At 49.5% G+C, this 71097-nt stretch overlaps 1 protein-coding gene across 2 annotated transcripts; it reads left to right on the top strand.

Annotated features, from left to right (window-relative positions):
* Window positions 1-2143: 2143 nt before the first annotated feature.
* Window positions 2144-39591, top strand: Lmo1 (LIM domain only 1). 2 transcript variants are annotated; one of them, XM_059269111.1, is made up of 5 exons: window positions 2154-2292; window positions 6737-6996; window positions 34193-34406; window positions 37163-37288; window positions 39188-39591. In XM_059269111.1, exons 2-5 carry the CDS (start codon window positions 6972-6974, stop codon window positions 39291-39293), a joined length of 471 nt encoding a protein of 156 aa, XP_059125094.1. In that variant the 5' UTR covers window positions 2154-2292; window positions 6737-6971; the 3' UTR covers window positions 39294-39591. The 2 variants fall into 2 exon arrangements, with proteins under 2 accessions (XP_059125095.1, XP_059125094.1); XM_059269112.1 differs by lacking the exon at window positions 6737-6996 and having other exon boundaries at window positions 2144-2292.
* The last annotated feature ends 31506 nt before the right edge of the window (window positions 39592-71097 follow it).

The following is a 71097-nucleotide window of genomic DNA, read 5'->3' on the forward strand; positions in this document are numbered from 1 at the left end:
ATATATAGGAACACATACATATGCATATGGAAAGATTGTTTAAATTTTTTTAAATCACATTTATTTATTTAGTTGGTGGAGCAGAGAACACATACCATGGAGCACATATTGGAGGTCAAAGGACCACCAACAAGAGTTCATTTTCTTCTTCAGCCATATGGGTCCTCAGAATCCAACCCAGGTTGCCAGTTGGCTGTAACTGCCTTTGCTTGCTGAGCCAACTCTCTGCAAGTCCCCCCCCCCAAAAAAAAAAAAGATTGTCAGAGCAGGAGAGGCACAAGGTAACATTTGGCACCAGGAAGACGACAATTCTGGAACTGTTTAGGATGGAGAGAAAAAGGAATTGGCAAACCCGCCATGGCAAGGATACACCCAGGGCCTCAGCACTACTGGGCACCTAAGCAGCCAATTTGGAGGCACCCTCTGAAGAGGCTTCTTTTCATCACTAAATTGAACATAATTTGTGCAATAATTTCAGAAACTTTCCCAGATACTTTGAGACCATTTGCAAAAATGGAGGAGGGCAAGAGGATCGGTGTGACTCTCCCTCTTCTCCCCACCCCTCCATCAGAATGTGTTTTGATAAGTGGGGCCTTGAGTACAGCATAAGGGCTACTAAGCCCCCACCACCACCAATTAAATTTTTTAAGCCTCCATGGAAGGAGTGAATATTAGTTTCCTGATTTATAAAAGCCAAATGGATTAAGCTCATTCATTGCCCGAGGAAACAAAAAGGAAATCTTCAATACCTCTGTGCACATTGAGAACTTGAACAATACCAGTCTTTGGAAAGCAGAAACCTAATTTGGGGGAATCAATTACCCTCTGTGTCCCTGCCTCTGTGGGCTCTCTCCCTGGCTCCCTCAATAGAGATTTCCTGGGAGGTAAAATGTAGAGTCGGTCCACTCTAAGCACACCCTCTCTCCAGCTTTGAGACTGGAGGGAAAAACTAGGATGGGGTGGGTGGAGCTGCCCCGGTGTCAAGCGTATGTGGAAGTGGGGCTTTCACATTACAGCGGAGAGTGAGGGCAGTATTAGATGGGGGGGGGGGGGAGCGGGCAGTGAGAGAGTAAAGGAGCTGGGGTGGGGGTGGGGTGGGAACTTGGGGGTGTATGTAGCAACGCTCAGTCAGTGCAGGAGCAGGCGGCCGGGAATGGGTAGATGTGGCCTCAGCTGGCTCCAGCCTCCCCAATTCTGTCCTCACTGCCCCCACCCCTGCTCCAGCCAGGTTTCTCTTTCCTAGTCCGCACTTTCCAGGTTTGTAGCTGCAATTCGCTGGACAATAATGAAAAAGGAAGGGGTAGAATGCCAGGGAGCATTCCTCAAAGTCACATCCTCAAAGTCATACACAGAACCACTCTACATTCTTGTGCTGGGTCTCCAACCTCGGTCCATAGTCCCAGACCCAGAGCCACACCCAGATCAACTCACACACTGTCACACACACACACACACACACACACACACACACACACACACACGAGTCCCAAACTGCATACTCCCACACGCGATGGCACAAATGCCACCCTCCCCACACTGGTCGTAAACTCTCCCAGTGGCCCACCACTCCACTCATCCCTCACTCAGGCATGCGGTCACACACGCACATACACATGCACAGAGTCCCTCACACGCACACACTCTGGCTGTGCTTTTGTGTTTTGTCAGAATTAATGAGAAAAGTTCCCGTGCCCTGCGGGTAATTAGTGTCCTTGGAGTTAAATAAGCTAATGGCGGGCACCTCTGGCCCAAGCAATTATGTTTGTGTATTGAATAATTGATTCAAAGGGGGGAAGGGCCGCTAATCAGATCTGAGCATAATGAATTGATTTAATTAACAGGGGAATCTGAGGGGCCCTGGGAAATGCAAGCTGCACTCTGCTGAGAGCGAGCGCGGCAGACTGCAAGAGGGAACCCGCGCGCACGCGGCTGCGGCGGCTGCTCCGGCCCGGGCTCCGGCCCCAGCTCGGGTTCAGGCTCCCGCTCGGCTCCGGCCCGGGTCCCGGCAGCTCAACCCACGCGGCTGCGGCTGCGGCCCCGCCCGACGCCCGCCCCCCAGCGCGCCGCGCCCTCGCTCGCTCGCTCCTCCCGCGCGCCCTGCCCGCGGCGCTGCGCTCGGGGCGCCGCTCCGTCCGCCCCCGTCGGCGGCCGCGGGGCGCGGGGCCCACGCGCGACCGCGGGAAGCAGCGCAGGCGCCCCGTTGGCGACAGTCCGAGCTGCGAGTCCCTTTGCGTCCTCCGCCTGCGCCCGGCTGGAGCCGCCTGGGGACTATGGTGTTGGACCAGGAGGACGGTAGGTGCCCGGGGACACTTGGGAGCAGTGCAGGTTCTGTCGAGGCCACCTCGACCCCAGTGGCAGAGGCCCAGACACTGGTCCCGACGACTGCTGCTTGGAGCCGGTTGGCGGCTTCCCGGAAGCTCAGAAGCTGGATGTGTGCCCTGGTGTGTGTGTGTGTGTGTGTGTGTGTGTAGTGGTGTGTGTTTGTGTGTGTAGTGGTGCGTGTGTTTGTGTGTATGTGTGTGTAAGAGAGTATGTGTCGAGCCATACTCTGCGTCCCGCTATGAGGAAGTCCCCCCCCCCCCAACACCTCCCCGCCCCGCATCCTAGAGCCTGTGAATAGGGCATGCTCTGGCTAGGAACTTTCTTGCTCCTGCTCTCATCTGGAGAGCATATTAGACCCATGGGGCACAGGCTTCGTCGTAGTACCCATCACCAGCCAGTTTCTGGGCCTCTCTGAGTATTTTCATTTTTTTTTTCCATACCTCGGTATGAAAGGGATCCCCAGGGGGTGCTCGGAGAACTTGGCCGGTGAAGGCTCATTCTAACCAGCGTGGTCCTTGGGTTCTTCCCATCTTACTTAGGTCTGTGACTTCAGAGCCTACTTGGTGGGTGATGTTATTTCGTCACCCTGCAGGGCAGGGAGACTGCATGCCATCAGTTCACACAGGCTACTTTAGTCAGTGTCCTGATGGTTGGGATAGATGGGTGGACTAGCCAAGAGAAGTTTGGGATCCTCGGGGTCTCTTTCTGTTGCCAGATCCCTGGTGATCAGTTTGTATTAACAATCTCATATTCCTCTTGTTTTTGACCAGGTGGGTTGGGGTGGGGGACCAGGACAGTTGATAGGGTCTTGAGCTGCAGCCCAGACTGGTCAAAAACACACTGTGTAACTAACCTAGGCTGGTTTGAATCATACTCCTTTTCTTAAAGAGCCCCCACCCCTAAAACTTCTGTAAACTTTGGGCCCCACAAAAATCTAAGTCTACCCTTGGATCTAACTAACACCCCCTCCATCGTGGGTATCTCGAGAAGCGATCTCTGCATCATCCTCAGGGCTGAGGACAGACACACAGTCATGCCTGGAGTATGACATAGGACAGGAGGCTCAGAAATGTAGGGTTGGGAGCTGCTGATCACTAGGAAGAGGGTCTGGCTGGCTGGCTTCCTCTTTGGTCTCAGTTACTTGTCTTATCCTACCATCTCCCCTATGGTGATCAATGGTCCTGGCTTGTCCAGGGCAGTCTGTTTTAGCACACAGACTCCTGTAGCACAGGGAACCCCTCAGTCTTAGGGCAGAACTAGGCCCTTCTAAACCCCTAGCTGTCTGGGGCCTCTTGTACAGGGGTGGGTGGTTTTCATGGAGGGGCACGGCAGATTTGTGCTGATTTGGCTTAGGCATGTCTAAGGCCTAACAGTTTGTGACTGCAGTTTCTGAGAAGGCCTCTCTAGGCTCTCTAGAATCTCAAAGAGGGAGTTTGCCGACTGCACTTCTCCACGATAAGTTGGTTGTGAATTCCTGGGCATTGGCTGCTTCTGTGTATGTAGAGGGAAAGGGGGAGCATCCGAACTTGGCTAGCAGGCATCCCGATGACACTACAAATAATGGTTTACTCTGTCCTGTAACTATCATGTGCACAGGGAAAGAGTCCTTGTCACCCTAAATACCTCTCCAATCACCACTTGGGAGGCCAGTCTGTAACCCCATCTTGGAGATAACTTTACTGTGCTGAGATCAGGGCCCTTAGGCTCAGGCATGTTGGCCAGCCTCTGAAGAGTTCTGGATTATCTCGTCTGCCTGGGCCCTTAGGCATCAAGTGAAACTGTCCCCCACCCCCAATGCAGGCACCCTTTTCTCTGGATGTTTCTGCCAGGCACAAGGATGAACTGCTGGGACCTGTTCAGAAATATGTAAGATAGCTAGCTGCCACCCACCCCCCATTCTCTTCCAGGCAGCCTTGGGGACTGAATAACTGGTGTCCCCCGGCTGTCCCCAGAGGCATTTCAAGGGCATTTTGGAGCACTCTTGGTGTGGTGAAGTGAAGTGGCTCACCACCTGTGGAATGTACTGAGTGAAAACTGCCTCTTCCAGCCCCAGGGCATCTTAGGATTCCACTCAGACGTTGTTGGCTTGTCCCTGGAACTGGAAGCTGCCTGAGAGGGGGAGGGCAGGAGAGTGGGACCCACCTATGAGCTTAAGGCCACCCCATAAGTGAAATCACATCTGGATCCTTCCTAGGTGTGAGCTTCAAGATTCTCTAAATCCCCTAGGACTTGCTGGGTTCTCCCCTCAGAACAAATTGGGATGCCATGCTCACAGCTAGGGTGTAAAGGAAGCTACCTGTGGGGACATCACCTGAGGCACCGCTCCCCTGCTGAGATGTCCTACCTGCTTCTTTAGCTCACTGCTTGGTGCCTCAGGCTTGGGAAGCAGGGGTCCTGACTCCTCAAAGGGATGTCAGCCACGTGGCTGCCAGTTGGGTACCTTGGAAGCTGGGGTGAGTTGAGGTTCAGACAAGAGAGTGGGAATGTGCTTCCAGCTAATTGAGTCCTGATTTGTGGGTCTGGGTCAGACCCCCCCAAAACAAGAAGTGGGCACCTGGAAATCAGGAAGACTACAGACCTTACATCTCCAGATAGCCCAGAGGTTTCTTCTTCAAGATGCTGCCCTTGCCGGGCCCTGCACTTGCTACATTGATTAGCTTGGGTTCAGAGCGGGGTGGGGGGCTGCACCAGATGGGTGGCAGCAGCAATAATGAAGCTTCCCTCACACCTCGAGGGCACAGCTCTGGCTGCAGTGGCAGGGGAGAGATCAAGCTTGCAGTCCTGAGGGACAGCGAGTCTGAGCAAAATGATATATTTAACATCAAATATACTCAAGGACTATTAGGATTAAGTATTCAAGATGAAGGGGAAAGCGAAACCCTCTGAGCTGCAGATGAGGCATCTCATTAGAAACAGCTGCACTTCAGTTTCCTCAAAGCCTGACTTCCCTGCCTTGGAGTGAGGATGGGCTACAGCCCCTCCCATACTCCTGTAAAGAATGGGGGCCTCCCAGGATGGAAGGGGCAAGACTTAGCCTCCAGGTCTCCTTTGTATGAGGTAGTGCCCCACCCCCACATTGTCTGGAGCACCAGAGTTTACCTTTTCATGACACCTTTAGAGACAGAACAGAGGGGGACCAGTTCATAAACAGGGAAACTGAGGCAGAAAGTGTAGTGACTTGCCAGCTTTGTCATTTATTAATTGGCAACAAATGGATCGATTCCCATCGATCCCACCCCCAGGAGACTCAGCTTCCTACACCTTGCCAGAGCCAAGTTCAGGACCAAGCTCCAAACATATCTATCTGGAGCCCTTCTTGAGCTGAAGAAAATAATTTTCACTCCATTTTAGAGCTCTATAATATTTAGGGAAAAAAACCAAACAAAACCAAACAAACAAAAAACCTCTTGGGGTTTTAAAAGTAGGTGGTCTTCCTGGAGTAGGCAGCCTGGACCGGGTTTTTCCGGAAGTGTGGTCTAAGAGGAGAAGCACTGGGCCTGTCTTGCTTCCTGCTGTGTGAGTTACAGAGCAAGAATTGTCAGCGCCACAACAGAATCTTTGTTTTCTTCTCTGCTGTATCCCCAGAGCCTTAGAATACTGTGTGGCACATAGTAAGTGTTCAGTAAATATTTGCAGAAGGAAAAACGCCTTCAAGCATCTATGCTTGCTCAGAGAGAAGCTGAAACAGGACTTACCCTCTGCACAGAATCAGGATGCTGTGGGTGGTGGGGATGAGGGTACCAGACACTGCTGTGATCAGTGATAGTCACTGTGGGACTCACAGTAGGAGGTTTTGTGCCCTGCAGAGGAGTTAACTTTGCCAAACAACTATAGAATCAGCTAGAAACCCTAGGCAGAGCTGGTAGAGAGGAGTTATGATCAGAGCAATAGCCCTCCTGTGAGGAAGCAGAAACCAGTGTTGAAGGGGTTGGGACAGGCAAGGGTCCGCCAGACTGCCCTGGGAGACCAGGAAGAAACCTTGGGACCTAAGCGCAGTCATTCGCCGACCTGGAGCGGAGAGACCTCCAGGTGGCGCTGCAGAGCCGGGCAACCGCGCGTCTCCACTCCCCATTAACCCGGCAGGGAGGGGGGCCTCGGGAAATGTGTGCATTTATTCAGTAGCAGGAGTGCAAACCTCATACATTGAGGGAGAAAGGCAGCAGGAGTCGGCCGCCGAGATTCCCCCATCTCTTTGAATATAATTTCAGATTGAGATTCAGATTAAATCCGAGGGGAAAACACTTTATGAGGCTGAAAGCTGTGTCGTTGCCAGAGCCAGGGTTATGAGCTATCAAATGCAATTACATTAAGACAGATTATACTGGGCAAATTGAGCCATTTAGAAGGTGAGAATCAAAGAAACGGCTCTGATCCTCTCTTCCCCCTTCTCTCTCCCTCTCTCTCTAAATTGCAGTTCGTAGTTCCTTGCAATTCTGAGGCACAAAAGTAGGTGAGACTGCTTTTGTATCTGCGAAGTGCTTCACTCCTGAATGTAATTCTAGCTGAGTGCAATCTAGGTTAAGAGCCGGACAAGCGGGTAATTAGAGCCCGCTCACTGCCGGAGGACCGGCCTCCCAGCTGAAGCGCGCCCGGAGTCGGCGCCCTTTTCCCGGCCGAGCCGAACAGCGGCTGGACACGGAGCGCCCGAGATGATGGTGCTGGACAAGGAGGACGGTAGGTGGCGGGCAGGGATCCCGACGCCCCCAACGCCCTCGCCACGGCGCGCGGGATGCCACGCACCGGGACCCAGGCACACAGACGCGGGGCCACGCCGGGTTGTGGAGCCGGCCGGCAGCCCGGGGCGGGAGGACAGACCCGGGTGGGGTGGGCGACGTCCTGGCCTAGCACCCCCGGGTCCCGCGGTCCCCGGGCTGGCGGGCGGGGCGAGGCGGTACGCCGAGGAGAGGAGTGGAGGCTCGGGCTGCCCTCTGGTCTCCGCGCCCTGGCGCTTGACGCTGAACGTTTGGTCTCTGCGGCTGCTCCTCGCTCACCGCAGCCATCACCCCCGCGCCCGCCGCGTAACTCGAGAGGCGCTGAGCGCCCAGCAAATCAGCAGCTTCGGGGAGAATCAATCGGACTAGAGAGCTTGGGGGCGAACGGGAGCGCGGAGGACCGCGCGAAAGCTGGGATGCCTGGCAGAGGGGGGAAGGCCAGCTGGGCCCTCGGAGACAGCTGCCCACGGGCATGACTCGGTGAGAGGGACGTCTCCGGTGCTGGCCACTACCTCACGTCTCCTTGAATGTGAAGGCGGGAGTTTGAGCCAGAGGAAGAATCGTCCCGCCACGGACCAGTAGCACTCCAGAGGGAGTGGTTTGAGGGTGGCCCGGATGTATGGTCAAGAGCCTGGGTTCATTCAGTAGGGCTTCGGAGCTGAGAGGGTCTCCTGGCTATAGTACGCCACTAGCAGGTGGTCTCAGAGACCCCAAAGTCTTTTTGGCTGGGAGTGCCTCGCAGTAAGTGGCCTCAAAGGTTGGGGAATACTGGCTGCCTTGGCGGTAAAACGCAGCATGTGTCCTGTGACCTAAGACAGGCACCAAGGTCCAGGGAGTGGCAGTCTCAGGCCCTTAGCCCCTGTAGGTAAGGCTTGTATGTTCTATAGGTGCTGTAGGGAGAGCTGGGCAAGATTGTTGGCAAGACCACTGTTGCTGGCATTTGGGTGGGGACTGGAAAGGCTAGAAGTAATGGGACATCTCCGGGAATCCATCCCCAGGAATCCTCCACTGGGTCTGTGCCTTCTGTCCATGGAGACATTGTTGCCATGGCTACTGCTGAAACCAGAAAGTTAAGTGACTTGTTCAAGGTCATACCGGATGTTCTCTTGGCTGCTGTTTCATCCAGCTATCCCAGAGTAACTATACCTTCTGAGGTATCAGCAGGAGAGGGCCTTTAAAATGTCTGACCTGGGTAGATGTAGGCAGGGAAGACATGGGACCAGTAAGTCCCCAAAGACTGCTTGGTTCTCGGCATGACTGAAGGAAGAGATACAAAGAGGGGATCTACATGGTTCTGGGCTGGCTGGAGGATAACAGCAGATTCTCCTCTATTCACAGACCCTCCCCTGGAGCTCCAGAAGGCCATCAGCACTGGGCTGGAGCTGTTTTATATAGAATGCAAAGGAGAAGGAGAGGCCTGGGGTCAGGCCAGACAGGGAGAGAAAAGCCATTGATTTGGTGGCTTTCGTCAGTATTTCCTTATCCTGTGTTACTTCAGATCAGTCATGCCCAGCTCCAGAGTTTTCTATTTATTTATTTATTTATTTATTTATTTATTTATTTATTTATTTATTTATTTTTTGGTTTTTCGAGACAGGGTTTCTCTGTGTAGCTTTGCGCCTTTCCTGGAACTCACTTGGTAGCCCAAGCTGGCCTCAAACTCACAGAGATCCGCCTGGCTCTGCCTCCCAAGTGCTGGGATTAAAGGCGTGCGCCACCACCGCCTGGCGAGTTTTCTTTTTTAAAAAAGGGTGCAAAGGGCCCTTCTTTGGTGTCTACAGGGACTGTCACTATGAGAAGCATGTGGAAATCAAGATGCATCTTTGACCAAAGTTATTCCACATTCTTGGCTCCCCAGGCCTAAGCCAAGAACCCAAAAGACTTGAGTTTTGTGTGTAGGAGCCTTCTGTCCAGGAAGATTAGTTGTATGTTGGCAAAATGGCATTTCCACCTCTACCCAGGATCTGTGCCCTAGAAAGGCTTGGGCTCTGGGGATAATGCTAAAGGCAGTGGATGTCTGCAGACCTTCAGACTGCTGTGTAATTGGATATCTTGGGCATGTGATGCCTATTCCTCCCCTTACTTGTACAATCAAACAATATGGTGCCCTTCCCCATTGGCACTGCTGGTCTCTGAGATCCATGACAACATAAGGAAATCAGGTGCTGGGGTCCTTGAAGGTTGGGCATCTTCATTGGGGAATGGAGAAAAGCTGTGTATACACTCACCTGCCTCTCGGTACCTACTGCCTAACTTCATATACACTTCTGCCCTCCCAGAATGTGGCCACCTGGACTGTGTGGCAGATGTGGTGCCCTGGGCTCTTAGGGGTGTGTTCCTTGGTGCCGCACACAACACCCATTGTCTGGCAGCCGCAGGACCTCGGGGCTCCTGTTAGTCTCCCCCAACACCTTTTTTGTACCCGGCAGCATCTTGTTGAGAGAGGCTGGGCTCCTCTGGTTGAAGTCGGGTCTGCCAGCTACAGAGGACCAAAGCCCTCTTTCTGCTGGGCTGCAGGGCTTTCATGTTGCACTTCTGAAAGATAATAAAATATCAATCGTTTTGCCCTAGCAACGGGTTTAAGAGACTTTCTGAAGTATTGAATCGTCAGAAAAAAAATTTTTTTTTTTTTGCTTTTAAGCACAGTGCATTATTAATAAAGTAATCCATTAGGTCGAGCAGTGAAGGGTCACCACAGAGACAGAAAGATCTGTTTTGCAAATGGTTAAACTTCGGGTTTTAAGATTAATTGCTTTCATTTGGACGCTTGCTCTTGGCCTAGCCATCTCCACTTTACTGGAACTCAGGGTCTGGGCTTTCTAAATGCTGCCCAGTCTCCCTGTCAGCAAAAGGGGAGGCAAGCTCCAACTCTCCTGGAAAACCAGCCCTTTCCCTGGCACCTGCAGCTCGGGCTGTCACCAGGCTGTGGTCTTTGAGTGTGGGCGGGAGAGACTGAAGTCCCAGGGCAGCAAAGAAAACTCCTGCCCTGAACTCTGCAAATCAGATTTGACCTTCACTGATGGAGAAGAGGCCCCCTGAGTGGGGACACACTGAACAGTAAGAGCTTGAGCTGTGGGGGCCTGGGCAAGAGAGGATGCTAAAGGCACCCAGCTGGGAGTGCCGGCATGTTCTCAGATGCATGCTGGAGCAGGGCTGGTCTGGGTCTAAACTGCCTCTGTAAAAGCCCAGCAGGATGGCTTGGGTGACCACAGGAAGCAGCAGGCACATTGTGGAACCAAACACCAGACATGATTCCCAGAGCATTTCTAATAAGTAAAAAAATGCTTAAGGAGGAGTCGAGCTGGGTTGAGGAAGACCAGACAGCAGAGTCTTCAATTGTTAATGACTGCTAGGAACACAGCCTCGCCAGCTGACTCAGTTTGTCTTGAGAGGTTGCTGCCAGCGGGACCTCCTGGTCGGTCCCATCATGCCCTAGACCACAGAGAGTAGTGTGTGGCCTTGGCCTCCTGGCCCTGGAGTTGGAGGTGGGGAGCAGGCCCCCCGTGCTGTTCCATGGCAGAGACCCTACCTCAGTGGGCACTACAGCCTTTTAAGAGCTAGTAAAGGCCTGGCATGGATGGCAGGGCGAGGCACTCACCTAATGCCTGGCAGGAGGGGTTGTCTTCATCCACACCTGCTACAACTAGTCTCAGCAGCAGCGCACTCTGCGAGAGGGACCCGTCACAAATCCAGAGTGGCAGGACAGTCACTGCCCCTTCCTGTACAAACTCAACCAGGCAGAGAGTCTGTGAAGAGGGGGCTCCCCCACCCCTCCTGGAACACTGGGCAAAGAGGCAGGTGTTCCACTCAGTTCCCCTGCCCTTCCATTCATTCGCCCACACAGAGGACTAAGGGGGTGGGGGACAGGGAAACAACATAAATTGGTCTGTCGTCCAGAATCCATGTCTCACTAATGTACCCAGATTAACTCAACTGTAAATTGTCTCCTTGGATGGCGGTGTCTTGCTAAAAGTTTCCCATATGATTCATGATTTGGATTGCTTTTAACGGCTATTGGCTAAGCAAGCCGGTGACTGTACAAGGTGATGCAATTGGCATTAGCGAGGGGAGGCACGGGAGCGTGTAATGCAGTCAATACTGCATTAACTACTGATGCCCAATTACAGGGAGCCTTTCAGGAGCATTAAGACCAAGGGAAGCTGAGATCACTAGCCGCTGCTCGCCTAAAAGCTTCACCCTTTGCGTGCCGGAGCTCAGCGCTGGCATGGGCACCTGCTTGGCCTCTGTGGCTGCAGGGCCTGTCTGTCTCCCTTGCTCCCTCTCTCTGAATGTGCCCCACAAACATGCACATGGAAATATGCTAGGGTCTGCCTCTCACCTCTTCTGAGAATTCATTTCCTCCCCTACCCCTGTCCCATAGAAATCAGGACTGGTCACAGTCCAGTCCTGCTTTCTTCAGTTTAAAGAGCTTCTCAGCATTTATGGATAGGACTTGGAAGTGGTTTACTTTGGTCTTTCACCCTTAGGACAGAAGGATGATTGCTGGTGAACATTGGTGACAAGACCCTCTGTGGTCCTGGGAGAAAGACTCAGGAGATTCAGCCTCATCTGGGCTGCCTGCTCAAGGCAACCTGTGTTGGGAAATGGTTGTGGAGGCATGGGCTGGGCCATCTTTCAGCAGAAGACAGAGCTGTGGTGATGTAACTGGGGAAAGTGGAGCCATGTTGGAAGAGTTCTAAGCAAATGCAGATTCAGAGATTTGGGGCTCCCCCCGCCACTGGAACTGTGTCTTACACATGGCAAACCTATCTTTCTCTATGTAACAGGGAGGCCAAATTATTGCTTGGATCAATACCCCAGGCACAGGGCCTCCCAGTAAATTCTGATCAAGGCATTAGACAGACTGAAAGTTAGAACAGATGGTAGAGAAAGGGGTGTGGGTGTCCACCCCAGTGTCCAGGGTATTAGACCTGCTGCAGTCTCTACCATTTTGCTGAGTTCTGCAGTGCAATGTGTGTTCTGTGTTCTGTGTGCTGTGTTCTGCCCAATGCTGAGGTGCTTTGCCTCTGTACCCTCCCACGTCTACAATGAGAACTGCTCCGTCTACCTAGACTGTCACCAGAATTAAATGAGGTTCTGTCAGTGAACATACTCCGTCAATAGGAAACTCCATGGCCATGGGAGGCATCGCTGCCCCTGCTAGGTTTCAGTACAGTCTGAAATAAGCCCTGGGCCCAGTCCAGTGGCCTGTTCACTGATGAAAACTGGGCCCTTCTCACTGTTCTCCTGGCTTTTGGTCATTGCTGGGAGACAAACTACCTTTGCTTCTTACTAGTATCTGGATTCTCAAGGCAAGTGGCATCATGGGAAAAGCCTTCATGAACACTTTTCTCAAGTCCTTCCTTTATATGGGGGGGGGATAGATTGAGGGTCAGAGAAAGCAAGAGAGTAATCTAGGATTATGTGGAGAGATATAGCCCAGAGATTCGGTGTCTTTCTGTTTTCCATATCCTGGCCCCAAGGCATGGTGAGTCTGGGCACAGATCATCAGATGAACTAGAACAACATGCCTGCCTGGGTGTCCTAGTCATGGCCCTAGGCAAGTTACTGACACCCTAGGGGACTGTCCTCAGATGTAAGGCTTCCTAGAAGGTGCCGATAGGCACTCATCTGTCCTGAGCCTTTTGGACTGAGAAGGCCCACGCATGTGTATGACATATAGCCCATCCTGCCTTCCTGCCTATCTTAGTTGCATGGAGATGAGATACATTGAGGCATGTAAGAGTACTCCCAATGCCAGGCTTGCTAGGTCTTCCTAAAACGAGGCCCCCCCTGGCAGGTCCTGACTCATGATATAACCATACCGTGAAGGCAACTTGAAATTCTTGCAAGAGGTGATTTTGTGCATTGCTTCCAACTCTGAGCTCAATGACATGACATCAGCAGCTTGGAGTCAGTCACAGTACAAATAGTTGTACCAGGGAAACTGGCAAATAGCACATCAGGTCTTTTTCCTGGAGTGCTGATGGCCTAGCATTTCTCAGCATGTGTCTAGGTTGCATTTAAGTGGGATTTTGGACCTACCCCTCTCTCTTCTGCCACTGACATCTTCCATCTCATCTACCATCTGTCTCTTGATGCTTATTACAGCCAGACAGAATGCCACTCTGACATTCATTCTGCCAAAGGCTGATTGCCACCCCACCCGTGACACTAAGCAATGTAGACCTAATACATCCACGCTGGCTTGTGTTTATGTAGTTCCGGTGTTTGTCTCCATCCCTTTACTCCTGTTGTTCCCCTGGCCTTACACACCATTCCCCCATAGCTGGCCTTGCTCAGAGACAGTATCCACCTAATAATAAGCTTGCCTGTCATTGGTTAGCTTGTGTTTATGTTCTAAAGCAGGAGCCCACTGGGACTGATATAGCTGGAGACAGAAGCAGGTGGTAAGAGGAGTGAGCAGGCTGGACCAGGTTTCAGGGGCAGATGCCTAATGTGAAGGCCTACTAGGCCACATCACTAGCTCCTTCCTTCTGTCCTTTGTCCTAGGGATCAGGTGGGCTTTCCTGAGGGACCTGATGATTTCAGTGCAGTCTACTGGAGCATAGTTCAGAAGACCTGAAGGTTCCTTGTTGGGAGCTATGTGACTTCAGACAACTTACTGGGTATCAGTTTTCTTGTCTCTACAACATGAGCAGTTCCTGGTATCTATTGTTCACAGATGCAATACACCAGGATGCCTCATGCCTGTGTGAACTGATATTCTTCTCTGCAGTATGATTTTCTTGGTCCTTAGGTATCATAAACATACAGCAGCTTTCATTTTACTGAACTCTATATACAAAGCATTGCCCAATACACACATACCAGTGATGGCTACACCACCAACTTAGTGGTTTGAAACAATAAGCATTTATTTAGCTCACAAATCTTTGGGTTGGAGATTTAAGCTGGGCTTGGCTGGGAAGTTCTTCTGCTCTCAGCTGGGCGTATTTAAACCTGGGGGATGGAGGATGGCTGCTCAGTTAGATGTTGGGGTAACAAGACTCAAGTCCCTCATCTTCTAGTCATGTCATCTGGCTAGTTATCATGACAGAGACAGGTCTAGAGAGAATGAGTACATACCAGGCTTCTCAGGGGCACTGTCTGGCATGGGGATATTGTCACTTATGACACATTCCACTGGCAAAAGCAAATCACAAGGTCATCCCAGGTTCAAGGGCTTGGGGAACAGACTCTACTCTTGAAGATAGTAGGTGGCAGCTTATGTCATGAAGGGCATGGCTACCAAGAGGCCTGGAGATCAGGCAGTTTTGGAACCAGCCTACCATCCATCTCCAACATCCTCCCTGATCTCATTCAGTGCCTATAACAACCTTAGGAAGAAGCGTTTCTTCTTACCCTCATTTCACAGATGAGAAAGCATAGTACAAAGAACCTGGTAGATTGGTCCCAGACTCCACAGCCTTCTAATGCCTGGGCTGGGCTGTGAAACCAGGAGATCTGATGGTGAATCCCTGAGCTCATTCTCTGACTTGCTGGCTCCCTTTCCCATCTGCCACCCTTGGGGCTGAGGAGAACTCCTGGTAGAGCTCATTTGAGGGTGACCTGGAGTAGGAAGGAACTCTCTAGGTGGGCTCCATGTATGTGCTTGTGCGTGTGTGCATGTATGTTTGCATGCTCTCTGGAGCCCTGCGCCCACTCCTCCAAGGGCAAGCTTGGGGGTAGGAGCATTATGAGTCCATCTCCCCTGCTTCTTCCTGCCTCCATTCCCCATCTTGCAAAGTCACAGGACTGTCTGGAAGGGGGCGAAACTCCGTAGTTAGCTTTAACTGGGGCACGTATGCAGATGCAGGACACACCAAAGTCATCAGTTGGCCCCTGGCCTCAAAACAGGGCAGTAAGTGGGCTGGTGAGAGGCCTGTGTACATTCATAAACCAGCTGATTGAAAAGCAATATTTCAGATAAATACAAGCCAGCGATCTATCAGTGGTTGTAATAAAACCCAGGCTTCAGGCTGTGATTTTATTTTGAAATAATAAGAATTGCTTGATTCTTTTTACTTGAGTTACCATGGTAATTCCGGCGTGGAGCGGTGTTATATTGATTTAGAAAGTGGACAGTAATATTTCTTTTGTGTTATTCTGTTTCTAGGCCTTGATTTCTAATTTCTACTTGGAGATTACTTTTATAAATTTCTTAAGTCCTTCCACTTTCTCCCCCCCCCACCCTCACAGTATAATTTTCCTCTCATGCGCCGCGATGTTCTGAGCTTATTGGTTTGCTCTTATTTTAAATTAAACTTGCTGGTTTCAAATATTGAAATGACATCTTTGTCTGTGTCTGTACTTTGGTTTAGCAAAATATTACAGTCTGACGCTCTCTGCTTAATAATTTAAGGGAGGCTTTCTGTCGGCCCTCACTGGGTGCTGATAACTTATGACTCAACCGACGCAGGCCTTAAACTCGTGACATTTTAATATTGTGTGGCGGGAGCAGCCACCCCTCTGCTCTCGGTCTCTGTGGAGAGAAATCCACATGGTACCCCAGAAAGGAGTTTTAATAATTCAACCTTGCTGGTTGGCTCTCTGTGACTCCATTGAAAAAAGGGGGGAGACCCATGCTTTCTAGAGGAGTCAGGCAATGCTAGCCCGGATGCCCAGGACCTGGAGCCAGCACCCTGCTCCAACCCCACTCCCCTTCTTTCTTGGATCTAGAAATAAACCACCATACATAGTGTCAGATGGGTAGGGCTGCCTGTGAGTGCCAGAGAATGCTTGAACTCTCTGATTCACTGTTTTATCTTGGAAAACAAGTGCATCTCACACAGGTTTAGCTAGATAGACTAGGTTCAAGTCCCACTTCCTCACACTCAATAGCTAGGCCTGTCCTCCAGAAAGAAGCTTGTAGCTCCAGACCGCAGGGTAGGATGTGTCTTCAGGCCTGAACAGAGGTAGATTAGTTGCCACTGGGTAATGAAGAGCTTGGAACTTAGCACCTTGACACAATACATAGCTGTCATTGCGTTTCTGTGGGACAGGCAGCTGGGGCGGTTTGACTGGATCTTCAGAGCCTCTCGGAGATGGGAAAGAAGGATGTCTGTCAGCCATCTACCTGGGGCAATGACCACTTTTCAGCTCTCTTATTCGCCTGTAAAGATTCCGTTCACAGGTGGATTGGACTGGAGGCCTCTCTGGCTGCCTACTACCATCGATTCCATTCCTACGGGCCTCAGCAGCGCACAGCAGCAGCGCACAGCAGCCTCTGCGCTATGGCAGCTTGCTTCCTGAAGGCCATCAGTAGAGACTAAGGAGGGAGTCACAGTCAGCTTCTGCAGCTGCACCTTAGGACCCAGGTGTCCAGTAGGCTACACGCACTGTCCCCAGTCCTACGAAGTTCACCTTCCATCCAGAAGCCAGTCTTAAAATCAACCAACCAACCAACCAAGCCAGGGCCTCATATAGCCCAGGCTGGTGTTGAACTCCTGATCCTCCTCCTTCCACTGCTCCATTTTGTAGAGGATTAGGTCACTCTAGGAGTAGGAAACACACTCATCTGGAGTATCCCAGAGAGTGGGTGAGTGGCAGGGCTGGAATGAGGCCCCTGCCTGTCAGGAACATGGGGAAATTGGTGAAATGACTGACTCTAGTGTTATAAATAAATGGCTGTCTCTCACACACACACACACACACACACACACACACACACACACACACACACGTACATGTGTACACCTCTACCTACTCATGCACTTAGACTTTCTGTCTGGATCTGGAGGTTTCTGGACTTTGGGGTTTCTGTTTTGTTTTGTTGTTTTGTTCTTTAATAGGTGGTAAATGTGCTAAGACCAGTTAGGGGCCTACAGAACAGTTGTCTGATAGGACTCAGTTGCCCAGAGTCTGCCCTCTCCCTCAGCACCTTGGAGGAAGTGAAGGTGGTCCCTCTTTGAGCCAGCCTACCTGTAGCTGTTAGCTGTTAGGACTCCCATCCCTAGTGGCTTTGCTAGGAGAGATGAGGACAGACCTGTAAGGCAGCCTAGGCAGGGATGGCTTTACAGTTCTCTGTGAGGGGACAGGACTCCTGCAGACTAGCACACTCCCATAGGTGTCTGGGCAGCACAGAGCTGAGAGCCAGAACTCCAGCATCCCCATTCCTGGCCCATTGCCTAGTAGGATGTCCTTGGGCAGGTCCTGTCCCCACTTATACTGGCAAGGTGACTGGCTGCAAAAGCAACCTGGACAGTTGGGCTCTTGGCTTGTTGATGGGAGGCTGCCTCTTCCAGGCAGCTGCACACCCGCCTCCCCTACCCAGAAGCCATTTACCATCTGTGAGGCCTCTTCTTGGCAGGGGCCAGGACCCTGGGGAGCATTGGGCAGGGGGCAGGGCTCCCTGGGGCACCTGGTTGCAACCTGGCACCCGCCCAAGTGCAGAGTGTGGTGTTTTCACCTGCCCGTTTGCCCCAAGGATGCCTTCATGCTGCTCTTTGATCTCAGGCGGACTTGATCAAATTCATGGCAAAGCTGTCTTACCCACAAGAATAATATCTCATTAGTATTATTGAAAACGCAAAGTGAAAAAAAAAAGAATCCAGGAAAAAATTAAAATCGGTTGAAATAATTAACACAAAGTAAAGCTGGCAACGGTTAAGGCTGCACCTGGTAAAATACGTTATTGACTAAAAATTGACAGAAGAATTGAATCTTCTTGACAAAATTTAGATCTGCAGAAGTTGGCTCGGGAAATATTTTTCTGTGAGAAATCGTTGTCACAAAAGAAGTCTCAATGGTGACAAACACTCTAATTTATAAGATTTGACATGAGCTAAAAACAAGTCATAGACTAAGAAGTCACTGAAAAATTAAAAAAAATTGATCTTGATGAAAATAATACCAATACAATTAAAATGGGGGGTGTGGCTTCATACTATTGAACAGAAAAATTGATCAAGAAATCCAATTGACCTAATGAAGCTTATTAAGAATTACTTTCTAATTAAAACCGTCACCATTGGTATAGTTATCAAAATGCGGGGGTCAAGAACCAGGTCCTAATAGCAGGGGTTTAGTTACTTCATTTGGATGGGTAGTGAGTTAATAGGTGAAAGAGGTCCAGAGTGGAAGGGCAACATGGATCATAAGGATTCACCGTCCCAGAGAGAGAATGGGGGGGGGGTGGCCAGAGAGATCAGTAACTAGAGCTCACAGCGTCGTTGTCGTGACCACACTGACGATCACTGACAGAACCACACTATTGTGAGCTGTGCCTTGGTTAGGAGTGAAGAGTCACCTTGAGGTCAGTGGGAGTGCTCTGGGGGCTCTAGGCAGACTGAAGACACTTTATCAGATCATTTGGACCACTCCATGGAGAATGGTCTGGAAAGGATAAAACTAAAAGCAGAGAATGGGGCATAGAGTAGGAGGAAGGGGTCCTCTTTCAGCTTCGCAGATGATCACTCGCCACTCCTCCAGCTTACATGTCCTTTGTACCTTCCTTTAGTTTCCTTCCTAGCTTTTAGTCTGGGCCTGTGGAGGAGACAGTGGAGAGGAGTCTGCTTTGGTTATGAAGGAGGTAGTTAATGTCTACCCTCAAGGGGAAGAACCCCCAAGGTCCTGTGCCCAGACACTGCAGATTTGAAGTCTGTAGAATCCTCTAAAAGAAATAACAGCCCCATGCAGGTCTGACTACTGAAGAGGTGGCTTGCTGGCTTAGGAGGTGGGAGGTGGCAACCACAGCTTTTATCCCACTCTTGCTCTGCCACCCTCTGTTTGTGAGATCTCAGGGAATTGTTCTATTACCCACTACAGGGTGACCCTGGACAGACCACTTAACTTCTCTCATCTCTGGTTTCCTTACATATAAATTAGGACCTAGAGCTGGGTGGTGGTGGTGCACGCCTTTAACCCCAGCACTCGGGAGGCAGAGGAAGGTGGATCTCTATGAATTTGAGGATAGCCTGGTCTACAGAGGGAGTTCTAGGATAGGCTCCAAAAGCTACAGAGAACCCCTGTCTCGAAAAACAAAACAAAACAAAAACAAATTAGGACCTAGAGCATGTTGATCGTTTCCTGAGTGGATCCCAGATGAGAGACGGTGGTGTTTTCATGTGCTTTGTCACCTGTGGCACTGTGTTCCCTGGGGCACTGTTGGTGGCTTTGGAAAGATACGAGTACCTGCCATACCACCGGCCACCTCTTCTTCTAGACATCTCCTCAGTCCTAGGCTCCCTGGAGAAGTATAGAGTAGTTTTCCAAAGGTGCAGTTTCCTGAGCCAGCACCCCATGACAGAGACCCACAGGAGCCGGCCTCATGCTTAGAAAATGGACACATAGTGGTTGATATGAAAGCCCAGACATCCTTCTCAGACATCCCAGAGCTGTGCTGCCCCCTTTCTGAGGCCATTTCCACGGGTGAGAGGCATGGAAACTGGCCTGCCTTTGTGAAGATGAGCTGTTGACAGAGTTCTCAGCCCAGATTCTGGGGCAGGTGGCCATTTCCTGCCACAATGTACACCTGACTCCTCTTGCTGGCTAAAATGCTCTATCATTTTGATCCTCTTAGACTAACCCCTCCAAGGGCATTCTTGCCTCCCACCCTCCTGGCCGTGTGCCTGGGATCTGAACCTTTACACCCTGCCCAAGGCGAGGCTCACAGGCCCCAGGAAAGGGTACCATCTCTCTCCAGTCTCCACTATACCCTAGTCATTGTGCACATATTATGTACTTCTGATGGCCCATACAGAGTATGCCACTCTTCACATACCACTATATATAGTCACACTGCCCCATATAGAACAGGTTCAAGATTCTGAAAGGAACCTTCCCTCACAGGCATGCCCTCTTTGCAGATAGGGCATAATCCTTGAAGGACATAGAAGCTTCAACAGCAAGCCCATCCCTGGTGGTCTAGTGCTTAAGATTGGGCACTCAACAGAGCCCTGGGAAGATAAACTAGTACAATTAGTTTATCATTCCTTTTCATGATCCAATAATATTCTACTGTGTGTAAATATATTTTTTATTCATTTGTCAAGTGATAAATGATAGACATTTGGATTACTTATACTTTTTTGGCTTTTGTACATGTTGTTCAGACCAATGTTTTCGTTTCTCTTGGACATATACTTAGGAGTAGAATTGCTGGGTCATATGGAAACTCTGTACTTAGAGATGTTTGTTGTCGGTGTGTATACACATGTGTTTGTGAGGGGAAGTGTGCATGCCATGGCCCATGTGTGGAGGTCAGAGGACTACCTGAGTTATTGGTCCTTGGTTTTGCCTTATTTGAGACAAGGCCTCTTGTGGACACACCAGGCTAGATGGACTGTAAACTTCTGGGGATCCTGCTGTCTCCACCTCCCAGCTTCCTGTGGGAGGACAGAGATTACAGATTCATGCACCACTGTGTCTGGCTTTTATGTGGGTCCTGGTGGTCAGTGCTTTAACCACTAATCCACCTCTGCAGCCTCAGATACTTGTTCTTAAATGAACAGTGCGTGGGAATATTTATGGGTGAAGTTCCCTAGCTGTCTGAGTTGTGGAAGGGAGGTTACCTGCCATCTGATCCCTGCTTGGGTTCTGGGATTCACTGTGACCTTTCTAGCCTCAGTGTTCTGATCTGTGAAATAGGGCCAGCTCTCTTTCAGCTCACCTCAAGGGCTTTGAAAAGTCATCACTACTTGTGTGGTATATGAAGAATTACAGGATGGTCTTCTTGCTTTCACTGTTTACATTCTTTTGCCCTGTAAATTGGGTATGGCAGCTTCTGTTTTGCTGATGTAAAAGCTGAAGCTCTCAGAGAGGCTAAAGAACCAATCTACTTTGTTAGTCCGTGGCAGAACCAGAACTTGAACCCAGACATATCAGAATCCTTAAACTCTGGCTGATCCCTGCCTCAAATGCATCTTGGTGGAAGGCCCCCTGAAGCCCCCAGTTCTCTGCTTACTCCTGAGTACAGGAGATGAGCGCTCAGATACAGTCAGGTGTAGGCTCCAAGGCAGAACATGCTAGAGAGGGAACAAAGACTCTGCCCAAGTCCTTATTTTTAGCTGTGAGGCTGTGGATAAATTGCTGCACCTCTCTGTGCTGCATTTCCCCATCCCAGAAGCTGAAGTACCCATAGCAGAGCACCACCCTGGAAGGGGCACACAGGAAGTGTCCCCCACAGAAGACATTAGGTAAAGCACTCGGGGCAGTTGATGCGGGCAGAAGACAGTATGGGACCATCATGGAGAAGTGACTGACTTCTAGGCTGCTCAGAACAAGCTTGAAGGAAGAGATTCTGCTCACACTGGCTGGGAAGGTTGGAGGCACCTGGGAGATTCCAGAGTTTGCCAGTCCGGGGCTGCCAGAAACCTGGAGGGGTTTGCAGGAGTCCCTGGAGAAGAGATGTGAGCATCCCCCTCTGGTACCCCTGGTCCTCACCCCCCCACACACACCCTGCCTGCTGATGCCTGAGGTGAGGGGGCTTGCCTGACTGCCTCAGTTAGCCCGAGCAGTAATAAAACACTTTAAATTTATTGTGACATTTGGATTTAATTAAAAAGTACATACTTAGAGAAGTAGAACATAATGGGGAGAGAGACAGGGTGGCTTTTCCCCTCCTTTCTTCCCCAAACTAATTAGCGTTGTATTTTAAATTGTTTATGTGCCGCTAATCATCGTAATAAATCATTTATACTGAAAAAGACACACTCGGCTGTGCCCGCCGCGCGGGTTCCGCTCGCCGGGCTCTATCGCGAACAAATTGATCTAGAAGTGAATTTATTAACCACTGGGGAAGAAATCATTAGTGCTTTCTCTAAACATTCCCCAGGTACGCTTTATCGCCACAGTTTATGCTGTAACTAAAAGGAGCATTACCCAGGCCTTCCCTGCAATCTCCTTGCAAAGCCAGCAGCCCACTCCCAAGCTAGGGGGTCCCTGCCTTCTCTCCCCTGTATGGTCTGGAAACCCCAGCCTCTGTTCCCAGCGTTCCTTTTTTAAATAAGGAGGTCCCCGTGAAGCATGCACAAGACCCTGATGCTCCTGTGGCTGTTTGTCCCCTGCTGAGTGCTTCATGGTCATTGGGGTTTCTGTCATAGGACCACCGTGGTGTAGAGAGGCCTGAGGTTTTGGAGAAGTAGTGGAGGCTGTTTGCAGGGATACTGGGATCAGAAGCTTGTTAGAGGGCAGCTTCCCTACCCCAGAGCCTGAGAAGACATCAGCTGTGGGTAGACTATAGGCTAAGAGGGGCCCAGGTAGGAGCACAGGACCAAGCTGGGTTACCTGGAGCACACACTAATGATCTAGGCCCCCAAGGCCTTCCTCTTGCAAACTCAGAAGCCTTCTCCAGGGTTTGGCTGGAGTAGTCTGTTCTCCCCAGGTTTCTGGTGCCCCATGTATTGCTGTGACTTCACAGTCCCCCAGGAATGGCCTGATAACAGGCAGCTTGACCAACAGGCAGCTCCCAGCTACAGAGACCATGTCGCACAGCTGGTAGCAGTCTGTTCTGCTGACTGCCACATAGGGCCCCCCTGCTTCCATGGGGCAGTCATCTTCCCCCATTTTGCTGGAAGGAAAGTTTGTTTTGAACAAGGATCTTCTCCCTAGAGCCCATGGCTGGTCTGGAATCCATAGCTATCCCACCTCAAAGTCCACCATCTAAACTGCTTCCCAGATGGTTGGGAAGAGCTATAGTAGCCCCCAGGGTGTCAGCAGGAAGCCCCAGCCCTGTGCTCCTTCAGCCAGTACCCAGAAGTTCCCTGTCCTTTTTGTCCTGGTGACAAGGTGCAGTCCCCCTCCACTGTCCCTCTCCCAGTAGCTCGCAGGTGCTGTGCTCTGTTGCTTCAGGAAAGAAACAGAGCCCAGCAGCTGGGTAGGCTGAGCCAGGCTGGAGGATCCCCTCTTTGTGCCTAGAGAACACATTTAAAACTTTGAATTCAAAATTGATTTTGAAGGGCCCTAATCTCTGCTCCCCCGATGCTCATGGTGTGTCTGCGGCTCCTGCCAGACTCTCGTTTTCTGGTTCAGCGCCTTGGTGTGCGCGTCCCTGATGCTGTGAAATTGAGACTCGTCTGAGAGTCTAGGTCCTCCTCCTCCTCCTCTGTGAAGATTGTAGGCCTCTTGGGAGCCCCGCTTCATTAGATGGGTGATGCTGGCTTTGCAGGTGCCCAGGATGTAGCTGAGTCACCATCTGGGGAACACAGCTTCCAGACACATCCTCCCTGGTCCCCCACAGATGTGTGGCTCCAGGCAGCACATCTCTAAGGAACATGGGGGCTGGCTTCTGCATCCTGGGATGGGATTGGAAGACTCCAGACAGAAAAACAGGCTTGGACCTGGTATTCTCTACAGGACATTCCGGGGTCAGGAAGTGGGGTGGGGTGGGGTGCATTTCTTCCCATTGGCTGCTAAAGGCTCAGCCTAGGCTATAAGGGGAAAGTGGTCATATTAATACATCCAGAGGACCTTCAGACAAGAGCGAGGGAGGCCAGCCAGGTCTGTGTGAGGGGCCAAGGGGTCCAGGACAGAGCTCAGGAGGAAAGGACTGAAATGTTGGCCGCCCACCGACCCCTGAATGTTACAGTGCTGCCTACCACCCCCTGAGGAGGTCACAGTGTTTGTGTGTAAAGGAACCATGGAGTAGAACCCTAGAATTCACCTCTCAAAAATTCACTTTAAGAGAGCTCAGTATGAGCTTGCTGTATGAGCATGAAGACCCAAGCTTGATCCCTGGCACCCATTAAAAACACAAATCTACATGAATACATACAGGAGGGGAAAAGTTGCTGTGGCAGACAGGACTAGGCCCTGTCTCTTCTTTGCAATAGAGCCACGGAGCCACAAATATCTTGGGCTGTGTGGCAGGGGGCAGTCGTATGCCATCAAGGCCCCCCTCCCTGGGGACCTGCCTGTACGAATCTACTCACTCCAGCCAGAGACGCTTGCCAGTGATATCTGGATAGCTGCCATTAGGTCTCTTCATTCATTTATTGAAGCGATGCTCAGGACTGCTGTCAGGTTCAGTGCTAGGAGAACAGCGGTGGGGTAGGACAGGGCCTCAAGAATTGCACCTTCCTCGGGGCTTCTATTCACAGGAGAGAAGCCAGTCATTTTCCCAGTAAATTCTCCAAAGGAAAACAAAAGCAATGACCAGTTGCTATTGAAAACTGGAAAGGAAATGACAGGCAGGGAATGAGTGGTTTAAATAAGGAAATGGGGGTGAAAAAGTCCTCTCTGGTGATATTTAAGCTCCAGGGTGGAAAGGCAGGAACCACCGGAGAATCCGGGGAAGAATCCGCATGTGCAGAGAGCCTGAAGCAGGAGGAAGAGCTGGAGTGTGGTGGAGCTCAGCATGGCAGGGGGAGCAAGGGGGCCAGACCACATGAAGCTATTCTAGGCTCCGTGCAGAGCAGGTGTGGCACTGTGCTCAGTGTCCTGGAAGCTGTGGAAAGTTCCAAGCTGGGCAGTGACAAGCCTGGTTTATTTGGAAAGGCTTCTCCAACTGCTAAGTGAAGAATGGGTTGTAGAGCACTCGGTTTGTGGGACCTATGCCCAAAGTATGGTAAAAGACGGGAGTGGGGGGCTGAGCACAGTTGGTAGAGTGTTTGATGAGCATGTATAAAGCCCTGGGTTTGATGCCCAGCACTGCATAAACTGGGTAGGGTGGTACATGCCTGTAATTCCATCACTCAGGAGGTAGAGGCAGAAGAATCAGAAGTTCAAGGTCATCCTTGGCTACATAGTGAGTTCCAGGCCTCCCTGAGAGAGACCCTGACTCAAAAAAGATAAAAGTTGGCTCTGGAAATGGAAAGAAGCAGCTACGATAGGGAACAGGACATGTGTGTGAGTGCGTGTGTGTGCGTGTGCGTGTGTATGTAAGTGCGTGTGTGTGTGTGTGCATGTGTGTGTGTGTGCATGCGTGTATGTGTGTGTGTGTGTGTGTGTGTGTGTGGTGTTTGATGCTGAGTATCTCTAGGAACAGAGGGACGGGGTGGGGGTTATGAGTACTATGAAGAGGAGGTAGAATAGGGCACAGAGGTCAGGTTTGGCTTGGCAACCAGAGCTCCTGGTTTAGATCTGTAGCTTTTAGGCTGTCTGAGATTGCAGGGAAACAAACAAGAAGAAGAAGGAGAAGAAGGAGAAGAAGATGACGCCCATTCCTGACACAGAGAGGAAGACATCACATTGGATATGTGTGCCATTAACTTAAGCCTTGTTCCAGTTAGTGAACTCCAATGAGCATGCACAGCTTCCCGTATGTCCAGGGCCTGGTTAAGGACCTTCAGAAGACCTAGGAAGACTGGGGAGTCAGCCCCTGAAGCTGCCCCAGAGTCTTGGGTGTTTCCTCCTTCTGGTCCTTCTACAAGTTCTCAGCTGGCTCCTGGAAATGTGTCTCCTCTGACTCTCTGAATTTAATCCCAAGCTCCCCACTAGTACTGTTAGGAGTTGGGGCCCTTGAGGGCAGAACCTCATGAATGGGGTTGGTGTCCTTATGCATGGGACCCTAGAGAGCTTCCTCATCCCTTCTGCTGTGTGAAGTACACTGGGAAGACAACTGTCCATGAGCCAGGAGGCAGGCCCTCATCCGACAGTGGGTGAGCCAGTGCCTAGGTCTTGACCCTCCCAGGCCCTAGACGGGGAAAATTAATCTGTTGCTTTACAATCCACCACTGTTCTGTCAGAGGTACCCCAGGTGGATGAAGACTGTCTACAAGGCTGTTGTCTCCGGGCTGTGCAGGGTCCAGCTTTCTCCTCCAACCCTGGTCTCCGCCCTTTCCATCTCTAGACACACCAAGGTCACAGTGGTTTCAGGGTTTAGATGCAAGATGCTAAGGGCAGTTGGCCGCCCCCAAAGCCCACTGCTGAAGTGCCTCCTGCTTCTTACTCCTCTGCTGGAAATTGTTCTCCACCCCTCTGAACCCGAGTCAGCGCTCGGCCCCCAAGCAGCCTGTCCTCTTAGCTGTCCCTGCCACGTGCTCCAGAGCTTTCTCCCTTAGCAGCGTTCACATGGGGTCCAAGAAAAGTTCACTTTTCCCCACTGTTCAGGAAAAAGACAGTGTGATGCCACTCATGGTCCCAGGGTAGAGGAGGCTGTGCATGGGTGCATCCTGACAGTAGCCAGTCTTGGTGGCATCCTTGGTCACTCCCAGGTTTCCCTTGGGGCGAATGGCTCACAATGAATAAACTGCAGCTCTCAGGAAGGGGTGATGTGGAGAGTTGCCAGCCATCTGTGTGGGGTGACACCAGCAGCAGGTGCTAGGGTCGCTACTAGGCGGTCCTTTCTCTTGTAGACTGCCTGAAGAAACTTGGCAATTTAGAGAAGGCACGTGTTATAGGACTACACTTCAATGTCTTGCCCTGTGCCAGGCCCCCCTCCAGAACCCTCCAGGGCCCCCACCCATCATCCACACAAGCTCCCAGCTATGTGTTGAGCCTCCCCCCCCACTCCTGTCACCCTGGATAGGAACCCCCAAGTTCTCACCCCTACCGCTCTCCTCTTCGCCAGGACCTAGGAATAGAGTTGCTGGATCATAGCGTAGACATGCATTCCCTTAGCTGATTGTCTTAGCTCTTGTGCCAAACTTTGTGCTAAGTACTTCAGGGCTATGATCTAAATTAATCTTAATCATTTAGCACAATCTACCCTCACTTAGTAAATGAGTAAATGGGGGTAAAACTGGAAAATGACAGAACCAGAGTTCCAGCTGAGGCCGTCTGTGTGTCTTCAGATGTCTACTCCTACCCACCTTCCCTGACTTCAGAGGCAAGGGTGTCAGTCCCTCCCCTGAGCCCCACCTCCCAGCCTTCCTTCCCCTCCCTTACCTGACCTAGTAAACACCATGCTGCCAATGGACTCGCAGAGAGGTCAGTAATGAGTGTGGACTAGGTGACCGTGGCCCTGGGTTCCAATAGTTGTTCTCCTTGGCTTTTGATTCCAAATGAGTAGGAAATGCTGTTAGTTCAGGCCTCGCCCACCACGTGCCAGGGCCCGGGATAGGAGTGCAGTGAGACGAGAAATTGTGGAGATAAAACCGGTGTGAAATGGAAGCCTTCTCGCAGGCTGCACAGGCCGGTGCAGAATAGAGTTACTTCTGAGAGAACGAGATTGAGAGAGATGCGGCAAAATTAGATTACACTTTCAAATTTCCTTATTCAAGGGGTTTGACGCCTAGGAGGGGCAGAGATGGGCTCCGCTGGGGTACTTCTCTGCGACTCCACATCTGGGATGGGCCCAGGTGCATGGCAAGATCCCTGATCTATGAAGCCTCCGAGGCCCCTGACAGCAGCGGAAGGGAGAGAGGATGGCAGGGTTGACTGCGGGAGGCGCTCGTGCTCGACGAGGAGTCAGGTGACTTCCGCTTCCTTCTGTCTCTAAGGTGTCAGGTTTTGTTCAAGCCAGTGTTTGTTTTAAGAGTGATGGCTGTGTCAGCTCATGTCTGTGTGCACCTGTGCCTCAGTGTCTGTTTACATCAGCATACCAACATGTGTGTAGACCCAGCCATGCATGTGCACACTGGCACGCACGAATGTGTTTTCACGTGCGTTACCGAACACCTGGTGGGTGTCAGTTCCAAGCTAATGTGGGGAGAAGAAAACAGACACAGCTCCTTCTTGTGTGGCCCTTGTGGGCCTGTGTGATTCCATGCCAGTGGAGGAGTATCTGTGTGCTCTGCCCATGTGTCCTATGACCGAGTGCATCTCCATACTTTCCAGTGTCTTCCGATTGTCATGAGGTCTCCTGAGTGAGTCTCCTTAGCACCTCATCATACAGCCCTGCCTTGGATCAGGGGACTTGGGCCCCAGAGACCGACTGCCAAGGTTCAAACCCCAGCTCTGTCTCCTGTTTATAGATATGTGGGAACCTTTCTTACACCTCACTTTTCCAGTTAGAGTGGCAGCCCTTAACTTAGCAGTGAGTAAAACCCTTAGGGTGTTAGGTCAGACTTCCCAACCCAGGGTCCCTGCTTATCCCATGAGCAGGGGTGCTCCTGGTGAGAAGGGGGAGCCCTGGGAGGTACCAGGCATCCATACTGTGCTATGAGGCTCTGGGCAGGGCCTACAACTGTGTCTCCTCCTTCTCTGGCCTACTATGGAACCAACACAGAGGTCCATTAAGGGATTATGAGAGATACCAAGGTTATTCATGCCTGGGCCCCCAGAACACTGCTCAGAATCTTGAGGGGCCTTCCTACAGCCAACCTTTCCTACTCAGCTGGCCACTGGAGCTGCCTTTTGGGCAAACAAATGGGGCTGGCTTCCTCCTTGACATGCTCATACTGACTACTGGACTGGCCTCCGGATGACACTGAAATCTGGCCCGGGCCCATGTGACTCTAACCACAGGGGCAAGTTCACATTTGATTTCTGCTCTGCAAAGGAAGTACCTGTCTCTGTTGTAGGACCCTGAGGTGGGGCTGTGACTGAACTTTCCAGTGTGCTGAGTCAGTGACACTCATCTAGCTTGACATTCAGGCTCAACTAGTCCTAAAGACTCCTTTATAACTCACGGGGGCTCTCTGAGATGAGTATTCTTTTCTTTTCTTTCTTTCTTTTGTTTTTTTGTTTTTTTTTTAAAAGATTTATTTATTTATTTTGTACACAGAAGAGGGCACCAGATCTCATTACAGATGGTTGTGAGCCACCATGTGGGTGCTGGGAATTGAACTCAGGACCTCTTGAAGAGCAGTCAGTGCTCTTAACCTCTGAGCCATCTCTCCAGACCCTTGTTTTGTTTTTAAAACAGGGTTTCACTACATAGTCCTCACAGTCCTGGCTATCCTGGAACTTACTTTGTAGACCAGGCTGGCCTCAAAAGAAAAAAAAAAAGAAAAGAAAAGAAAAGAAAAAAAGAAGAAAAAAGAAAAGAAAAGAGATCCACCTGCCCCTGCCTCCTAGGTGCTGGGATTAAAGGTGTGCACCACCACATCCAGCAAGAGTATTGTTTTCATACCCATTTTACAAAGGAAAACTAAGGCCCAGGGTTAATGAAAAAGTATCAAATAAATCCAGATCAGGGATGCTCCAGAAACAGCTGGCTTTTCTGCCTCAGAAGTGCGGATATCTTCAGATGCCTAGGAATTCCTCTAGGTTCAAATGAATGAGTGTCTTAGCTAGGGTTACTATTGCTGTGATGAAACACCGTGACCAAAGCAACTTGAAGAGGAAAGGGTTTATTTAGCTTACATTTCCACATCACTATTCATCAGAGGAGGAGGTCAGGACAGGAGCTCAAACAGAGCAGGAACCCAGAGACAAGAGCTGGTACAGAGGCCATGGAGGGGTGCTGCTTACTGGCTTGCTCTTCATGGCTTGCTCAGGTAGGACCTGAGATCACATCCTAGTACCCATGTCAAGTGGCTCACAACTTCCTGGAACTCTGGCTCCAGGGGATCCAATTCCCCTGGCCTCTACAGGCACTGGCACTCACATGCACATATCCACACACAGATACGAAATTAAGATTAATCTTAAATGGGTGGTGGTGGTGCACATCTTTAACCCCAGCACTCAGGAGGTAGAGGCAGGTGGATTTCTGTGAGTTCGAGGCCAGACTGGTCTACAGAGTCTGTTCCAGGAGAGCAAGGAGAACACATAAGATGAATCTTAAATATATATATAAAGCTCAAAATGATAAAAAGTTTAAAAGAAACAAATGCCCAAAGGAATAGCACCCAAATAGAGTGTATATTGTCCCTTACCCATTCCAGCCTTTGGGCTACGGCCTCAGGTTCCTACCCTCATCTTGACCCATAGTCTGCAAACAATGAGAACTCATGGCTCCATGTCACAGGTGCAGGTCGGGAAGGAGGGGCTGCTCCAGGCCTCTAGCTCCCCAAAGGTGTACACTCCTACCCCACAGCCTAGGGCCCATGGTTGACCCTGCCCTTTGGGGGACAGAGAACATAGCCTGGACAATGGCATTTCTCCCAGAGCAGTGGTGAGCACCACCCTTGGGGCAGAAATGAAGCAAGGTCCCCAGTGAGGCTAGAATGGGAAGGATACCAGGATTCTGCCAGGAGCTGCAGGATTTGCTGGGCTGGCCTCTGCAGTCTCTATCCCCAGGTGGTGGTAGTGCCGTCCCGTAGGGGGCATATCATGCCTGCAGTGACCTGCGGCGGGGAGAAGTAGGCACACTAGGGTGGAAAACTGGCCTTGCAGAAGGTAGCTGGGGTGGGGAGGGTGCTCTCCTGTGACTCCGACCTGTCCACAGTGGAGCCCACAGGCTTTGCTATTTGGAGAAGGAGAGGAGCAGCCTGGGTGGGGCCGCATAGGTAGGAGTTGCCAAGGCTGTAAGGTCTGGTTGGTAGACAGCTTCTTGTGCAGAGGTCCTCTCTCCAGGGTGAAGGGAGAGGTGGTGGGGAAGGACTGATGGCCTCTGTCAGTCCCACCCATCACTGGGGGGTGTCTGACTTTGCCCCACATTGCAGAGCTGAGGGTAAGTGTAAGAGTTCTGCAGAGCCCAGGAATCAGTTTGTACAGTCCTGGCGCCTTGCACAGACCTGTTAGGGAGTAAGTAACTGCTGATGAGTGGGACCTAGAAACTTCACCTGGAAGACTTCTCCCACAGCCTGGCCACCTCCTTCATCGGCCCTGCTGCCTTCCTCCTTGGGACAGAGAAAGACTGGAGTTCAGCCTGTTTCCCTTCAAACACCATTCCCGCTACACCCTGAGACCGAGGGTGACACGTGGGCTAAGTGAACTGATTATTTTGCCAGGCCCAGTGTGTGTACCTGAGCATGTGCCTGGGCATGTGTGTGGGCACAAGCAGCCTCCATTGTTAAAGATGGGTGTTTTCATGCGTGAGTAGTAATTATTGGGTAATGCTTTAAAACCTTTCCTGAAGGAGTGCAAAGCTGATTTTTTTTTCCCCCTGAAGTCGGGAGTACGTTAAAAGGATTACCATGTAGATTTGATTTTTAGATAACACTAAAATGGATCCCAAATGGACTTCAGCAGAGGGCTGCTATCTCCCTAATGGAAAGTGCATGGCCTGAGGCTCTGCTCCCAGAGCCAGCGGAGGAGGGGCAGGAGGGTCTGCAGGGGGCTGGCTGGCTGGCAGGCTAGAGGGGGCTGGGGAGACAGGAGTGGGAGCCCAGGCCTCATTTGGGGATCGGGAGGTTGTAGATATACCCCCTTAAAGCCCCTTTCTTTCCCTGGGAGGTGTTTTACCTCCCCTAACCTGGCTCTGCAGAGTCAAAACCACACCAGTGGGAAGCAAGGGCTTATTTCCATTTAACTTACGAGGCAGATGAGGAAACTAAGGCTCAGAGGCCAGACCATCTCCTTTGGACCACATGGCCACAAGCTTTGGATCCACCCACAGGCACATGCTGGGATAGGCTTCTCCCAAGACCTCAGCCCTCCTAGGTGAAAAAGCATCTGGACTCGGTGTCCAGAGTCTGGGTCACGGGATTCTTTAGCAGGCTTTCCACTTCTGTACGTTATGCAGAGCCCTGGGATCAGAGTTCCCATTGTCCTGGATCCTTGCACAGGCTTTTTAGGTGACCTGTGTGTGGCAGGTCTAGCTTGGGCACAGGTAGGATGGAGATGTAAGGGATGTAGGAGCAGCCTGTGGTATCATTCCTTGTGGCTTCCATTGAGTCTGCAAGTGTGGCCAGGCATGCTGAAACCCAGGCTTGAAATGAATGCCAGCTGACAGGCAGAAGAAGAGCTGGCATAGATACCTTAGAGTTGGGGTCTCCACTGTCCCTTTTCATTTAGGAGTATAACTTAGTGGGCTAGATGCTTACCCCATTACTCACCCACCTACTGGTAGTCACCCAAGTACAGAGCCCCGGAGGGGCCAAGCCTGCTACATGCCAGGTGAATGAGAAGGACAGTAGTCTTATTGAGGCACTAATGGTCCTACCTTAAGATCTGAGTTAGTACTCATATGAACAGCACTACCGTGCCCCTCCACAGGCCCCAGGGACAGTCTTCCCATCCTTGGAGTCCCAGGCCTCCCCCTAGTCTCCTACACTTCATCCCTCCCTGTAGGCCAGGCCTTAGAAGGAACTTGCCCTAGGTCTGCCTCATGGGCAGAGCTGGGCTCTGTCAGAGGAGACACAGGCTGACCCTGAGACAGCCATCATCCTGAATACTATCTCTCATTCAGACCAATTAACCTTTAGAGCTGCATTAAGGAAATTAGGTGGTGAACTTCCCAGCTAACAGATGGTCCTACGGTGACTGGAAGAGGGGGGACTGAAGGGGGTCAACCTCTGCCTGCCGGGGACAACCACGGGGCCTCCTCCTCCATGCCCTCACCTGTCCTTTTGGTCCTGTGCTGCCGTGGGTCTGAGCTCTCTTCCTGAAGAGAGGGCTTCCCTGACCCAGGGCCTGTCCTCCTCTCCAATAGAAGTCAGAGGGGGTGGCCTGGTTGAGAAAGCACGGGAGAGGAACAAATTCTGAAGCTATCTCCATCGGTGGTTTACCGTTGTCCCTCTCACTACCTGAGCTCCAGTTTCCCTGTCTGTAGGGGAGAGCGTTTGCCTGGAAAACTGAGGGCCATTCTGACCTGACATCCACGAATCTAAGGTTTCTAGGTGGCAGGTTCTCCCCTGAAGCTAGAGGACATATTTCTTCTTGAAGAGGGAAGGGAAAAGGAGGTTGTGGCTCAGCAGCTGGGCCTGTGGGTGGGCACAGAGTCCGGGCTGTGGATGGCAGAGATGCCCAGCGATGGAACGGAATGATACCCCTGGGAAGAACATAGGTCTTTGGGACAGGATAAGGCCAGTGGAAACAGACCTGAGCCTGTTGGAAGCTGGCCTGTTGGGCTTTGCTGTGCCTTGGTCATGGATATATCTGCCTCTAACCCACTCTCTCTTCAAGAGGCTTGTTCTCCAGCAGCCCTCCTTGGGAAATCATACATTTGATTTCTGAGGTCTCTGGTGCTCACGCCTGGACACTGTGTGCCCCCATTTCCTCCTCGGCTGCCCTTTCCTGTGGTTCTGGGGGAAGGGACCAGGCACGTATGACGGTGTGCTCACCTGTGTCCACACTTGCACATCATGCTGTGTACAAGGGTGTGTGTGAGTGTTCATGCTCACCTACCGGCAGGCTCTGCCCTCAGTGACTGCACACTGAGTCTTGCCTGGTGCTTGTTGCTCCTTACATGGTGAGATGCTTGCACAAGAAGGTGGTGGAGGGAGATTCCTAAACTGGGAGATTGAACCAGGCTTCAGAGGCTCTGGAGCCTGCCTCCATCCATCCCTCCCTCCCTCCCTCCCTCCCTCCCTCCCTCCCTCCCTCCGTCCCTCCCTGCCTCCCTCCCTCCCTCCCTCCCTCCCTCCCTCCCTCCCTCCCTCCGTCCCTCCCTCCCTCCCTCCCTCCGTCCCTCCCTCCCTCCGTCCCTCCCTCCCTCTCTCCCTTCCTCCCTTCCTGCCTCCCTCTCTCCCTCTCTCTCTCTCTCCCTCCCTCCCTCCCTCCCTCCCTCCCTCTCTCCCTCTCTCCCTCCCTCCCTCCCTCTCTCCCTCTCTCTCTCTCTCCCTCCCTCCCTCCCTCCCTCTCTCCCTCTCTCCCTCCCTCCCTCTCTCCCTCTCTCTCTCTCTCCCTCCCTCCCTCCCTCCCTCTCTCTCTCTCTCCCTCCCTCCCTCCCTCCCTCCCTCCCTCCCTCCCTCCCTCTCTCTCTCCCTTCCTCCCTTCCTGCCTCCCTCCCTCCCTCAGACCAGGCCAGATGGAGCTTTGACTTTGACCAAAGCATTCCCATGGGGAGCCACACACCCTCTTAGCTGCCACCCTGAGCCTCCCACTTTCTTCCCAATACTACTATTCTGTACCTGTGGATGGAGGTTGAAATGGTCCAATGCACAGTGACGGTTGCACTTCAAGAAAGAGTGACAGTGGGAATCTTAGTGGAACTCATTCTTGGATCTAGTGTGGCCAGCTTTGGCTGTGTTAGGAGGACATGAGTCTGCCTGAATCAGCTCAGATCACACAGGGGACAGTGGCTGGGAAGGGAAGGGCCCAGCAAGGCCAGCAGCCTCTGGACCTCTGGAGGGGTCTAGACAGGACAAAGGCCTGGTATGTTGCCCAAAGGCCAGACTTGGGGCCTGGGGAGGAAGTAGAAAGTGAGGGCCCCCGGGAGCCTCTACTTAGAAGAAGCAGTAGAAAGAAAGACATACCCCCCCCCCCGCCCCCGAATTCCCTGGAAGAGGGTATGCCCCAGAGCTCCAGGTCAGTCCCATGCCCGTCTGTCCGTTTTCCCATCACAGGTGTGCCGATGCTCTCCGTCCAACCAAAAGGGAAGCAGAAGGGCTGCGCTGGCTGCAACCGCAAGATCAAGGACAGGTACCTGCTGAAGGCGCTGGACAAGTACTGGCATGAGGACTGCCTCAAGTGTGCCTGCTGTGACTGCCGCCTGGGCGAGGTGGGCTCCACTCTCTACACCAAGGCCAACCTCATCCTGTGCCGGCGCGACTACCTGAGGTGGGTTCTGCTGCCCTGCCCTGCTCACACAGCCCCCATCTTTCCAGGCTGGTGCAACTTGGCCCCAGGCTCTAAACCAGGCAACCTGCGTGCACAGCCATGGGACTACACCTTACTCGCCGTGGCCTTATGTCAGCCCTGTGAGCCACCCTAGAGCACGCTTATGTCTTTAACTCCTTCGACTTGGCCCCACACCATCCAAGCAGGCGCCAGTAGCAATTGGACACCAAGATAGACTTCCCATGGGTACCAGCCTGGCTTCAGCCTTACCTGTCTCCTATGGGGATCGAGGAGGGATACCTCAAAGGGGCCCGGAGGAGCACATGAAATAGCCCCGACTTGCCTGGGCCTTTCTCCCTGCCGGTGTCTCCGGCCCACCTCTCCCCAGAGTCCTCCTTTTCAGGTGTGCTGGGATTAGGCTCTCATTTGCCTTGGTTGGCAGGGAGCCATGGCCTAGGACAAGGACTGCCAATGCCTTTTAAAGACCTGGGTTTGAACCAGCCCTGAGCCTTTAGCTTCGAACCTTTTTCTCTGTTTAGACCCCCTACACCCCACCTTGCATTCTTCAGAACTTTTGTCCCTCTGCCACAACCTGGATCCCATCCCCTGGGGCTGCCTTCCCCAATTAGCCCTCCCTTAGGCCATTTATGACATCAGCAGGGCTGGAAGGAGGCCATGAAGCAGGGGCCTTGGCTGAGACCCAGCACCTGCATTTGGCTCTGTCACTAGCTGCTGGATGGTGGCTGGGCAGCCTTGTGGGGAAGGAAGGCCCATCACATTAATTAGCAGGATGGGGTGAGAGCTGGTGGGACTTGTGCTCAAGTTGGGACAAGTTGGAGGGGGCAGGGTTCTCTGGAAACTCACTCCCACCTTCCCCGGAGAGCCTGAAATTTACCTGTCTGCACTCTTCCTTTCAATTGTTCTCTTTAGTTTCAGCAACAGATTTTTTTTTTTAAAGTGATGGTGTTTAGTGCTTCTAGGGCGGAGAGAGGAACTGAGGCTGGGAGGAAGGGTTAAGGATACCCTTGGGAAGTCAACACTCAAGGGCATGGAAGTGGGGGGCCTTCAAGTCTGGAGGTCTGGAACATCTACCTGGGTCGTTGAATTAACAGGGTAGGGAGAGGCGACCGTACAATTGATGGCCTGCCATCAGGACTGGGAGGAGCACCATGGTGTAGTGTGGGCTTGTCGGGAACTCCAAAGCACCCACAGCATTCTGGGCCCTGCCAGCCATAGGCGCTGGAAGCTCTTTTCCCTATGCTCTGGTAGAGGTAAGGAATGGAGCCAGGTAGGCCAGTGAGTTAGGGAGGGGTGGCTGCCCAGAGCCTGGCCCTTTGCAACAACTGCTGGTGGCAGAAAAGGCCCCCATTGGCAGGCAGATGGTGTGGCCCAGCCTTTGTCTGCCTTTATCTGAGCCACCAGGCAGCTCAGGCCAATGAATAATGGAGCCAAGCTGGTCTGCAGGTGCCTGAGCCTGCATCGACAAATCGGGGATTAGAGGGCCCCACCGCCCGCCTCTCAGCCCCCTTGCACCATTTGGAGCTTGCTCAGCAAAAAGGAAGCAAGGAGGAGCTTGGTTTGCTCAGACCATTAGAGCACCCAACCAAGAATTGCCATGAATGGGAAGGGAGTGAACTTCCTGTCCCCATGTCCCCAGAGCTCTGCAGCCAGCAGCTGAGAGGAGGAAGCCCTCTCAAAGAGACCATTGTGCCCTTGGAACTTGCTTTGGGGACCAGTTCTGGGTGGGAAGCATCTTTAGGCAGGCTATGCTGGTCTGACAGCCTCATTTTACAAAAAGATAAACTGAGGTTCCAAGAAGGAAAAGGAGACATAGGTGAGTGACACAGTGAGATTACAGCAGAAAACGATTTCATAAAACACTGTAATTTTATCTTCAATTTGAGGCGAGTAAGCTAGGCTGGCCTCGAACTCCCTGTGTAGACGTGGATTACTTTCAGTTCCTGTTCCTCCTGCCTCTACCTCCTGAGTGCTGGGGTTATAGACATGGATGACGACGTGTGGTACTGGGCATGGAACCCAGGGCTTCTTACCTGCTAGGCAAGCAGTCTAACTGAGCTACAGCCCCAGAAAGCACTGTAATTTTAAAAGCAAGAAGTCAGTGGCATAGATCACTCTCCCAGAGGAGCCAGGCATATGCCCCTAGTGAGTTGTTTATCTCTCTGTGACTCACTCTTATCTTGAATGGGGATGACACAAGTGTTGACCTCAGAGGGCTGTGTTGGGATCAAATGAGGTGATTTTTCTTTTTTTTTTTTTAAGTAAGCTCTTAGCATGTCCCTGAGCCACAAGTTCAGTTAGGGTTAAGGTTAGGCGTTGCTAAGTGCATAGTCCTGTGAGCAATACGTTTTATTCTTTGACAGTCAGGATAACTGGGGCTCTGGAAAGTTCCAAGTGACCGTCTGAGGATACACAGCCCATGATGGGCAGATTGCCTCTGAAATCTAGGCTTGTGTGGGTCTGGAGTCTTTGCTTAGGGGCCAGCTTTGAGTGACTCTGGTGGAAACCTGAAATGGGTGTAGGGTGATGGTGTCTGCTAACACCCGGCTGTAAGTTACATAGCCTCCCTGGGAAGTGAGATGCCAGGTTTTGGGAGCTTAATCTAGCAGGATCTTGATATGGCAGTTAGTTCTTGACTAGGCTCACCTGCTATCCCACGAGCTGGGGAATGGGCAGGCCCCTGGGTGGAGGCAGCTCCTTGGCAGGCCCTTGCATCCTCTGTGCCCTTCCCCTGGCAGGCTTTTTGGCACCACAGGAAACTGTGCTGCCTGCAGCAAGCTGATCCCTGCTTTCGAGATGGTGATGCGAGCCCGAGACAATGTGTATCACCTTGACTGCTTCGCCTGCCAGCTCTGCAATCAGAGGTGAGTGCCAGACCATCAACCAGCCCAGCACACTTCCCAGACCATCAACCAGCCCAGCACACTTCCCAGACCCTAGCCGAGGCCTGCGGCTCGGGCTAGGAGTGCTGGAGAGGCATGCATGCAAGTGTGACTTCCTTTGTGTATGTAGTTGAGTATGCCATCCGTGTGTGTGTGTGTGTGTGTGTGTGTGTGTGTGTGTGTGTGTGTCTACACCCTGTGGTCAGATGTGTACACTCCAGTACTGGTGCACATATATGGGTGGTAAGTTTCTGTATGAATTTAACGATGGGGTATGTGTGTGTTTTCACACTATGTATACTGAGTATGTATACATTTAGGGGAGAGGTTTTTTTTGTCTTAGGGTCTCATGTATCCCAAACCACCCTCAAACTTGTCTGTAGCCACGGTTGACCTTAAACTCCTGCCTCTACCTCCTGAGTGCTGAGATTACAGGCATGTATCACCATGCCTGGTGTGCTCATTTCTGGGGATTGAACCTACTTGTGGGCATGCTAGGCAAGCACTCTACCAACTGAGCTAAATTTCCAACCCAACCTCTATTATTTTTGTTTGGAGACAGGGTCTCACATGTAGGCCAGGCTAACCTCAAACTTGCAATGTATCTGTGGATGACTTTGAACTCTTGATTCTCCTGCTTCTAGCCCCCCAGTTCTGGGAGTGCTGGGATTGTTGGAGTAGGCCACCATGTCCAGTGTATATGTGCTTGTGTATTTATTTTAAATGTTTGTGTACACACGGATACTAGTGCTGGGGATCGGTGTGCAGTTGTGCATGTGACTAATTGTTCATGCACAAGAGTGTGTGCATACTGCATGTACGTGATGAGATGAGGCTGTTTATGCACATGTTTTAAACATGTGTGTACTATCCTGTATCTGTGTGTATATGTTTTTGGTCCTGTCTAGTGAGAAGGGGTTTCCAGGCCCACAGGGTGAGAGATCTCTTCAGGAAGTATCACTCCCTCCTCACTCCACTCCTGTGAATCTGGTTCTAGTCCTCTCTTGTGATTTTTTTGGGGTCCCATCCACTATCCCAGTCCTGGGGGAAGCCTTGAGGGATTTAAGGCCTTTACCTCTGACTTGGAACCCACCACCAAAAAGCAGGACATCTTCCCAGGAGCCCTCAGGTCGGGTAGGAATTCATACAGATGTTCCCAGGTTGAGGTCCAGCGGCAACACTCAGACAGGTTGAGTGCAGGGAACGCTAGGCGGCCTGGGTGCTCTGGCCGGACTGCCTACTAGCCGGGCTCTGTGAAGTTCCATCGCCACCTGGTGGTTGGACTGAGATCTGATGCTGGCACTGAGTCAGTGACCCTGGGGCTTAAAGTCTCAGCCACCAGTAGATATCTTTGAGGGGAAGCTTGACATCCCTCAATACTTCCAGAGGACGAAGAGACCCAAGTGTGATCTCCTTTGGGTTGGAGAATAAATTGTGAGTCAGGGTCACACTTTCTTTAGAGGATGCAAGCCCTAAACTGGGAAGGCAAAGGGATGGAAACAACCATTTCCTCTCCCTCTCCGCTTCCTCTTACCTCCCATTCTCCATCCCTCTCCTCTCTGTCTAGTTCTGGTCCCTCTTGCACCTTCTCTGGGATTGGGATGAGTTATCTGAATTCCCCCTGCACCTCCTTGAGTGACCTGATGGTGGGAGGCCTGTGGCTTGACTATCTGTTCTGCCACCCCAGGCTGCAGGGGTCTGCTGTGAGTAATTGACCAAGCTTGCTGTGACATTTCTCCTGTGCCTCTGGAAGGTTCCTGGAGCTAACTCAGCAGCACCACCTCCCCTGCATGTCCCACCTCCTGGGCCAGGCTGGGACCTCCTCTTATACTGGGACTTCACCTATAGCTTTTTTTTTTTCTCTTGCTTGGATTTTTCTAGATTTTGTGTGGGAGACAAATTCTTCCTGAAGAACAACATGATCTTGTGTCAGATGGACTATGAGGAGGGGCAGCTCAATGGCACCTTCGAATCCCAGGTTCAGTAACGCCCTGCATCTGGCCTCCAGGTCCATCTGTCCGTCTGCCCGTCTGACCACCTGCCTGGCAGGCTGGCCAGCCACTCTGCCTGCGCGAGCTGGCCAGCCGCTGTCCTACAAGTTAGAACTTCATCATCAGTGGGAAGGTGGCTTTTCTCCACCACCACCACCCGTCTCTGTGGGCCCTCCTGGGGCCAGGCTTGGCCTGTACAGTCTGTCGTCTGTATATAAATGGGAACATTTATTTTATGAGAAATGTAATGCGATTTTATTACTGGCGTGGATTAAACTTATGAATGTTTCCGGGGACACGACTCTGCGTTGTTCACATGACTGACAGAGCTGCATCTCCTCACCTTCTGCCTCTGGTGGGTAGGGCATGGGGAAGCAGACTCCAGCATATGCTGTTGCCAAGCCGGGGAAACAAGCTTGACTTGGGATCGGAAGGAAGAGAATAACTTAGAGTGCCCTAGCCACAGATGAGAACTGGGGTATCCCTCTGCCTCCTACAAAGCATGCATCCTGGTGCTATGCAGAGCCCTAAGAAGAGGGGTAGCATGATGTTTTGTTTTCTTTTAGCCTACCCCTGCCTCACTGGAATCCCTAGCAAAGTGACCAGATGGGAACCCAGTTCTGCCCTGCTTCACAGTAGAGCCCCAAATCCCAAGCCCCATAGTGTGACCGTACCCTCCTAACCTCCGTCCCTTTCACAGTGACTGACTTGGAGCCTAGAGTCTTGTTCATCAATTAAGAACAATTCTATTTCCCTTCAGCTTATCTATGCAGGCTGGAGACAGTCAGTCAGTCACTCGGCAACCCTCTGTCTACTCCAAGTCTTAGCCTTATGCCTCTATTGGAGTTAACCCCAAAGGAATCAGCCATGAGGTTCAATCATTGATGAGACACAGTCCCTGCTCTTGAGGAGTCTGCCAGGGACCTGGAAGGCTGAAGCCTCAGTAGAGGGAGGGAGAAGTAAGCCAGGGAAACCGACAGAGCACACCAGGGGAGAGAGACCTGCGACGGGCCCATCCCCTGCAGCAGACGCAGGCTGGGATGATTCCTGCGAGTCAGGGACCGAGGAGCCAATGGACATACTGTCAGACAGACACATGTGCGGACAGGCAGAAGAGACAGGCTGGCGAGCCAGCAGGCAGACGGCCCAGGCCAGAAGACAGTAGGACCTGCAGCAGACAGGCAGACAGTGTGGCGTTTCTATCTGCCTGGCTGAGCTGGGCTCACCCAGAGTAGCAGGGATAATGCCACTGTGCCGGGCACAGTGCCTGGAAGGGAGCAGAGCAGACTCTGGGCAGCAGTAGGAAGCCTGGCCAGGGAAGGCTGTGTGGGCAGGCTCTCCACCCAGGCCCTTGCTTCTCTTCCTCAGGGCCTGTTCTCTACCTGGCCATAGTCCCGAGCCCAGTCCTGAAGGAGCCTGGCTATGGCCTCCAGCTACAGCTACCCCTCCCATAGCTCTGCATCAGCCCCACCCCTCCATTCTGAAGTACGGAGACAAGGTTCTCAGGTGCCTGGAAGAAACTGCTTCTCTAAGTCCTGGCTTTGTGGCCAGGGGAAGGAATGGGTAGAAGCAAAGATCGTGGTGTAGGAATTCTCTGGGAAGGAGCTATCCCTATGCATGTGTGAGAAAAGGGAGGCGGAAAAGGAGAGCCCGGGGGGTGTTTGTGTGTGTGTGTGTGATGTGTGTTGGATGTGTTGGGGTGCTGACTGTGTGATTGATAGTGGACTGGGAATGAGGTTGAGTATATACAGAGATGGAAGGGCTGCAGTCCACAATGAACAGTTTTTTCCCCTCAGCTTGAAAATGCAGATTACGTTCCTGGATTGTAGCACAGTCCTCTACACCAGACCCTCTCTGGGCCCTTAAGGTCTAGGGTATCTGCCCCAAAGGCCTGACTCCTAACTTCAGACTTTGCTGTAGATAAAGTTGTAACACAAGTTAATTACATGGTTATGGAGAGATAACGGAGCCACTCAAATGCAGTTTCTGGGCAATTACAATTGTTTCCAACAGAGTTACCATATTGCAGCCATGAAATAACATGTCATTCTGCGGTAATTATGTAATTAACTTGTCTCAGCACTCTAGGTTGCACAACAATTAATTCACTCACAATAAGATAGACTCAAAATCAGACAGGCGGCATTTGAAAGCCCCCAGTAGAGGAGTTGGCCTTCTAAGAAGCCTCCAGACCTACCCTGTCCACCTCAGACCTTATCGGGGGACTTCCCCAGCTCCATATGTCCCAGAACATGCCAAGATCAGTGCCATGGACCTGTTATTGCTCTCTTACCACTCTGCCCAGGAAGTAAGAAGGAGCCGATTCCTAGGTGAGCCAGGAGACCCAGACCTACACTGTGAAGTGCTATGCTGGCTGACATGAGCTGGCCTCACCATGCTGGACATCGTGCGGGCCTGAGTAGGATGCACCTCACCAGGAAGCCCCCATCAGTCCACAGATGCTCTGAAGGCAAATGATGCAGGCCTGGATTTAACCATGTGAAGCCACTAGGAGAGAGGACGTGACAAAGACTAAGCACTTTCTCATGGGGCAACCGAGGCAGGGCAGCAATGACCTCTGAAGCATGGGATTGTGTATCTGGAGGAGATTTGTGCTCTCCAGGGGTAACTTAGGAAAAGCCTCGCCTCCCTCACCCCAGCCACTGCTAGGAGAAAGTTAAGTGCAGGGTATGAATTATCCTAGGTTGGTTCTCCTTGGGGACTGCAACCCACAGATGATTGAAGGTCAGGGACAGAGAAAGCTGAGAAGAACCAATGGGAGCTGTATCAGATCTAGCCTGGGGCACCTGGCACTTGAACTATGGACTGATTTTGCACCACACATAAAACCTTTCCATAGCCAGCTCCAGGTGTGTGGGGGGGATCCATCTCTCCTCCCTGTCTTCCTTGGTGGCCTAGTATCAGAAATAATGTCACAGGGCTTCTGGGCCCCATGCATGATGGAACCTGTTCTTGTCCCCAGTCCTTGATCTGAAGATGAACCACAGAGCAGTGCTCAGAAGGAACCTTGATGCCAGTTTTGATGCTGCCTATCATGGAATCTCACATGGGTCTTGTCTCCTGGATCTGACCATGGTGACCTTTTACACAGGAAGCACTGACAAAACCCACATGATATTCCTGTCTCGGGGAGCTCATCTCTATGAAGAGATGATTGCTTTTCTCAATGTCTGCCATCAGAGACCATTCATGACCAGGCTCACTAAATTTGGCACTGAGTGATCCCCAGAACTACCTGCCTGGCACACCAAGTGAGGGCAGGCCCAGGAAAGACGCTTCCTGGCTGCAACTGTTCATCACCCTCGGAGAAAATGCCACAGAGAGAATGGTGGTGGTGAGTCAATATTTAGCCATCTATTACCTTTAAAGCTCAAATTCCCAGAAAATGAATGAATATAGATGAGCTGATATGAAGATAGGTGGGTTCAGAAAAAATATTTGGTCAAGCCTGGTTTATCATGAGAAAATAATCATATGAAACACTCTCCTCTCCTCTCCCCTCCTCTCTCTCTCTCTCTCTCTCTCTCTCTCTCTCTCTCTCTCTCTCTCTCTCTCTCTCTCTCTCATAAAATCAGAAAAGAATTACCTTACTCAGAAACCACAGCCACTTTTTATCTCTGCATGAGATCCCTGAGAGCGGGCATTCATAATCGCTTTAGCCCATCTAGGGTCTCAGTTTCTTGTCCCTGGGGTAGGAAGATAAAGGATGTTCCAGATCTCAAACTATTGGTACCACCAAAGTAGACTACATTTGAGCTCTTTACATCATTTTTTTAAAGATTTATTTATTTATTTATTATGGATACAACATTCTGCCTGCATGTATCCCTGCAGGCCAGAAGAGGGCACCAGATCTCATTACAGATGGTTGTGAGCCACCATGTGGTTGCTGGGAATTGAACTCAGGACCTCTGGAAGAACAGTCAGTGCTCTTAACCTCTGAGCCATCTCTCCAGCCCTCTTTACATCATTTTTGTCACCCTCCAGGAACCAGCCCATTCTTCCCATCGTTTTGTCTTCAATTTTGTGGCTCTTGGCTCCTGCTATCACATTTAGATTCTCTTAAGCTCTTGTATGTCCAACATGGACTCCTAGCTGAGTCCAATGTTCAAATAATAATCTTCATGTCAAACTCTTTCTACCCCTTTAGCGATTTGTATCCCCTTCTTGGGGCTCGGGACATCCCTTGATGAAGCTCCTTGTACCTAGGTTCCACCTTCTTGACAGTCCAGGGTTTGAATCTGACCCAGAAAGAAGGCAGTTGCTGTTCACAGCTGTAAAGGAAGGTCTGGTTTCTACTCTGTGCAGGCTCAGGGAGGATGGGGACAGGCACTCAGGAAAGAAATAGTTTTTAAGCCCTGTTCCCAATGGGGCTGTGTCAAAACGTCTTACGTTCAGTTTGGACTCTCTCAGGTAGTTTTGTTCTGGGCACCACCCCTCCATGAGAGCTGGTGCAATCCCTCTGTGCTGCTGAGCTTCCTCAAAACACTCATTTCCCCCTCTAGGCTACACACCTACCCAAGGCTCCCAGTGGATGCTGTCCAGACCCTGATTCTATGAGTTCATGGGTTCTGAGTCCTGGAAAAGCAAGTACCCAATTATCCCCCAGAGCCTGGACTTGGCGGAGAATCCAAGATCCCTTGAGAGTTTGGTTCCCTTTGGCTGGTCACGGTCCTTTGTGATGGGGAATAGTCCTTTTCTCATCCCTTCCATCTTTGGCGCACAAACAGATTCCACAAAGGAGGTGATCCAGAGGGTCTTGCCTGAATGTTCGCTACAGATTCTGGCCTATGTCTGCTGCTGTGGGATGTCTTTCTGTATGCTGTGAATATGTGTGGCTCCCATTGGATAATAAATAAAGCTGTTTTGGCCTATGGCAAGAAATCTTACAGCCAGGTGGGAAATCCAAGCAGAGATAACAGAGAGAAGAAGGGCGGAGTCAGGAGAGACGCCAGCCGCCAAAGGAGCAACAAGATGCCAGCAGACCTGTAAAGCCACGGCCACGTGGCCACATATAGATTAATAGAAATGGGCTGAGTTAAGTTGTAAGAGCTAGCTAGCAAGAAGCCTGAGCCATTAGGCCATAGAGTTTGTAATTAATATAAGCCTCTTAGTCATTATTTTATAAGAGGCTGCGAGAGCTTGGGTGGGAGAGATTCGTTTGGACCGTAGGGCTAAGCAGGACAGAGAAATTTCTGGCTACATTTGGTGGTGGCTGGTGTGTCTCTCTTGACACCCCCCCTTCTTCTCTCTGTATCTCTGTTTGGATTTCCCACCTGGCTGTAAGCTTTCTTGCCATAGGCCCAGACAGCTTTATTTATTATCCAATGGGAGCCACGCATATTCACAGCATACAGAAAGACATCCCACAGCAGTCTGCTCTGTAGTGGGACTCTGTTGAGGGACTGGAACTTCCAGGTTGGGACAAATTTGGTTTTATCTCTCAGAGCTGAAAGATGCTTGGAGGGACCAAGGCAGGCTCTGGGTCATACGTCCTGACGTAGTGGGTCTCCCCACTGCATCTGGCGAACATAAAGACTTCCTATGGAAAATCCAGAGGGCTCCAAAGACTCTCAAGGCTCCCCTTTCTCCTGCCTCAATGTCTGTGCTCATCTGTCAGCCCACGGCATAGGTGAGATCTGGGGCCAGACACAGGGAGCAGAACGAAGAAGTGAGAGAGAATCCGAGATGATGCCTTCCCTGGTGACACACACCTGTCATCCCAGCACTTAGGGAATAGAGGAGGAAGGATCCAAAGTTCATTGTCATCCTTAGCTACATAGTGAGGTCAAGGCCAGCCTGGGCTACATGAGACTGTGTCTCAAAAACACAACAGAGAGGGCCTGGGGAGAGGAGAAGACTATGAGGTGTGGAAGAAAGAAACAAGAAGAGGAGTAGAGCGGGGATGGGAGGAGGGTCCAGAAAGAAGTGTCTAGTTGCTGGCATGAGCCCAATAGAAAGGGCAGTGTGGCATGGCACTCAAGTGCTGGCTCAGAAGCCAGGTGGGTGACATGGTTAGGACTGTAGGCTCCCCACTTGGCAGCTGGGCAGTCTGGGGTGGGTTACTTGAGTCTCAGTGTACAGAGGAGGGCCATCCTTTTCTTTAAAGAAGAATATTGACAATGCCTATTTTTCAAAGTTGTCCTGAGATTTAGAAGATGACATGGACAGCGCTCATGGCTTCAGACATGATGGTGAGACCAGAAAAGCACTTGGTGTAGGACCCTTGACCTTATATAACTGTACCATGTCCACTGGTCTGACCTAGGTTTACCTCCAGGACAGTTTCTGGGCCCCTCCTGTGCAAAGGCCTGACTCACTTCCACAGTCTTGGCCTAATCATTGCAGACTGTCTCTGGTACCTTTATGCTCTCTGGAGAGAGCATTGTACCCTGGAGCAGGGGGGACCAAGGGAACCTTCATCCCATACTAGCCAAGTGGGCTTTCATAGATAAGATTATACTTGACCCATTTCAGCCTTTTTGTGCTGTGTCCATCATTTGGTAGTTTTTTTTTTAAAAAACAAAACAAAACAAAACAAAAAACTAAAACTGAGGCCCCAGGAACTTTGTTAGTTATGCAGTCTGGATTTGAACTCGGGCCTGGTCAGACTCTACCTTCCATGCAAGTTACTCAGAGATGAAAATCTCAGAGGCAAAGACCTGGGCAGTAGAAGTATCTGGGAACCCAGAAATTAATTTTACTCCTGACAGAACCATGAGCCTGATTGGGATAGGGAGATAATCAGTTGGTTAAATGCTTGTCTTGCAAGCAGAGAACCTGCATTTGATTCCCAGAAGCACATTAAAAAATGAGCATGTACTATACACTTGTAATCCCAACACTGGGGTGACAGGCAGGTGGATCCCTGGGGCCATCTAGCCAACCAGCCTGCCCTACTTGACAAGTTCCAGACCAATGAGAGACCATGTCTCTAAATGTAGAGTGGATGACTTCTAAGGAATGATGCCTAACGTCTTCTGACCCTCATACCCATGAGCATGCCTACAGGATTGTTCTTGGGTGAAGGAAGACAGGGCCTGACATATTTGTCCTTCAGTGCATGTCTTAGCCAAGCATGTCAGCTCAGCCTGGCCTGCATTGGATGCTAGATAGGATAACCAGGGCAGTCTCCTCATCTACCCCCCAGCTTGGAGCCTATCAGGGAGGCAGGCTTCAATGCAGCATTCTTCAGTCAGGAAGTAAGCCTATAGTCAATCAACTGAAAAGAAGCTAGTGCCTGCCACATGCCAGGCTTGTTGCGAAGAGCCGAGGAGTGGAGGTACCAGGTGCAAGGCAATAGGGTAGAGGTTGGAGGAGGGACAGGAAACATATTCCAAGGCATAGAGCAGCAGAGAGAAGCTTATTTAGATCAAGAGGCCTTAGGATGGACAAAATGGATCAGTGAGTAAAGGAAAGGCATCTGCCATTAAGCTGGATGACCTAAATTCAATCCCTGGGATCCAGATGGAGAGGACTAGCTACCACATGTTGTCCTCTGACTCCCACAAGCACACTGTAGCATTTGTACACACAGAGATAGATAGATAGATAGATAGATAGATAGATAGATAGATAGATAGATAGATAGATATATGGATAGATGGATGGATGGAAAAATGAATAGATAGAAAGATAGATGATAGATAGATAGATAGATAGATAGATAGATAGATAGATACATAGATACATAGGTACATAGATACATAGATACATAGATAGACAGACAACAGACAGATATAATAGAGTGGCCTCTGCTCACCCATCCGTAGAGACTACCTTACCTAAAGGGCTCACTCTGGGGACACTGAGGTCCAAAGAAATGATAGGCAAATACACACTGGATCCATCTAGCTTGAGGACCTGACGTCCTTAACCTCCTGCCTCTGCCTCCTCCCTGCTATGCTTTGTGCTCCAGTCTAAGACTGCCTGGACACAGTGGATGGAGGACAGGAAGCTCCACGTAGCCCTGACACCTCCTCAGTTCACCTTTCCCTTTGTTTTCCAGATTAGTAAAAAATATTTTCCCTAAAATACAAAGAAATTGGGTTTGGGTTCTTGGCTGTCATCTCCCATCTACCCATCCCATCGTGCTACCAGCTAGGGACACATTGGCTGAATCTATGGTTTCTGGAGATTCTGTTGGGGTCCTGGTGAGATTGTTCTGAACACTTAAAATTACTACCCTGAGCAGAAGGTGCATCCAGAAAGCAGGTTTCTCTATACTCTGCATGACTAGTTTTCTAGGGAAAAAGACAATTTGCTATAAAAGCGGAATTAGCAATGCCCAAAGGGCCACAGGACATTGGGAGCTGGCAGGACTAGCCCCCGTTCTTTCCCTCTGGCCCTTCTTAACCTGCCTGGTTTGCTGTGATGGGGATGGAGGGGCTGTGAGCTGAGGCTAAGCCTTGGCACCCATTCTGTACTTTCTTAGCTCCTGGAACAGAACTAGCTTGAGGCTGCTTGGTTCGCCTTAGCTGCGACTTACAGGTAGAGTGGGGAGTAGGGGTGTCCACAGGGTTGTCTGCTGCTGATGACAGCGCCCCCTAGAGGAGGGGTGTGTTGGCTGGCTCCTATGGACCTCATAGCTTGCTTCAGCTTGGGTTTCATCCAGGGCAGTGGGTTTCCCAACTCCTGTCAAGGTGACAGTAGGTCCTCCACTCCTTGTCTGGGGACACCAGACCACCTTCTACTCACAGCCTCTCAGAGTGTAAGGGTGGTCACTAGTTCCCCCAGACTCAGGAGCACTGAGACCCCTGCTCCCAGTTCCCACAGGCTGGCTGTCTCTCTGCCTAGGGCTCCTGCAGCCCTAGCCTTTCCTGTACTCCTTCCCTGCACCTGCCTTCTTACTTAGGGCCTATGAGGGAAATAATCCTTGTGTTCATTATTTGACCCCCCTCCTCTGCCCCTCTGCTTTCATTAGAGACAAGAGAGCTAATTACCACCCCTCAGAGGCCCAGCTACAGGCCATTTAGAACTGACACAGCCCTTGAAATGATTTAAAAATCCCATTTTCCTGCAATGAAATGGGCCACCCTTCCCTCCTCATTAAGGCTAATTACTAAACGTTTCCCATTCAAGGAGGAGCCTTGCTCTCACCCTCCACCCAACCTCACCTCAGGAAATGGTTTCCCACAGAACCTTCCTGGGCGGCAGCAGAGGCTTGCCCCATCTTGACTGGATTTTGAAGACCCACTATACCACAGCATCCTATTGAATCCCCGAAAGCGAAGGCTGGACGGAACAGGCAAGATGGGATCAGGCTGGTGGAGTTGGATGGAGTGGTGTTGAGAAAGAGGGGAAGCTCTGCATGGTGAGGGGACACCAGCATCTCTGAAGCTTGCTGCAAAGCTGCTGACCCCAGACCAGAACATAAATGTGTTGCATCCCAGCGGGGAGTCCCTCAAAGCTGGGGAAATGCCCCCACGGAGCTCTCCGTGGTGCTGGATTTTCCTAGACAAGCCTTTTGGCTCAAGAGCAGATGGTTCCCTCCTTGGAACCAGAAAAGTACAAACAACAACAACAATAATAATACATTGTAAAATTAATAGAGTTTCTGTGGCTTTTCCTAGGGAGATCTGAAAAATCTAGAGAGTGCCCTAGATGGGCATTGATAACAGACCAAAGAAATTATTCCACCTAAATTCTAGCTTGGGAGACCAATGGATTTGTTGGGGCTCTTTATAGGAACAGGAGTAACTTAAATGGAGCTGCATCACTGAAAAGCACACCCCAACATGGAGGATGGTTGACAGAAGCTGCATCCCTGATGGGCAGCTGCACCAGAGTCTCCTCTTCCCAGAAATTGTTTACTGTTTTTATAGGCTTGTGAAGCTTGAGCCATTCTTGGAACCTTGGAAGCTTCGTTAGGTTCCTCAGTCTTGTCTGGGTTCAGGAGGGAACGTTTCAATTCAGAGGAAGTAGTTACAAAACACCAAATTAATAAATAATACTGCATTTTTTTTTCTGGGCAGCGTTTGGTATAGCTCAGGCTGACCTCAAATTCACTATGTAGCCAAGGATGACCTTGAACTTCTGGTCCTCCTGCCCCTACCTCAAAAGTACTGGGATTAGAAGTATGTGCTGCCACATGGTTTGTGCAGTACTGGGAATAAACCCAGGACTTCATGCATGATAGACAAACACTATCAACTCAGCAACACCCCAGTCCTCATTCTTAATTTCAGTCTAAATTTGTTTATTTCCTAACATTTGTTCTTTGAATTTAGGGTTTCTAATTTAGGCTCTGAACTCCATCTGGCTCTGCTTTTCTGTATTTATTGAGGACTGGGAGACACAGTCCCTAAGGTTCTTCTCCTGGCATCTATCAGAAGTCTTTTATTTGCTTTCCAGAGGACTTGTGGTGTAAAATGTCCCTGCATGCCTTCCTTCAAGCCTCACCGGTGAAATATGCACATTAATGTTTAGCTCCTAAGTGAGCTCTGTGTGGAGGGGCAATATAAGGGAAAGTGGTGTTACCTGTTCTGTTAGGGATGCCAAAGCCTTCTCAGTGTGCACTTAGGCCAAGCAGGAATCACACTCTACATTCCACTGCTGTTTTTGTCCCTGCTGACCCCCAGCAGCAGAGACACTTCAAAGAGTGGGGTGCTATACTCTAATACATTCTAAGTCCTCTTCTGGACTCTATCAGTACTGCCCACATTCAAGCTTTGCCTTCTGGTGTTTGTAAACAAATGTCCAGGCAAGGAGAAAAACTCTATGTAGAGGATGAAGCATCCATCTTAGAGTCCCCCAGTAGATGCATATTCCATGCTCCTGATCCATTTGGGTGACGCCTAGATCTCCACAGCTCCTACCTCTGCTTAGTCTAAGCACGCTCCACTTGTCAATGTTCTACCTTCTGTTTTACCCAGTCAAGACTGCAGATTCTCTCATGTCTCCAACTGCTGTATCTTCAAGGAGCGGCTTAATATTTATATCCTTTGGTATTTTCTGCCACAGGAATTAGCCCTCTTTGGAATTTTTGTGACACAATTCCCATTCCCCACTCTCACTATGCTAATGGTCCACATCTGAATTGTTCACTTTTGTGTCACCATAATCATCATGCCTGGTGGGGAGAGCCGGAAGGAGGAAATACTTATTTTAGCTCATGGCTTCAGTCTGTCAAGGCAGCAAATGTGTAGTGCTAAGAGCATATGGCTGTTCACACAGTCGGGAACTAGAGGTCAGGCATCACCTTCATATGCCCGCCCCTAATGACCTACTTCCACTACATAGGTCCCACAGCCTCCTCAAACAGTGCCATCAGGGAAACATGAATCTAAAAGGAACACTTTAGTTTTGAACCATGACAATATCCAATATACCACAGAGTTCTCTGTCCTAAGAGGCGAGAGAGCTGATGTCTATTCTCTCCTGGGCACCACCTACGTACATGGCAATTTGTGATACCTTTCACCTGTAGGATGGGAAAGCAGCCTCAAGAAGAGTGTGACTGAGGCAGAAAAAAGTGAGATGATTTAATCCATGCCCCCACTGCCATCCATCCCTCCATCTTGCCTTCCATCTATCTTTTATTTAACCAGTGTCTAACACAGGTTAAGAGAGATGCAAAAGATAAATGAAGCCAAAGCCCTCCCCTCAAAAACTGCACAGAGAGAAGAGTCAGGAGCCAGCCCATGGACATGTCATAACTCATTGTATTCAGAACAGGCTGCAGCAAGAAGAACAGGAGGGGACCAGCAGTCCAGGAGAAGAAAGTTTCTGAGCTCTCAAACACAGGTGGATGAACATGTCAGGCAGCAGTAGAGACACAGAGATGGGAAAGAGTGGGGCCCTTAGCTTGGCATGTTGGCAGCCCAGAGGCCCCAGAGGTGACCTGCAAGGCTGATAACAGGGCTCTCTTATCAGGCCAGGGAAATAGGCCTTCACCCACAAGGCCACAGGAAAATGGCAAAGCTTTTTAGATGGAACAAGGACATGATTGGATCTGCACTCTCTGAGAGATCATTCATGGATGACATCAAGGACCACCCTGAGGGAACCCAGGAGTGGGGACAGAGTGGACAACAGCCTTGGAGACACTACTTCTATCATCCAGGTAAGGAGTGGGTGTTGCATCATTTGCTTCATGAGCCTTTGATGAACATTTTTGTGTTTTATTTTTAAAAAATAAAATTTGAGGTAAGGGCTCTTCATGTAATTTAGGCAAGCCCAGAACTTTCTGTGTATTCTAGCCTGGCCTTGAAGTTGCAACCCCCTGCTTCAGTCTCTTGAGTGCTGGGACTACAAGCTGTAGCTTGTACTCTTTCTTGTAGGGGAGAGGTAATCGAGACAAAGTCTTGTAGCCCAGATTGGCCTTAAACTAGTTATGTTGCCAAAGATGCCTTGAACTCCTGATTCTCCTGCCTCCACCTCTCAAGTACTGGGCTTCTATTAATCCACCCCCATGGTCACCTTGGCTACTTTTTTGTCTTATATCCATCAAAACCCCTTGGGAGTGTCAGAAGGTAGGTGCTCCCATTCAACCAAAGTTCCCTGGTTCTATTTTTCTCTGTTTAGATATCATCCCAGATTACCCACTAGGGATTTCAGCCACTCTTAAGTCCTCAGACACCCCCACCCACCCACCCAAGAGAATAACATTAGGAGAGGTGTTCATACTGAACAGACGACTTTACCAAATTATGTGAGCCATGGTTCTCTTTTCTACCCTCTGCTAGCAGGGCATTTGGGGCTTGCTGAGAAATGAGTTGAGAGTAATGTCAGTATCCCCAAATGGCAAAGATGGAACATCTTTCTGTGACTAGAGGGTCCAACTGCAATCAAAACAGGGTCAGAAATGAGGAACGCCTGGAGTAATGGCACCTGCCTACAATCCCACCACTCAAGAGTCTAAGGCAGGAGGATCATATGGTCAGTCCTGGGCCATGCAGATATTCCATTGAAAAGAAGGAAGGAAGGAGGGATGAAGGAAGGAGAGAGGGAGGGAGGAAGGAAGGAGAGAGGGAGGGAGGGAGGGAGGGAGGAAGGAAGGAAGGAAGGAAGGAAGGAAGGAAGGAAGGAAGGAAGGAAGGAAGGAGAGAGGGGGGAGGGGGAGGAAGGGAGGGAGGGAGGGGGAGGGAGGGAGGGAGAGAAGGACACAAACACTTAGACAACCATTCCAGGTGATGTTTATCAGACAACTAGGTGAAATGTGTATCTCTCTTGAGACCTTATTGCCTGAGGAGGGGAGCCATCGACATGCTGACTGTAGCTGGGACTAGAGTCCAGCTGTGGGCCCAGTGCAATGATCCAGTGGTCAACTAACAGCCAGAAGCTGTATGTCCTGCCGCTTCACAATGTATCTTGTTCAAAAACCTTAAGTTCCTTGCCCCTGAGCTAACTGTTGCTTAGAGACACCTCTGCCACTCTGGGGCCACTGGCTTACCCCAGCAGCGCAGGGTTGTCCCAGCTGGAGTAGCACAGACCCTCCTCTTGCTCAGTTTTCTAACAGCTCCACCGACTGGGGACTGACTATTACTATCCACACATTACACTCGAGAACTTGACTTGTGACTTGCCACATCCCAGCCTTTGTGGATGAATCTGAGACTTCTCAGGGCCTGGTGCTCCCAGGGGGACATAGTTATCCTTTCTGGAACCTAGGGTGCCCTGTCTGGTGAGATGATTCCTGTGGAAAGATGGGAGCACATTGATTAAGGAAGTGGGGGAGTTTAAGTCACACTGATTCCAAGAACTGGCCCAAAGGAATAAACAGAGGACTCCAGGTAGCTGGACAAGGGTGGCTGCTGGGTCAGTGGAGGCCCTCTCCATCCTCTGAATGATCATTGCCTTCCCGAGTCCATGACTAGACACTCTCCTCTACCTTGCCCTGGAGGCAGAAACTGGGACAGTCAGTTCTCCAAGTGTGGCCAGGTGACTCGTATCTGCCCCGCCCCCCAACTTTGAGCTCCCACTCCTCTAGGAAACTAGAAGTAATGTCCCCTAATGACCCAAGATGTGACGCAGTTCCCAGGGAGGCCAGCAGGAGGCACTCCACTATGTCACACTAACAGAAAGGCAAAGTGAGCTTCAGCGTTTCCCTAGCAGCTTGGCTGAAAGCCTCCTCTCACTAACCAGAGGATGGTTGTAGTTGTCAGCTCATTGCCTTCTGAGAACAGCTCTTCATATGCTGGTCAGTTGTTCTCAACATGATACAAGCTAGCATCATCTGGGAAGAGGGACTCTCACCTGAGAACGTGTCTTCATCAGATTGGCTGGCAGGCAAGTCTGTGGAGCATTTGCTTGATGAATGATTGTAGGAGGGTCCAGCCCACTATTTACCACCCCTAAGCAGGTGGTCCTGGTTGTTATAAGAAACAAATTGAGCAAGCCGTGGAAAGCAAGCCAATAAGCAATGTTCTTCCATGGTCTCTGCTTCGGTTCCTGCCTCAGGGTTTCTGCTTGAGTTCCTGCCCTGACTTCCCTTCGTGAAGGACTGTAAGCTGTAAAATATAACCTTATAAAGACACAAGTTCTTTCCTCCCCAAGTTGCTTTTGGTCATGGTGTTTATCACAGCAACTGGGAGCAAACTAATACACCTGGGCAGATTCTGGAGCTGTGGGAAAACCTATATCTTTAGCACCTCTAGGAGGATGAAATCAAGTTGTTTAAAAGTTTTGAGTTGGCAAAGGGGGTTATTTTTGGCTTCTTTTGTAAATAGCAAGTCTGAATATTGGGGGATGTGAGTGTTTTAGAGGGGAATGGACCCCTTGCCAAGAAGCTTATTGCTGACCCAGGGTGCTTTCCTGGAGTGTGGGTGTAAACTGTGGGTGGTCATGGGTTCCCTCTGCTCTCCTAGATAGATTACCTCAGGCTTCTGGAAAGGTCCAGGACAGCAAAGATGCCACAGGAGATCCATCCACTGTATCAGAGCTGCAGTTCCCTGTTAGAATGCAGTCTTAGTCCATGGTTTCCCACCAAGGAGCAGAGTAGTCTCAAGTGGGGGCTCCGGCACCTGGCAGGCTCTGGAGTGGCCGCTGTGGCTTTACATCGCTTACTTCAAGAGAGTGTCCCTACCTCCCAGAGACAGTAGCAAGAAAGGAGGTGACAGATCCAAAGTGCCTACTGCAATGTGTGGTATATAATAGACCCAAAGTTAACACTGTCCTATGTACTGTTATTGCCATTATATTATTAGCAGAATGACATCACAAGGAGAGGGTGACCGGGGCTTAGAGAAAGGAGTGCAGGCTTTGTATAAGGATCTTCAAGCTGCTTGTATCTCATCCCTCAAGGTGTTTAAATAGAGACTGGATGACCCCGTCTCTATCTCTAAGGCCACCACTCATGAGCTAGATATTTGATGTCCTTCCTACAACTTTAAAAAATATAGATTAACAGATAAAATAGTATTTATGTGCCAGGCACAACACAATGTTTTGAAATACTCACACATTGTGAAAGAGAAATATAGCTAATTAACCTAATACCTTACCTGGTCCCTTCTATACCCTATTGGTCTATTTTGTGGTACAGGAAAGGGGGGAGTTGAGGTAGTCCCAGCCAATGTCTGTAGTAGAGGACCCCAGAACTACTTCCTAACTCATGTCTCCATGCAGAAAATCGACCCCCGCCCCCACCCCGAATTCCTTTTTCTGAGCACAAACAGCAGGAGAGGGACCAAAATGGGGCCAGGAAGAGGTGGCTTAATAAAAAATCCCAATAAAGCTTTGCAGCCCCTGGTGGCCAGGGGCAGAGCCTGGGCATAAGCCTTCCATAGACCCTCCCACCAGGGGGCCCTAACTAATATTCCTGGAGCCTTTGCCTGCCCTGGGCTTCATTACCCATTCAGAAGGGGATGAGAGGTCCAACAGGGCTCCCCAATGCTGCCTGACAATATTGCCAAGCAGCCTACCCCAGCCCCACCCCAGCATACACCCTCCCACTCCAGATCCTCTGATGAGGAATGGGATCCATGCAATCAGCCATTTGCCTATGGGACCAACAGGGTCATCTTATTGTGGTCAGATGCCAGCTCCAGGGAATCAGGCAACCCTGGTGTGGAATTTGGAGCAAAGACTTATTAAGGAGCCACAGAGAGGCATGGGGTCCCCTCCCTCCAAACAGAGAGAACAAGATTGAAGAACAAGAACAGAACAAGATTGGTTCCAAGTAGCGAAGGTTTCGGTAGATGGGACAGACTCCCAGGCTGAGCCCTGCTAGAGTCGCTTGCTAACAGAGTCCCTCCTCCTCTGGCAATTCAGAACTGGCCAGCCTCCTTGGGGGCTCTAGGTGGGGCCAGCTCTTGCCTTGTTCCCTCTCTCTACCCTCTCATAGAAAACACAATGCTTTTAAGGAGTTCAGGCTGAGCAAAGCTAAGTCTGGCTAGTTTCAAGACAGCTAGACAAAGGGCTAGTACAAGATTGCCCGGAGTGCCTCGGCCCTCAGCTGCCTACAAAAGGCAGGAAAAAGGAGTACAGACTCTGCAGTTAAGCTTAAAAAACAAACCTGTGAAACAGAGAGAGGTCCCCTGTCCCCCCTCCTCCAGCAGGAGCAGGAGGGGCTGAAAACATTTGTTCCGAGAGAGGGTGGGGGAGAGAAAACCCTAAGTGCTTTTGCTTCGGTCTTTTTTTTTTTTTTTTTTTTTTTTTTTGCCAAATCATGCAGAAGATGCTGGCAGCTGCGAAGATTCAATTATGCACAATGCGAAAAATCATTTACAAAAATAATGGCACTCGAAAAAAAATGGCCTCTCCAGAAATGGCGTGGAACAATAAATCCGTTAATTAGCTAATTAATATTCAATTGGGGTCAGTGGGCTTAATAGAACCTTTCTTGGAGACCCAAGAAATTCTAAACTGCCGTGAGGCGCCTGCCCACTGCCATTATCTCGGGCTAGCAGGCCCTTATCGGACCGCCAGCTGTCCCCAAACAATGCGGGCCCTTATCAGCTGGGGCAGCAGCCCTGGCCGCTCACTCCGACTGCCTCCACCCAGAGGATGAGCATGCAGCCTCTTGGTAATTGATATATGGCTCAGCTTTGTCTGAGGCTGTTTGCTCTGCTGGTATTTAAGGCAGCGTGGGACCCCCTGATTGATTGCCATTGGCCAAGTTTCTGCTGTCAATGACAACCTGTCAATGGGGGACCAGCCAATGACAGTGGCTAACATTCTTCATGTCCCAACCATCTGGGCCAGGCCAGAGGCCTGACATGCAGCTCCATGGCCCGCTGGGTTTGGCCTGACTTTTGCTGTCCTCCTAAAGACTTGGGTGGGTAGATGTTTGGGTAGAAGGCCACCTTGCCTTGCTTTGTCATCTGTTCAGTCTTTCAGGAAATGGAGAGGTTGGACCAGACCCTTAATACTCCAAGTATGGCCCATGAACTTGCAGCCACCATTGCCTGAGAGTTCCAGAGAGACTTCAGACCTCTGGAATTGAAGCCAATGGAGGAAAGGCCTGAGAGTCTATATTTATCTAGCTCGCTGGTAAATCCTCAAGCTAGAGTTTGAGAAGTAGTTGGAAAGACCACAGTTCAAATCCCTGGCTGTGTCTCAGGATCATTTCGGTGTGAGGAGATTAGATGTACTCCTTCCTGCTGTGTTAGGGTCTCTCCCTCAGTCCTGAGAGAAGTAGGTTGGCTAGCAAAGAGGCATCAGTCACTGTCATGGCCATGCCTGTGGGGAGCCTGTTCAGTGTGAGAGAAGGCTGCATATGACCAAGGGGGTTGACAAGCTATGGACATACAGGACTCCAGGAATCCCCTGAGAGTTAGAATCCAATTCCATAGAACCTGTTTCCTATGGGAAGGGGTTCCAAGGCTAGTCCCTAGATGCTTTGAGACCCATAGCAGGCTGAATCTCAATATATCTCATGGATAGACCATGCAATCAGAAAGAGAGAAGGAAGCAGAGGAAGTCGGTGAAGTGTTGCTCTGATTGGTTGATAAATAAAACTGTTTGGCAAATGGTGAGGCAGAATAAGGTTACGCAGGACATTCCAACTGGAAAGAGAGGAAGGAAAAAGGAGAGCAGAGGAGACGCTGCTAGCTGCCGCCATGAGAAGCAAGTACCAGTAAGCCACAAGCCATGTAGCAAAGTATAGATTTGTAGAAATGGGTTGATTTAAGATGTAAGAGCTAGCTAGAGAGAAGCCTGAGCCATTAGGCCATATAGTTTGAAAATAATGTAAGTCTCTGAGTGATTATTTTAAAAGCAGCTGTAGGACCTGGGACCACAGGAACTGGGCGGGACAAGATGGGAAATTTTCCTGTGTCCTGCCTGGTCCAAAGCCACTCAGACCCCAATAAACACACATAGAGACATATTAATAACGAACTGTATGGCCATTAGCTCAGGCTTATTACTGACTAGCTCTTATACTTCAATTAACCCATAATTCTTATTTATGTTTAGCCACATGGCTTGGTACCTTTTCTCAGTTCTGCCTTGTCATCTTGCTTCCTCTGTGTCTGTCTGGCGACTCCTGACTTAGCCTTTCTCTTCCCAGAATTCTCATCTGTTTATCCCGCCTATACTTCCTGCCTGGCTACTGGCCAATCAGCATTTTATTTATCAACCAATCAGAGCAACATATATTCACAGCATACTGAATGACATCCCACAGCAGTGAAGAAGAGGGACCTTACATCTTACAAGGATTCAAAGCACAGGATCAGTGTATCAGTTACTTTTCTTGTTGCTGTGAACAAATACTCAACAAGAAGCAACTTAGGAAGGAAGAGTGTTTTCCAACTCACAGATTGCTGGTATAGTCCACCATCATAGGGCAGGCATGGCTGCAGGAGTGTGAAGCATTTGGTCACATTGGGTCTACAATCAGAAAATAGAGGTGGAAGCAGGTGTGCTGCTTGCTTTCTCCATTTTATTCAACCAGGGACCACAGTCCATGGGATAGTGCACCTACACTTAGGGTGCATCTCTTCACCTCTGTTAACCCAATTATAGCTCTTAAAGATATTTCCAGAGGTTGGTCTCCTAGGCTGATTTTCCATCTTGTCAAGCTGACAATCAGAACTGACCATCATGGTTGGGTTTCAGCTGCTTTGCTTTCTAAGAGGGCCAAGTGTCTTCAGTGGTCCACATTCCTACTGCATCACATCTCTCCCTTCATCCCACTTGCCTATTCTCCATCAGTGTACCTTCCCAGGCCTTCTCTGAGAGGTCACATCTGTGTTCCCTTCTCCCTGGCCTCCTGCCTAAAATCCACATGTCTGGAGCTGCATGTACTAAGGGACCAGCTTGCTCCTGTCTCCATGTATCAATAAGGAGGCTTAATCACTGCAGCTGAAGGACTGTAGGGGTTTTGGGCTTGAAGGTAGCCTAAGATGAGGCAGGTATGGAAAGCCCACACTGACAGCACCCTACCTTCTTTCAGATGCTATGTGGGAGCCACTCAAGCAACAGGGACAAGAAGGTAATGAAGTAAAGAGCAAACACCAGGCAAAACTAGCCCAGCTCACCCTCAATGTTCCTAATCTAACTCTGTCCAGGAAGGATGCTGCAGACCTCAGTGGAAGGAAAAGAGAACTGTAATCCTCCTAGAGCTATGGCCGAGTGCAAGGGAGTCTGGGTATCAACAGGTGGCAGGACCCAGCCATAGGCGCTATGGGAAGTTAGTGGGGCAAAGCCAGCCCAAGCAAAGCACAATTCTGTTTAGGAAAATGATACCTTGAGCATGTGACCTGGCAGGGCCTTGAATCTCAAAACAATTAAGGCTGGAGTCCAGCAGCTATGACACTAGGTAAAACCGGAACGTGAGGGTTGGGCTACTGGGTTCTTTTCTGTCTCCAGGTACATCCAATATGTGTCTGGCAATCTGACTAGCCCCTCGTCCAACATGAAGCTGCGGTACAGGCTCAATGGGCTCTTCTAGGAACAGATGTGACCACCTCCTGCTGTGTGGGAATTCTAAAAGGAATCTCCAGAGCTTCCCAGGGCCTTAGGGCAGGCTCAGCCACTTGCTCAGATGGGTGTGGGCTGTCAGAATCACCAGCAAAGAGCTTGGGGAAAGAATAACTGATGTTCTGGGGCCACTAAACGATCCTAAGACTGTGCCATCCCTGGGGTCTGGGGTGATCCACAGGCTGATAAAGAATATCAGAAGCACATATCTGTTAGTCATTGCTCTTCTAGATCCGATGACTGCTATTTGACTATGATAAATTCTAGTGAGAAGCATAGCCTTCTGCTAAGTAAGTATGGGTTATCCAAGCCTGAATCCCAGCCATTGAGCACTTCGCTCTTAAGCTGCTCAGCCCACCCAAATAGTCCCTTCTTTCTCTCCCATCTGCTCATACCTGGGGCTAGCTCTCCCTCCTTGAGCAAGTCTCCTCCTTTGAACAATTTGGGTTTAGCTCATCTCACTGGGTGTTAGAACTGGACATCGACATTGTTCCCATATGGATTGGAGTTGTGATCATATTCTCTTTTCAGAGAGAATGGATGTGGTACTGTCCTGGACAAGCTGGTGCAGGGTTAAGACATCCCAAGGCTCTTTTGCCCAGGTCCAGTCTGTCTTGGTTATGTTTTAGGAGGCTCATAGGCAAAGTGTAGGTGGCAGAGATAGTGGCAGAACCCCATAGCAATGAGACATTGAGACTCAACAGTCAAATCTGAGAGAGGCAAAGGGCATCCTCAAGAGCTGGCTGGCTTGAGCAAGAGAGGAAAAGCGATAGTCATTGGATTGAGGAGGCCACTTTTGTGACGAACACAGGCTTCCTAAGCCAATGGTGGCTGTTATCAGTATGAAAGTGGTGGTAGACAGGAGGCCTGTAGGTTTTCAAAATTCCTACCCTGACCTTGAGTCTCTGGTTTCCCATATGCTCCAAGAGGCTTCTTCCTTGAGCAGGATCAGGGCTGAGATTGCTCTTTTGGGGTCCCTTGGACCATTCCACTTTATTTTTTATAAGGAGTAAGTAATGTGTGTGTGTGTGTGTGTGTGTGTGTGTGTGTGTGTGTGTGTGTGCGTGTGTGTGCACACATACACATGTGAGAAGGCCAGAGAACAACTTCGGGTGACATCCTCAGGCACAATACACCTTTTTGTTTGTTTTAGACAGGGTCTCTCGTTGGCTTTGAACTTACAAAATAGGCTAAGTTGGCTGGCTGGCTTGTCAGCAAGCCCCAGAAGTCTGCCAGTCTCCTCTGTCCCCAAATGGGGACTGCAGTGTGTTATTTCACACATGTCTGCTTTGTTGTTTGTTTGTTTTCAGCTGTCGGTTCTGAGGATTGAATTCAGATCCTCATGTTTGCAAGGCAAGCACTTTTCTGACTGAACAACATCCAAAGCCTGCTTTCCAAGTATACACTGTCCACACTGATTGGGTCAGAGACAGGACAAATCCAGGGGCTGCCCTTGTTCTTCTACAGTCAGCTCTCTCCCTGACACCCACCGCCACAGATACACCCCCTTACTGGACGGACTCCATTGTGGGAGCGTCCAAGCCCTACCACCAGGGGAAAGAAAGTTTCTGTTAACCTGAAAACAAGGCTTAGGAGCAGGAGGCCCTGAGTGTGCCTGCGGAGTCTGGAGCTCCTTCAACTTCAGGACTAATTGCAGAGAGGCGGTGGGCGGGCTCTTGGCAAGCGATTAGCTGTCCCACTGCATGAATAATTTGCATAGAAAATGCTTTATTTTGGCAATCTATTAAAGGGCCCACAGTGCTGTGGCTTATCTCAGTCTCACAGCAAGGCAAAGGCTTGGCTATCTCGTTAAGTTCTGTTGATGCATAACAATTTGAAATGGGCACAAGCTAGTATGACATTTAAAGATGCCTTCACTTAATTATATTACACAAACATGGGGTTGTTTATCCTTGGGAATAAAGTCTTTTTGAAGTCAAAGTTGGCATGTGCATAAAGGAGGGCATTTTAACTGATTTTTCAAGAGGGGGCCTTCTCACTTCAAACTTTGGGGAGGGCGGCGTTGGATTTCCTTAGGGCCTTGTAACGCAGAGGGTTCTATGGCTGAGATGCAGGCTTTGAGATTGGTTCTTTAGTTTTTCTTCTTTCAGGGTGGCCTACAGTTTGGCACAGAGTACAGTACTGTGGAGAGAAAAGCTTATTAGAGCAAGGAACAGAGACTGACTGTGTGACCTTGGGCGAGCGCCTTCCCTTCTCTGAGCCTCCCTTGCATCCTGTGCAACACGTGAGGTGGCCGTGGCTGTTTGAGGGCAGTGACCAGCAAACCACAGCTTATTTCTGCTTTCTCTTTGCTACTCTGTATATTGAGAGAGCACAGAAGCAGCCTTGGCTGACCATATGGCCCAACTAGTAGAGTGTTTGTCTAGCATGCACAGATGGGTTCAATCCCCAGAACCGCATACACTGGGCATGGTGGTACATGTCTGTCATTCTAGTACTTGGGCAGGAGGATCAGGATTGGTTCAAGGTTGGTCTCAGCTACACAGTGAGTTCAAAGCCAGCCTGGGATACATGCGCCACTGTCTTAAGAAGAAAATAAAACCACAATGCAGCTTTTTGTTGGGAATCGTAGGGAATTCAGGAAGCCCATTGTGCTTTCTGAGGACTGGGCACACGCGGGAGGGGGAAGATGGGAAGGGCACACAGCTGTAGCAGGCATTGGCATGCTTTTGCTCTGCCAAGTCGGAAGGCCCAGGAGACTACAGAAAACACAACCTCGCCTCACTCCCTTTAACACTAGGAATTAAGTCCTGATTGGAGAATGCACAGGAGAGCTCTAGGGCAGCTTAGAGAGCCGTGAAGCTCTGTGGAGCCTGCCTGTATCTCCTTGTGCTCGAGGCAAAGCCATCCGAGAGTTGGCCGGGTCTTCACCCCTGGGCCCTGGAGCAGAGGCCAGGTCTGCCATGGAGGAGTTCTGGTCTTGGGGTCCACTGGGCTGGCTTCCAGAAGAGCAGAGCTTTGGTGTTTCCAGTGACAGGGCTGTCTGTCGGTTCTTAACCGAACACACAAGAAGGGCTTTACCTGGGCCCTGGTTTTCCGACTCCTATTCTGAATTCCAGCTCTAGAAAATGGGTTCTCATCCTGCTTTCCATTTCCTTCCTGTCCCTCGAGGACTGAAGGCTGTACACACTCTTCAGCTTAGAGACATATGTTCATGCTTCATGCTTCTGCCTTTCTGTCACTTGTATGTGGGTGCATGGATGTGCACATGAGTATGTGTGTGCCTATGTGTGTGTGTGAATGTGTATGTTTACATACAGATGTGTCATGTACACATGTTTGTTCATGTATGTGCATGTGTAGGTTCATAGGTACACATGTGTATGTGGGGATATCAATAGATGTGCATATGTGTGTTTGAGTGTGTCTCTGTGCACATGTGTGCATGCATGTGTGCAAGTGTTTGTATGAATTAGTGTGTCCAAGTATGTTTGTGTGTGTGTGTTCATGTATACATATGCTCACACATGTAAGTGCATACATGCATGTGTGCTTATATGTGTATTAGCGTATATGTTCATGACTCAACTTATGTGTATTTGAAGTTAAGTGTGCATATGTGTTTGTGTGATCATGTGTGTTTTTTCTTTAGTGCATGTTTTCACTTGTGTGTATTGTATGTTTGTGAATGAATGTGTAAGTGTGTGTTTTCATGTGTATATGCATGTTTGCACATGTATGTGCATGTTTGTAGTACATGTAAGTGTGTGCTTGTTTACACATATGTGTGCATGTATGTGTTTTAAGTAGTGTAAGCATGTGTTTACATATATATAAGTGTGTGTCTACATATATTTGCCAGTATATACCCATTTTTATGAATGTGTGCATGTGTGCTGTGCTTGTGTATATGTATGTATGTATATGCATGCATATTTGCCTGAATGTGTTCATGTGTATACTTGTGTGTACATCTATTTGTGTGCACACACATGTGCATATGTGCATACCTGTGCATGTTTCTATGTGCATCTATTTATGTATATGTGCATTTTATGTTTCCATGTGTATGCATGTACACTTGTGTGTGCATTCATGTGTGTATGTACATGCATATGTATGCTCTTTGTATTTGTTCATGTATGTGTATGTTTGTGTATTCATGCTTGTGTATGCAATGATATGTTTGTGTATGTCAGTGTTTGTGTGTTCAGGTATTTATATGTATGTGCTATGTATATGTATGTGTGTGTATACATTTTAAAAACACATACAACACAGATCAAACTCTGAGGATAGTCCTGTTGAATCCATTCTCTCTCTCTCTCTCTTTTGGTTTTTTGAGACAGGGTTTCTCTGTGTAGCTTTGCGCCTTTCCTGGAACTCACTCTGTAGCCCAGGCTGGCCTCGAACTCACAGAGATCTGCCTTCCTCTGCCTCCCAAGTGTTGAGATTAAAGGAATGCACCACCACCACCCGGCCTGTGTGTCTTCTTAATGTGTGTCTGGAATTCAGATCTGTTCCCTGCACTCACATCTGTCCCCTCAGCCACCTAGAAACCACAATGTCTTCTCTTCACCTTTATGTTGCCCAACCAGTGCTCAGAGTAGAGACGTTGTCCACGGCCCACAATGGAAGGAGGGAAAGTCATGAGAAATACTCCAGAAGGGCACCTGTGATGGTCAGTCCTCATTGTCAACTTGACTGGACTTGGAATCACCTAGGGGCATAACGCTAATCTTGAATATGGAGGTGTTTCCAGAGAGTTCAAAGTGAGGAGGGGGACTTCACTCACCCTAGGAGGAGGGGGACTTCACTCACCCTAGGAGGAGGGGGACTTCACTCACCCTAGTGAGGAGGGGGACTTTACTCACCCTAGGAGGGGGACTTTACTCACCCTAGTGAGGAGGGGGACTTCACTCACCCTGCATGCAGTGACACCATCCCACGGGCAGGGGTCCTGAGTTAATAAAAAGGAAAAAAAGGAGAGAGTAAACTGAACACAACGTGGCCAGCCTCCTCAATTTCTGCTGCCTGGCCTTCCCTTTCACCATGCAGTGTGTCCCTTCAAACCGTGAGCCGAGCAAACTCTTCCTTCCTTAAATTGTTTTTATCTTCTTGTCATATCATGAGAACATTACTATCCTAATAGTCTATGGTATAAATCAAGGCGGTGGACAGTAGTTATCAATCTTTGGCTAAATGTAACTAAGAAATTTAAATCTATGAAATGATGCAAAATAATCATAGCCGCCCTGTTGAATCAAGTCCAATAACAAGAAGGCGATGTAGTTAGCGTAAGTGCTGCTTTCCGTCTTGGCTCAAGCAGTGTTTCAAAAGGCGATCTTGGTCAGCAAAGGCTGATATTGGCCATCTGCCTCCCTGGGGTGGCTAAGCCCCTACGTATGGCAATTATAACAGTGGTCCACTTTGAGAGGAGTATAGAAAAAGCAGTTAGTCAATTTGGAGACTTCAGATCCCAGGGTCCCTTTGAAGCTTGAGGGGTGGATGAGTGTGTATAAAAGGAGGAACATCTGATCCCTAAGGAACAGCAGGGGATGAAGAGCTGAACTTTCCCTGAGTCTTTTCCCGGTTCCCTGGAGGAGCAGAACTAATAAGATGACCATATATCACAGAGGGGGTTTATTATATTGGCTTACACAATAGGGCTGAGTAGTTTAACAGTGAATGTCTGCATGCTGGAGAAGCTGAGAACCTGGTAGCTGGAAGCTTTGACAGTCCCAACCTGGTGCTGAAGGCCTGGGGAATTCCTGGAGAGTCACCAGTCTTCAGTCCACATAGGAAAGCCACACACTGAGTTCTGATGGCAGCAAAGGATGGTGATAACGGCGGCAGCACCAGGATAGACACACTTACCAGCAAGAAGTGAAAGTGGGCAGGAGGGATGGCCCAGGAGTCTAAGGGCACATGCTCCAGAGAGCCCAAGTTCACTTCCCAGGACCCACATCAGGTAGCGCAGAATTGTCTGTAACTCCAGCTCCAGTGTATGCACACTCATGTGCAGATATACACCTACACATAATAAAAAATATTTAAAATCATTTTTTAAAGGCAAGGGCAAGTAAGCATTTCTACTTTCCCTGAGGACCTCTGTGTGTCTGAGCCACTGCCAGCAGATGCTGCCCACTGTGAAGGACATTCTTTTCTATTCGGTTAATCCTTCCTGGAAATGCTCGCACAGACCCACTCATAGGTGTGTCTCTTAAATGATTTCAGATATAATCACATTAACAGTCAAGATTACCTACCAAGGGCCTGAAGAGATGGCTCAGTGGTGCTCCTGCAGAGAACTCAGATTCAGTTCCCAGCCTCCACATGATAGATCACAACTTCCCGTGGTTCCAGTTCAGGGGATCTGACACCCTTTTCTGGCCTCTGTAGGCATGCATGTAATATACAGACATAAATGCAGACAAAATACTCATACGCATAAAAACATTTTTTAATGATTACCCATCATACCCAATGTGGCTGGGGAGATGGCTCACTGGGAAAAGCTCTTGCTGTACAAGCACAAGGGCCTGAGTTTGAATCCCTATCACCCATTTAAAAAGCTGGGTGTGCAGGCGGCAGTGGTGCACACCTTTAATCCCAGCACTCAGGAGGCAGAGGCAGAGGGATCTCTGTGAGTTTGAGGCCAGCCTGGTCTACAGAGCAAGATCCAGGACAGGCACCAAAAACTACATGGAGAACCCTGTCTCGAAAACAAAACAAACAAAAAAAATTTGGGGGCTGGAGAGATAGCTCAGCAGTTAAGAGCACTGGCTGTTCTTCCAGAGGTCCTGAGTTCAATTCCCAGCAACCACATGATAGCCCACAACCATCTGTAATGAGATCTGGCACCCTCTTCTAATTTGCAGGCATGCATGCAGACAGAACACTGTATATATAATAAATAAATAAATCTTTTTAAAAAAAAGCTGGATGTGACTGTAGACATCCTATAACCCTGGTACTGGGTGGGGGACATAGACAGGATTGGGAACTCTTACTGTCTGCCAACCGCCAACCTAACTCCAGGTTTAGTGAGAGATCCTTCTGAAAGGGAATAAGACATATATTGATAGAGAAGGACATCCAGCATCTTCCTCTGACCTCTGTATACACACACACACACACACACACACACACACACAGAGAGAGAGAGAGAGAGAGAAAGAGGGGGGGGGTTTGTACCCCTCCACCAAAAAACACTCCCACACTCATACCCCAAATAAATAATAAAAGATTAACCATCATCCCCAGTAAAGTCATATCCTCATGCAACATATAGGAGCTGTATGATCTGCAAAGCTCTTTTGATTCATTAGCTCATTTAATCTTGCAATAACTTCATTAAAAAAAGATAATTACTGCTCTAGTTTGGATGTTGACTTCCTCTAAAGGTTCACATGTTAAAGGCTTGGTTCTCAGAGTGTTATTATTAGGAGATGCTGTGGATCTTTAGGAGAGGGGGCATTATGAGAGGTCGTTAGGTCACCTGGGGTACACTAGTGATTTGGGGAATTGTAGGATATGAATCCTTGCATCTTCCTTTCTGCTTGCTTCCTGATTCATGACGTGGTTTTGTCTGTCACATACTTCAGGTCACTTCAGGCACCATGATCAAAGGCCTGAAGCAATGAGACCACTCAGTCAAGGAAAGGAATCTCCAAAATTGAGAAGTAAATAAACCTCACCTTTTATAAGCTAATAATCTCAGGTCTTTCATTAAAGTGACAGAAGTCTAGTTCATACAACTATTCCACGAGGTAACTAAAGCCTCGTGGGTAGATGATCCTCCTGATTTTACTTAAGGAATCATTTGATAGTGAAGGGACCAGGGCACCCTTGCTTAATTCCTAGTCCAGAATCTCCCCCTTCAAAGCACACCATCCAATGGGATGGTATGGGGTGGCAGGACAGGAGATCTATGATTCTGATGTGATGGCTGTGTTGTGAAACTGGGGACCACTCATCTGGCCTTTAACATCTGCTCAAAGAGCCAGGGTCCAAGACAGCCTTCCCTGTGTGGAAGAAAGGAACAAATGGATAAACTGTCTTCCAGACAATCTCAGAGTATCTGAATCATTCCTCATTCAAATGTTGACTGTAATCCTACTATGTGCCAAGACTTGCTCTAGGTGACACCATCACAGTACCCAGGCTCAGTCCTCTTCTCCCCGATTTCTCACAACTCAGAACAGGACTGTAGAATCTCGGTACCACAGACAGCTCAGGGCAGGGCATCAAGGAGTACATTAAACCTGCAAAGAAGATGGAAGCTTGGAGCATTTCCACCGTCCCATATTTCTTTTTTCCTGCAGAACAATTTCATTTGCTCTGGGAAAATCTGGTTACACACCCCCCCACACACACACACAAAAGAGGTTTATGGCCTCCATCCTTCACACATTTAAGACGATCTATAGCTCTGTTCTTTTGGCATAAGTCATTCAAAGGTCGAGCAGGATTATCTGCATATTCCAAGGCTCCTTTCAGAAACCACCTAGATTCACTCTTTCTTTTTCTTTCTTTCTCCTCACTTCCTGACACCGTTTCCTGTGACCCAGCTCTTGTCTCACAACCCCAACTTCGATCCCTCTCCTGTTCTTTTAGACTCTGAGAGCTTGTCCTGTGACTTTGATTTTTCCCCAAATGAGTTCTGATTTAACTTGCCCTTTTCTTGCCTTGATCGGAGACCCTGAGATGGCACCCAGACCTCCATGTACCTCAGGTAGCAGCTACATTTTCCTCTAGGCTGAACCTAGACAGGCAGTTGGTGTGGGTATAACTTTGAAGTGGCTCACCCAGGAGAAAAAGAAAAAGCTGCAATTTGAGAACTATTTGGTGTCAGAGTCACAGTCAGGGAGAGGCTGCAATGCGTTACTGATAGAGAAGAGCTTGAAACGATTTCCTGCAGAAAGGCTTCTATTTCTTAGGGTTTCTTTTTAGTAATGAGTAGAGTGGCAGGTGATACTGTGGGAGACGAGAGGAGAGGGGGATACATTCTGAAATAGTCTCTGTGAAAAGCAGGAGACAGAGATGCTGGGGAGCAAGAGAGGGAGGAGTAGGTTTTGTCAAGGATCTGACGGAAATGGTGCCAAAATTTGTAGGATTCTGATTCTTGTGCCTGGGCAATTGTCCTTAGTAGCACTTAGCTCCCTGTATGCAGAGACAGAAAAAAAAAATGGTTGCTGGAAGTTTGCTAACAGTAGAATGGAAAAATGGAGGTCAGTGGAGTTGAGTGCTTTGGCCAAACAGTCAATGTAGCGGATTAGTGGAGGGAAGAGAAAAACTATGCCAGGAGGAGGCTGAAAACCTTCCAGAGAAAGGCAGACATGAGAAACTTCCAGGTACAATTAGAGAAAAAAATCCAATATATAGAATCAGGAGGACATAAGTATAGATGAGGCTTTGGCTATCTCAGAAAATAATAGGAAGTAAGAATTTATAGGTAGCACAGCTTGGATAAAGGGTCATGGCAAAGGCTGTTTCTATGGGCAAGGGCTGCCAGGTAGTTTGAGGATTGTACTGGTTAGTTTCTGTCAACTTGACACAAGCTAGCGTCATCTGGAAAGAGGGAATCTTAGTTGAGGGATTGTCTCCATCAGATTGCCTATAGGAAATTGTAGACAGATTTTTCTGTCCTACCTGCCAGCTCCCAAATCATGACATGGAGACTTATTATTAATTATGAAATCTCAGCTGAAAGTTTAGGCTTGTTTCTAACTCACTCTCATAATCTTATAACTTAAACTAGCTCATTTCTATTCATCTACATGTTGCCATGTGGCTTGTGTCATTTAACTGTCCTCCTGCATGTCTTGTCCCCTCTCTGTCTGATTGGAGACTCCACCCTTCTTCTTCCCAGCATCCTCCATATCTGGAAATCCTGCCTAGCTATCGGCCATCCAGCTTTTTGTTAAACCAATAATAGTGAGACATCTTCACAGTGTACAAAAAGATTATTCCACAACAGAAAAGTCTGTGTAGCATTGACTTGATTAATGATTGACATGGGATGGCCCAGTCCATCTTGGGTGGTGCCACCCCTGGGCCTGTGGTCATGAACTGTATAAAAATGGAAACTAAGGGGGCCTGGAGAAATGGCTCATAGGTTAAGAGAACTGGCTGATCTTCCAGAGGTCCTGAGTTCAATTCTCAGCAACCACAGAGTGGCTCACAACCATCTGTAATGAGACCTGGTGCCCTCTTCTGGTATGAGGTGATACATGCCAGCAAAACACTATATACATAATACATACATACATACATACATACATACATAAACAAATACATACATAAATACATCTTTTTTTTTTAAAAAAAAAAAAAGGAAACTGAGAAAGATGGGGAGCAAGCTAGTGTTCCTTCATGGCCTCTAGTTCAGTTCCTGCCTCCAGGTTCCTGCCTTGAGTTGCTGCCTTGACTTTCTTCATGATGAAATGTAAGATAATAGAAGAAATGAACCCTTTCCTTCCCAAGTTGCTTTTGCTCATGGTCTTTATCACAGCAACAGAAAACATACCAAGACGATGATACAAATCAGAGTCATATGTACATGGAAGGAGCCTGAGAAGCTGGGCGTTCAGAATATGGAGTGGTCCCTTTCCATGGCTATCTGAACCTCCTGCTTCTTCCCTGATGCTGGCTAAGAAGGTGATCTAGGGAGCATAAATCTCAGGGTGAGGATTCTATGTGGATTTGTCTTATATCAACCATGAGAGCAAAGATAGAGACTCTTAGTGAAAATTATCTGCATGGTGTCTTTCCCCAACTCCTTATCCAGCTAAGCCCTCATCTCAGAATATCAGATCCATGTGCAAAGCTCAAGTCCCCTCAGCCACTTCTTCCCTACCTGTGACAAAACATCATGGACAAGTTGGTGGTGTGTGACAGATTGCAGATGTGGTTGCAAGTTAATCTTCTTTTCCCCTTTTGTGCAGTGTGGCTTGGAACATCCTGTCAAGATTCCTAACTTTTGAACCTAGAATGGTTTGAAGACTTGTCCAAAAGAATATGGCAGAAAAGCTGGACAGTGGTGGCGAATGCCTTTAATCCCAGCACTCTGGAGGCAGAGGCAGGGAGATCTCTGTGAGTTCGAGGCCAGCCTAGTCTACAAAGCGAGTTCCAGGACAGGTTTCAAAGCTACACAGAGAAACCCTGTCTCAAAAAACCAATCAATCAATCGATAAATAAATAAATAAATAAATAAATAAATAAATAAATAAATAAATAAATAAATAAATAAAAATATGGCAGAAGAAATTTTATAAAAGTTTTGACTTTGGGCTTATGCAAGAGGCCATGTGTGTAAGGTCAGATTAGGTTTCTAATTGATGGGGGAACCTATAATCCCCAACTTAAATTCAGCTCACTTCTAGAACTTTGATCAATTGAATGATGCCATCCTGGATCATTATACCCCCATCCAAGTCTCCATGAAGAAGCTAAGAGTAGATCAACCAAACAAGGTGTCGGATTGGCCACCCATCCAGCCCATAGACCCACAAGAAATAAGTTATCACTAGAAGGCACACTTTAGGGGAGGTGTGGTTTGTTATGCAGCAAAAAAGCTAGCCGATACAGGATAAAATGGAGAAGACATAAAGTGAACTCTCCTAAGTAATAAAAAGATTATGATCATTAGTTGACACATAATAGGACCATTTCTCTTCTGCACAATGCTGTCCCTTTCTTCCTCTGGGCTGATACAGTCCTACACAAAAGTGACTTGCCAAGGCATTGCAAATAGGATACAGCTTCCATTTTTTTGTCCCCTTAGACTCCCTTGAAAAGGCACACTTGCTCAAATTGTAGTAGCCTCCTTACTTGTCATCAAGAAGCCTAATATTGTCTTCTTCAAGAAGCAAGTATACTATGCTGTCCCCCAGCATAACTAATTGGATGGGAACCTGGTATCTGACTGGAGATGGTGGGTTGTCA

This window comes from Peromyscus eremicus, chromosome 1 (assembly GCF_949786415.1).
Source record: "Peromyscus eremicus chromosome 1, PerEre_H2_v1, whole genome shotgun sequence".
Taxonomy (NCBI): domain Eukaryota; kingdom Metazoa; phylum Chordata; class Mammalia; order Rodentia; family Cricetidae; genus Peromyscus; species Peromyscus eremicus.

Excerpts from the sequence above, each read along its gene's own strand:
- Lmo1 (XM_059269111.1), top strand. The coding sequence starts at position 6,972 with ATGATGGTGCTGGACAAGGAGGACG. Across the intron at positions 6,997-34,192 it reads GGTGCTGGACAAGGAGGACG|GTGTGCCGATGCTCTCCGTC; the intron begins GTAGGTGGCGGG and ends TTCCCATCACAG. Across the intron at positions 34,407-37,162 it reads TGCCGGCGCGACTACCTGAG|GCTTTTTGGCACCACAGGAA; the intron begins GTGGGTTCTGCT and ends TTCCCCTGGCAG.